This window comes from Setaria italica, chromosome IV (genome assembly GCF_000263155.2).
Source record: "Setaria italica strain Yugu1 chromosome IV, Setaria_italica_v2.0, whole genome shotgun sequence".
Taxonomy (NCBI): domain Eukaryota; kingdom Viridiplantae; phylum Streptophyta; class Magnoliopsida; order Poales; family Poaceae; genus Setaria; species Setaria italica.
The window spans coordinates 30674966-30745611 of NC_028453.1; the positions used below are offsets into that span (position 1 = coordinate 30674966).

Here is a 70646-nt window from a genome sequence, read left to right on the forward strand (position 1 = left end):
CAAGACGGGTATTCGCCTCGGGCGCGGACTGGAGGATCAGGATAACGATCTCGTGGGTCCCCCTATCGACCTCGCCATAAATGCGCCGCGGCCCTGTCAAGCCAAAAGGGAGCGGCGTCCCCAACGTAACCGGTCACGAATACCGGCGCGCGGCTGTGCGGCGCGGGCTGCAGTGGCCGCAGCTCCTTCTGATTCGCCACGAAGTACTCATGAGGTGCGCCGAACGCCACAGGAGGGCGCACTGCTCGCTCTCGCGACCCGTGCGCCCAATGGCAGTCTTAGGGACGCGACGTCCGGGTCTTACGGTAATCAGCGGGGCAACAGAATCGGACTTCCTCCCCAGCGAGCACGGATGCCGAGGTTGAGGATCATCATCACGTTCGACGGTGATGACGACTAGGGAGATCATCGACAAGATCGAAAAGGTATCACCCTCCTGCGCCGGACGTGCTGACAGGGACCGGAGGCCGGAGCAAGAGCGGCGGCCTTGGGACCCTCCCCTTGTATTATTTTTCTCTTTAGCTTATCCTTTCTACCTCGCCTCTGGACGCCCGGCTCACCTGTAACCCCGAGCTCCTTCTTGCGCTATAAAAGGAGGACCAGGGGTCCGAAAACGGGGACTTGGACTCTTTTCTTCAAGCCAACAGTACACTCTCACATTCCCTTAGAGCACAAGTACACTTAGGAGACCTGGGATCAGTTCCCTCTCTCGCCCATCTGTAACCCCTACTACAGAACCCCGCGTGGGTAACACGAGCAGCCTCGATACTGGACGTAGGGCTTCCTTTGCCCGAACCAGTCTAACCCCGTGTCTCCCACGCCACCATCCGAAGCCTTACGCGCATAAAAGAAATTTACTAGTCTAAGTCTCGATCCGCAAATCTTGACAACGACAACGGGAAAACCGATCAGACCACGCCGTCAGATCCCGTCTGTGCTTGGAAGCGGTCAACTCTGAATGAGGAGGATATCAAAGCACTCATAGCCGCCAATTTACTCCAAGATCAGGATTTCATCAACTGACGATCTGCATATGGCAACGTCTGCCCTTTGGAGTCCTATCCCGATGAGACGGTAATTTTTGCGCACTTCATCGAGCGAGGCCTTTCATTGCCCTCTTCAGATTTCTTCCAAGGTTTACTGCATTATTATAAATTGGAGTTGGTGCATCTAAACCCCAATGGGATCCTCCATACTGAAATCTTCATTCATTTTTGCGAAGTCTTTTTTGGGATCAGACCGCACTTTCAATTATTCCGGAAGTTTTTTCGTGTGAAGCCACAACCCTCAAAAGATCATACTCTCTTAGTTGGAGGCACCGGGATCCAGATGCGAGAGACAACGAGCGGCTAGTATCTGGATTACGAGTTGATAGACTCCAATGCCGAATGGAAGGAAAAGTGGTGCTTACAATAGCAACCATGATCCGAAACTACCCAACTGATAGGGCATCATCCCTCATGGAACAACCGCTGGCTTGATAAACCAAAACATGGAAATTGCCTCCAACTACTCGAGCTGATGAGTGGAATAGCGCAGTTGAAACAAGAGGGCCTTACTGGAATCAGAGTGGCATTCAGCTTTATGAAGCGACGCATCCAGCCCTGCAGCAGAGGTGCCACTATGGCTAACAATACACCAGCCTGGACGATCCCTCTAGATTCTCTCTGGAAGAGATTAGCACTGATGAAGTCATGGCGATGCTCAAATGAATATTCAAAAATGTGAGCGAGATCCCCACTATTTGTGCAGGAATTCGGTGCCGCCAACTCGCCAAAGCTTGTAAGTACCCATGGCGATGCAAACCCAAGAGCCGAAGACAAACGCCACGCCTGCTTCGAATGCGACAATTGGCTTGATGATGACCTGTGCCATCGAGTTCGCTAGTGGATTCTGGGCGAGTTCCCCTACCTATTGTGCCAGCTATCAGTGTTTAAACCCGTCAACCTACTGAGGGGGTTTCCAAGATAGTATTTTGGTTAGTGGGGCTCGTCGAGATCAGGAACTCGAAGGTAAACGCAGACACACGATTTAGACAAGTCTGGGCCGCTAGATTGCGTAATACCTTACATCCTGTGTGTTAGTTGGATTGAATCGCTTTGGAGAAGGTCCCTGCCTCGCCTTATATTGTCGGGGACAGAGTTACATGTCGGGTGGTTACAAGAATATTAGTTGGATACGACTAGAGGAGTTGTACTCTTATTACAACGAGTACTTTCATAATCCTCGACTAGTTCATGTCTTTCCATGTAGACTACACCGTCCTAGACCATAGTCTTCATATCAGATCCGTCTCGGTGTCCAGTCCCATATTTAGGATTGTCCAAACCTTCTGGTAGGCCCATAAATATATATATATATATATATGACACTATGACCGGTGAGACCCACCCATCTTCTTCCACCTCCGACCATGAGCAAAGGAGATACACAAGATACACAGCAGTAAGGAAAGGGATGTAAGGAAAGGGAAGGAGCCGGAGCTCACGGTTTGCATCCGCCGCTACCTCCCTCAAGTCATTCTAAAATTTTTACGACCAATTTGATTAATAGGAAGTGAAATGATATTGTTTGCCTCTATTATTAATCATATTTTTACGCTAATTGACTATCGCATGCACATACACCTACTGAATGGAGTAATAATAACTTATTTTTTTGACACATTTTGAATCCCAGAATTACTTTTTTTCACGAAAGGGTATGACGTTTAAATAAGTAGCTCATTTTAAATTAATTAGTTTGTCCTAAATATAGAAGGGCGTAGTATCCACTCCTCCACCGGCACTTCTATTTGGAAGAAACTGGACATGGCATTTCTTCAATATCTTCTGCCCCCTAAAAAACAGCTGGTTTTGAGTTAAAGAAGCACTTCCAAAAAAAGGTTCATCCATTCCAGTCGACTTTGAGATTGTGAAAGCCTGACAGGGTATCACTAATCACTATGGCTAAGCACGATTGATGTTTTGAGGATCCATCCGTCCATCAAAACCTGAGTGCGCATGGGTTGAGGGGAAAACTAACTAAAGCTATGAGCCAGGCCTTAAATGCTGTTGGGCATCAAAGTGCCAAAAGCCCAAAACCAATCGCTCCAAAAAAAAAAAACCCGGATTTTTGTCCAGAGCAGTAAACACTACTGCCCAAGCCCCTGCTAGCAATCCATCTCGTGTCTGCCATTGCGCCCACTGACCGGAGCGAAAGGAAGATCCCGGGTGCGTTGGTTTGGATCGTAGCTGCCAAAAATTAACCGTGGGCTGTTGTTGCGAGCTATAACAGAGTTGAAAATCGTTTGGTTGAAACAGCTGTGAAATCGTGAAATTTTGTAAGAAATATCCATAATGCTACCGAAGCCCTAAGGAACTGTTGACATGAAAATTGATTGTAAAATACTATGTTGTTCACTTGTTGGCATGTAAATGATCATTTTAGAAAAGAATTTTTTTTAAGTTTTGCATCACCATTATGGAAAAATGTAGGAATAGGGAGGTGTTTGGTTCTTAAGTTCCTAGCACATCGAATGTTCAGATACTAATTAGGAGTATTAAATATAGATTAATTATAAAACCAATTGTACAGATGAAGGCTAATTTGCGAGATGAATCTATTAAACCTAATTAGTCCATAATTTGACAATGGGCCTGTTCGCTTCAGCTTATTCAGCCGGCTTATCAGCCACCAAACAGTTTTTTTCTCTCACAATAAATCAGCCGTTTCATCTTTTCAGCCGGCTTATAAGCTGAAGCGAACAGCCCAAATATGATGCTACAGCAAATATATGCTAATCATGAATTAATTAGGCTCAATAAATTTATCTCATGAATTAGCATCCATCCGTGTAATTAGTTTTATACTTAACTCATATTTAGTCCTTCTAATTAATCTCCAAAAATTCGATGTGACATGGACTAGATCAAACATCCACGAATTTTAATCCTAGGATCGAAAAAAATATGCCAATGAAAAAACACAATAGTTCTTAATGGTAGATCAATTAACATTATCTTTTTTTAATGTGCTGCACGGGCCTCTTCAGCACGTCTCAGTCAATTTTCATTTTTTTTACAAGACTATTATATCTTTGTCCTTGTTTAGTTCACCCTAACTCCCAACTTTAGCACTATGCAAAAAGAAGATTCCCATCACATCAAACTTGCGGTACATGCATAGAGTACTAAATGTAGACGAAATTAAAAACTAATTGCACAGTTTTGTTGTACTTTGCGAGATGAATCTTTTGAGCCTAATTAGTCAATGCTTGGACAACAATTCACAAATACAAACGAAACGCTACAGTGTGCTACAGTGCTGTAACAGTAATTTGGCACCTCCAAACTTTGGCAACTAAGCAAGGCCATCTCTTCGTTTGTTCTTATCCGTTCAGGCATTCTTGTCTCTAGTTCGAGCATCTCTCTCATATCGCCAAAGCAGTGACAGGAGCGACCTTGCTAGGGGAGATGACGGGCAAGGTGCGGCACCGGCATCCACCAGTTGTGCTGCCGCCAGCTTGAGTCTCAGAGGAGAAGAGGAGCTCTCCTGCTTGCGCTCAGGCAGTCAGGCCCCGAGAGTGGACTTCTTCTCTACAGCTTTCTTTCTCCCTCCCTTCTTCTATACAACTTCCTGGGTCAAGCGGCGGGTACTTCGCCGGCAGCGGTTCGCCGGCGACGGGGACATCACCGTGAGCATCAGTGAGACAAGGCGCGTCTACGGAGCTTGTTGTGGTCGTGGGAATTGGGCCATAGGTGGCCGGTGGCGAGTGGGGCGGCGCTCTGGGCGCGGCCACGGCGGCAAGGCCGCGTTCCAGCGGACCGACGGTGTGGGGTACGAGCGGAGGAGGCGAGCTCGGGGTGGAGGGGATTACCAGCGTTCGGTTTGTGGGGTCAGCTGGTGAAGATGATGGCCGGAGGGGTGCCGTCGACGGTGAGGTCTTGGCGGCGGCGGGAGGACCACGGGCGACCGCAGGATTTGAAATCCTTGGCCCTGTGGCCGCAGGCGCTCGTAGAGGAGAGGTTGGGGAGGTCAGACAGGAGGTCGAGGTGCGGTGGGTGGCGGCTATTGGACGGAGACGGCCGGAGCTCGGCGCATTTGGCCGGCGCATGAGCTCAGAGCGGCGGTGGCCATGGCGGGTGGCAAACCCGTGATTCCCAGCTGCGGGGCGCGGCAGCTCCGGGTCGATCTGCGCGGCCATTGGCGACGGGGACGGTCGCGGCGGCAGCTGCGGCTGCGCGAGGAAGAGATCGCGCAGCCGCCGGGAGAGGAGGGATCTGCCGGCGTTGGGGGTGCTGCGTGACGGGAAGATGGAAGGAAGAGAAAACGAACCACGTAACGTGGGAGATTTTCGTGAAAAAGGCCTTGTTTAGTTGCTAAAATTGGGAGTGCCAAAATTACTGTGCCGGTACTGTAGCACACTGTAGCGTTCGTTTGTATTTGTGAATTATTGTCCAAATATTGACTAATTAGGCTCAAAAGATTCATCTCGCAAAGTACAACAAAACTGTGCAATTCGTTTTTAATTTCATCTACAGTTAGTACTCCATGCATGTACCGTAAGTTTGATGTGACGGGAAATCTTCTTTTTGCGTAGTGCCAAAGGTGGGAGTTGAAGGTGCACTAAACAAGGGCAAAGTTGGCGGTGGGTAAATTTTCGTGAAAAGTTGAAAGGTGCTGTGAAATTTGTACTAGTTAAAAAAAAACTACTTTTAGCTGTAGTTTGGGTGGTTGGCTTCTGGAGTTCAGCGTCAGAACAACTTCTGTTACTGGCTGCTGGACGCAGCCAGAAATTCATCATCGTCGGTCCCACGTCCTCATCGGCTTGCACACATCAGTACAGTACAGTACAACCACGCGGCAGAGGTCCAAGAAGCCAACCGAAAGAGGTTAGGGCTGTTTCTCCCAAAATCCCAACTTTGACACTGTGCAAAAAGAAAATTCTCCATCACATCAAACTTGCGGTACATGCATGGAGTACTGAATGTAGACGAAATTAAAAACTAATTGCACAGTTTTGTTGTACTTTGCGAGATGAATCTTTTGAGTCTAATTAGTCAATATTTGGACAATAATTTACAAATACAAACGAAATGCTACAGTTGCGCTACAGTATTTTTGGTTGTCCAAAATTGGGCAACTAAACAAGGCCTAGATAAAAGCTCGACCACCATACGGACACACGGCGTGACAGGGGCATGATCAGGTTGGACGACGCGGGTCCTGCAACGACGACGTGATGATGATGCTTGATCCGCATGATCATGGACGTGGGGCAACACTCACGGTCCACCGATCGACCGACCCCTCACGGTCACAAGCAGTGCATGTGACTAAACCAAATAAGCCCAAGCAAAAAGCGCCCCGCGCGCGCACTCCCCCGGCGTCCTCTTGTCCCCGCCAGCCGCAACGGAAAGCCAGTCGGCCGCCAATCCGCCATGCGATGGCAGCTTCGCCACACACTGCTAGCCTCTCCCCTCACATCAGTGATCAGAACCGCACTTGACCCGACGCAGCCACCATCCGCTCGCTCTGTTCCATCCCACGCCCGCCCGGCCGGAAACGACAGCTCCGGCTGACGGGAGCCGCACCACCGGCCGGGCACTACTACGGCACCACCGCCGTACGCCACGCGAGTAACCACGAGCAACCGCGCCAACCACAAAGGCAGGAGGGGAGTGATTGCGAGAGCCCCACCGGCGTAAACGCGCGCCCGCGAGCCCCACCGCCGGCTTGCTCGCGCGCACCCCCGGCACAGCACAGCACAGCGCGCAGCACCCGTGGTCGATATCCACAAACCCACCGCAGCAGCAAGCCGCAGCAGGCGCTGCTCCTCTGTTCTGTCGCTAGCTATCTTAGCTGGTGTCCTACTTGTCCTCCAATCCAGATAGGGAGGGGATACAGGATAGATCGATGGCGGCGGCGTCGGGGGCGGCGGCGATGCTGTGCGGGAAGGAGGAGAAGGTGCTGGGCGCGCGGAAGGCGCCCGGGAGCTGCCCGTACTGCGGCGGCGGGGTGGCGGCCACGGACGTGGAGGCCACGTGGGTGTTCTGCTGCCTCCCGCTCTGCCGCAGGGCCAAGCGCCGATTCGCCTGCACCGCCTGCGCCAGGCGACTCGTCTCCTACCCGGCCATCCTGCACGACGACTAGCCAGCCAGCCAGCCAGAGGAGACCGGCCGGCCCCGTCCGTCCGTCCTGCCTCTCTTCCCTCAGCTCTCCCCCCGCGTTGTCGTCTTCGTCTCCGATCTGCTGGTGGGGATTGTCGACCCGTTTTCTTCGACCCGTTTTTGTAACAAGTTGAACTATGTTTTCGGCAGCATTGTTAGCGACCGAGCAGTCCATTGTCAGCGCGGGCATCCATGATGATTTTTTTTAATGTTTTTGGTGGTGTGTCTTCTCTTGGGGGTAATGATGCATGAGATCGCCCGTGCCCCGTGTGGCTAAGTTTTACGAGCATCTTGCGCGTGTTCTTCTGTCGTCTTCGCACAAACTGAAAGATGCAAACAAAATACAGAAATTCAGGCTTATTTGCATCTTCAATGTCAATTACAAAATAATCACCAAAACTTTAATGTTAAGATTTGAGAGCTGTATGGGCAGGATAATAAACAACTGCCAAACTACATTCATAAAGGGCAGGAATATCATTGATGGGATAATGAGTCTACACGAAATCCTACGTGACACCAAGGTTAAGAAGGATGGGTTGGTTTTAAAACTAGATTTTGAAAAAGCTTACAATAAAATAAGTTGGGATTTTCTTTTTGATCGTTTAGCACAGAGGGGTTTTTGTGAAAGCTGGTGTAATTAGATTAAGGAAGTGGTTACAAGCGGGACTCAAATGACATGATTGGAAGTTACTTTAAGAGTGGTAAGGGGGTAGACAAGGGGATCCTCTGATCCCCTTCTCTTTAACCTTGCAGCTGATAGTTTGGTTAAAATGATTAGTACAGCTCAAGAACATGGCCTAATTAAAGGATTGGTTCCTGAATATGTTACTAACAGGGTTTCTATATTTCAATATGCTAATGATACAATCCTATGCCTACAAGATGATGTGGAAAATGCACAAAATATGAAGCTACTTCTTTACCTATATGAAAAAATGTCAGGACTGAAAATAAATTTTGAGAAGATTGAGGTCATCATGATCTCACAGGATGAGCAGAAAACATTAACTTACTCCGAAATGCTAAATTGTGCTATTGGCTATTGGCCTATCAAATACCTGGGTGTGCCGGTGGCTGGTTCAAGGTTGCATATCATGGAATGGTTGCACCTTGACGGAAAACTTATCAAAAGGTTTGATGGCTGGAAAGGTAGTTCCCTCTCTATGGGAGGGAGACTGACCTTGTTAAATGCATGTCTTAGTAGTATCCCAATTTATTGTATGTCACTTTAATTGCTTCCAAAAACAATTATAAAAAGGTTGGATGTGACTAGAAAAAGATTTTTCTGGCAAGAAAGTTGCAATAAAAAAAATAACATTTGGTGAAGTGGACAAAAATAGCTAGACCAAAAAGGAAAGGGGGTTTAGGTATATAAGACCAGAGGAGAATGAACCTTTGCCTACTGTATAGGTGGTGGTGGAAACTGGAATCAGGAGAGGGTCTGTGGCAAAAAATTGTTAAAAGGAAATATGTGAAACAAAACACTATATCCCAATTGAGATGGAAAAGCACCAACTCCCCTTTGTGGAATGGTTTGCTGAAGGTGAAAGATTTATATATAGCGGAAGGACCATGAGAGTAGGAGATGGAGAAGACACTGATTTTTGGAGGGATTCCTGGTGTGGCCCGTTGCCACTTAAAGACAAATTCCCTAAGCTGTTTGAAATTTGCAATGAGCAACATGGAAGGTAGCAACTGTAGCAACAAGAGGGTGGACATTTATTTTCAGAAGATGGCTTGATGAGCGCAACCAAACACAATTTAGAAGATTGAGAGATATCCTAACAAGCTGTGCATTGTCAAATGAAAAAATTCCCCAAAGTGGATCGGGAAGAAATCTGGTACTTTTTATGTGAAATCCTTATATAATCCCATGTGGAGTGCTGAGTCAGAATTGCCGAATAAACAAATCTGGAAGGCTAAAGTACCTTTGAAAATCAAAATTTTTATGTGGCTAATCCAACATGATGCTATTCTAACCAAAGATAATTTGCTAAAGAGAAAATGACTAGGAGACAAAAGATGTTGTTTCTGTTATGGAGATGAGAATATAAATCATCTCTTCTTTGATTGTTCTCTAGCCAAATATGTATGGAGTTTAGTTGCCATGGTACCAGGAGCTGACTGTAGACCATCCTCTCGTGATCAATTTTGGGTCTGGATGAGGAGTACTATACCTCGATTCCAACATTTCCGTATGGTTGGTATGTCAGCCATCTGTTGGGCTTTGTGGAATGCAAGAAATAGAGTTTACTTCGAAGGAAAATTGACTAGATCTCCTACAGAGATTATTTGTCCAACATCTTCTTTCTTAACTTATTGGGCAGGTTTGCAAAAAATAGAAGACAAGGAGAATCTGGAAGCAGGAGCTGAAGCTTTAAAGAAAGCGGCGCTTCACTTTCATCCTACGAAGGCCACAGCTGAAGATACGGGGAGTGTCCGGTAGCTACAAAAGATGGACATTATCTGTTGGCAAATCGCCCTGAATTTATCAATTGCAAGCAGTTGTGGTAGTGTTGGCTTTGCTTTGGTGATCACTGGATAGCTTTTGTGGCACAGTGGCGGACCCTGTGTGCCAAGTTCACCTGGAGTCTCTTTGTGATTTGGTTTAGTTCTGAACTGTACGGTCTGCTGAACAAACTCCGTATTTTCGTTGCTTCGTGAAGGAATGAAATTCGAACGTGACCCTTAGCGGAAAAAAGAATACAAATGCACGCACGCACGGCTTCGCCTCAGGCGGCCTCAGCAGCAAAGAAAACGCGCTCGTCGACAGGGCCTCCGATCCGCCACCAGGTTTTCCGCGGTGGGTGTCGCGGCGAATCGCGATCGGCCCGATCAATGCGCGGGCGGCAGCTCGCCGCGAAAGAGACGCGCGTGCCCCTCGGCTCCTCTCCTCCTCCTCCTACGTGTGCGACGGCGGATTCGCGCTGGATTCGCCGTCGATCCATTGATAACTGATAAGGCCTCCAGATTATCGATCGATCTCGCCGCCCCCCGCAGGCGGGCCCCGTCGCGGTCGTGTGCGGTGGGTAGCTCAGGCGAAGAGGACGACGTACGTGTGCGACGCACGGCGAGGCGATTCCAGTTGACAGCCAAGAGCTGATGAGCATATACTTTGTTGATACTCCCGTTCCGTGCTCTCTCAAACCAAAACGATCTGCAGTAGGCGGGCTGCCCAGCCCAGTCGCGTCATCCCACCCACACGGGCCCAGTCGTGTCTATATACCCACTACAAAGAAATCGGCGGAACGCAATTGATTTCGGGCCCACTTAGAACATAGAAGGAAGGCCCGCGATCCATCTCTGGTCCAGCCGCCCAGGAAAGCAGCGGATCCAAGAGCCTGAAGCGCCGCCGCCTCGTGCGTGCTCGCCTGATCGGTGATCCGTTTCACCGTTTGGTTACGTTGCCTCCGGCGGCGGGCACCACCGACCCTGCCTGCCGACTCGTTCCTGCTCGTCGGCCGGCGTGCTGCGCCGTGCAGCCTGCTGCCTGCAGGTACGCCTCCTACCTCTGCGAGAACCGAGCCCAAACAGAAAGCTACCTCTCCGGCCACCACGTAGCCTAGCATGTCCTGATTACCTCAAGGCCTTGCGTGCCCGTGTAGGCGCCACGGATACCGACGGTGTAGCCTCCTTTAGCTAGAGCTTGGAGCCCGCAGCCGGAAACTACCATTCATACTGGAGACATGAGTGTTTCAGAATTCAGGAGGCGGCAAGTAGTGCACTGCTACTAATGATATCTATGAAAACATGACTTGAAATGGAAATGGAAATAACTGTTTATTATGAAGGTGTTTTGTATTTTTTTATGCTGAATCTGGTAGCACCAATCTTTTTCTTTCGTGGTCAATGCTGTATGATCTGTCAGCGAGTCAAACTGAAGGAACCAGGAGAGCATGTATCCGTTGCAATTTTTTTTATAACCATGTTTATTTCCGTTGCATATATGCACCTGGGGTGGGGTAGAGTTCAGACTTCAAGAGTAAGCTTGCCGTTGAGGCGATGATACACCGAGCTGAAGATTTCTGAGGTGCATATCTTCCTTGAGATTCCAAGACTGATGTGGAGTGCTTTGACTAACCAGCCGCAAAAGTATACTACTCCAATTATCATCCCCCCAGACAGCCTGAGCTGGTCTGTCTAAGTAGTTGATTATTGCCACTGCTTCCTTCAATCGGATTCCATTGACTGTCCTCTACCCACTGATTACTTTTTGCTGACATTTCGGAGTCCAGGTCCAATCAACGAAGCACCCAGCTTCCAAAGTTTCACCTTTCTGCTCCACTGGTGCTCCTACATACTGAATTCGGCATGATCGGTCTCGACTGCTGATGGCGCAATCGGAGATGTTCTCTTTTTCACATCGGATGTTCAGAACTTCAGATTAAGTACCAGCTTTTGACAGCAGCCTTCACCAATGGTCCAGGCTCTGAAGGCGGCCTTCATGAGGCGATCAAGGATCACGGTTAGGATTACCAGGCTGAAGACTAATGATGCGGTTACTCATTAAAATAAGTTCAGAACTTGGTTGATCTAGACCACATATACCATGCATTGCATTCTCCATGCAGCAAATAAAGGACAGCCCACTAGCAGGCAGCGGCAAAAACAAAACAGAGGTTTCACATGCGCTGTGAGCACTGAGCAGACCATCTGGTTGCTGGCATTTGACCCTCTCACAGTTAACCACCACTAATTGGGTTGGGCAGGCAGACAAGAACAGAAAAAAAAAATTTGGCAACAACATTAACAATCGCAAGAAGATGCTTCCTCATGTGGTCCACTGCTGAATCCCTAGGAGGAGCCAGTGCGTGCATGCCTGCATGGCTTTGGACTCTTTCAATGCAAGCTGCATGACGCCTTTACAAACCAATAGTCCCTGGCAGATGCAGCTCCAGAGTTTAGCGTTCAGAGTTACTACTGGTATCTGAAAAGATCTGTGCACGCAGGCAAGGACTGAATCGAAGCAAGCTCCAGCTCTTTTCCCAAAGCCGTCAGGCTGGATTGGTCTGACGATCTTACCAAGCGATTTGGGAACCGCTTCTATTACTTTATCCCAATTTGTGTGTGAGATCAGGCAGAAATTTGCAGATCGTGTGTCTCCGGACAAAGGAATCAACCGGGGCGAATCTTCAGTACCAAGTTGCCCAATTAACGGTTCAATCCTTCATACTCAAAGCCCTAACCTTTACTTTGGATCTAAAACAGTAACAAAAAATATAAAAAATGGAATCAAGGATTTTTTTTTCTCCTCTGCATTTCTCTCTTCTAGGGTCCTACTTACTTCCCTATTTTTCTGCACTCAGAATCTTCATGTCTTCAAGATAACCAATGTTTTCCTCTTTGCATGCATCCATCTCTAGATTTCTAGAATCCTACTTCTCCCTACCCAGAAATCTAAATTCCAAGAAGAACATAGTAGAGTATCGTGATCGGAAGCGCGATAAGCATCCCGAAAATAACCCTGGAAAATTAACAACGCAAAAATGCAAGATGTTAGCCTTCTGCATTGAGTACATGCAGCAACATATAAGAATGAGGTGTATTTCTTGCAAACTTTGAGCATGGAATTGCTTACGCTGTGCTAAGTATTTGAGGATGGCAGTTGTACTCCTTGGCAAACACAAAGGGGACGATGCCTTGTGGAAGTGCAGCCTGTCGATCAATCACATGTTCCACAGTCATCAGTATGATTATTATGTTTTTTTAATGATCTCAAGAAAAAAATTAGAGCATGATATGTATAGTGGTGATGCCAACCTGAACAATTGCAACGTGCAGGAGCACTCCCCGGAGCCCAATGGCGATGGAGGTGGCGGCGATCACCGCTGGACCAGTCAAGAACCTCACCGCCATTGCGAACGTCGCCACCCTCTTACCACAAGAGATGATCTTTGGTTGCAGAGCCATGAAGAGACCTAGGCCACATGAAGCACCGTCAGAATTTCTCGGTTCATGTAAAGAACAAAATACCAGTTTTAATGACCAGAAATATATATCAAATAGCCAATGGTTTCATACCTAAGCTGAACATAGCCATTCCTAGCCCTGCATCAGACAATATCGATATCGATCCCTTTATAATCGAGGGCATCTGGATGTTCCACCTGAAATTTTCAGAAAACAAAATGTGTTAATCCACCCATGTTAACCGGCATATGCAAGATAACAGAGCCAATAATCTATTGCAGATGCTGGTATAGCATGTGCTGTCCTCTTCCCCTAGAAATGCCTGCTGTTTTCAGCTCTCCTCTAGATGTGCCATGCCATGCATCTCGTGTAGTAAAATAGCACACTGATGCTTGCATAAAAATATACAATTGTACTCTTTTGGACACGAAGCATCGTGCAATTTAGTCATGGATGAGCTTTGTCGATCATGTCTGTGCCGTCCGGATGGGTGGAGACAAACACGGCAGCCGCAGCTGATTTGGTCTGCTGCAAGGCTCCAGGGCAAACACATATATAGGACCTGCATCTGCGTGCATCACTGCATGTGCCAGATCCGAGACCGACGTACCTCTCATGTGCTCTCACATGCAAACGCTAATCCTACAAGTTACAAGCAACCTAGTAGTGAACGACATGGAAATGTGGATTAATCTTGGAGCCGGTCAATTGACAAGCCTCCGTTTGGATTCACTGAATCTTGCAGGAGTTGAACTGAACTGCTCCTTTTGGAATTCATGTGTTCCGATAAGTCGCAAAGTGATGAACTTGCCATATAAGAACTAGTCATGCATGAACCAATTAATGGATATTTAGGTGTGTATGGGCAAGTGTTTTTAAGGTTTAATTTGCACCTGAATGAGACGAGGGCCCAGACGAGGCCGACGAGGCTGGAGTAGGTGTTGGGGTTCCTGATGAGCTTCCTCCAAACCATGATGAGGATGAGGCGCATCATCACGCTCGCCGGCGGCATCGGGTGCGCGGCCTCCTCCAGCCCCGGCGCGTCGGCTCCCTTCTTGCGCGGCGCCACGTACGGCGACCCCGACACCGGGAACTTGGCGCCCAGGCCCGTCGCGGGGCTCTTCAGGCCGTCCTCGATCTCCACGTCGCCGTTCGCCGCCGCCGCCGCGTCCACCTTCTTGATCGGCGTGACAGTGCCACTTACGCCTGAAGTGCAGACATGACACGCCGCAGTGACGAGAAAACGATTAGCGTCGCGTGTACGGGTCTTTGGAAGGAGGGACTGTTTGCTGCGTATTAGTTACCTTTTGGAGTGGCGCCGTCGACCGGCGCGGCCGGCGGCGGTACGCCGGCGAAGTCGGTGGAGGCGGCGTGGTTGACGGCGTTGCGGAGGTTGGCCTCCGACACCGGCGACGCGCTGGAGCTCCACACGAACATGTGCAGCTCCTTGTTGGAGTTGGAGTTCGAACCCCCGAGCTCCTTCTTCCTAGTATCACCAAATGCAAAAGACAAAGTAATTAACTTGAGATAGGTTCAGCACAAGACAAATTTCAGGGATATTTTCCCATCAAAATCAGCTCCTAATTTTTCTGAGCAAAACAAATGCAAAATACTGTTCATTGGACTATATGCATTTACTTCACAAATTAAGATTATTACGAGTAAAACGTTTTCTAGTAGCACTAGCGATTAGCGAGCAGAAACTCGTTGCACGTATTGGTGTGCAGCAGAGTGGACACACACACATACCGTGGCGGCGGCATCATGCCGGGGTTGGGCGCGGGGTACGCGGTGGCGTCGCTGCCCTGCTTTCCCGACGCGAACTTGTTGGCCACCTGCTCGTCGAGCCCCGGCGCGCGCGCGCCGGAGCCGGGCTGCGCCAGCGGGCTTGCCATCTTGCTCCCGTTGAACATGGCGTAGAAGTCGGACTGGTTGAAGCTGGAGCCCCGCGGCGTGGGCTCCCTCGACGTCTGCAGGGAGTAGATCTCGACGCCGGTGAGGTTGGACGCGCGCGGAGTCATCGCCGACGACGCGCCGTAGGGGCGGTACCCTCCCACCCCGGAGCGCGCGGCGCCGTGGCCCGTGGTGGACGCGGACGCGGAGCGGCGGATGACCACGTGGACGCGGCCGTCGCTGCCGACCTCGGCGTCCGCCTGCAGCGCCTCCCGCCCGTTGAGCGAGACGACGTCGGAGTCGACCCGGAACGACGCGATGCTGGCGCCGACGTCGGGCGGGAACTGCTCGGAGATGAGCGCCTTGGCGCCGCGGTACTCGAAGAGGAAGAGCATGAGGGTGTACCAGATGACGCTCTGGAGCACGACGATCTGGACCATGAGGTTGCCGGAGAAGTCGCCGTACATGGCGCGGAGGAGCGGGATGCCCATGACCAGCGTGTTGGGGAGCGTAGAGAGGGAGAAGAGCGTGATAGTCCAGTCGAGGGACGAGGCGGCGCCGCCGGCGCCCCGGCGGTAGCGGGAGAGGACGTTGTGCCAGACGGCGAGCGCGGCGAGGATGACGAGCTTCTGGAGCGAGTCGGCGGCCAGGAAGCGGTACTGCATCGCGTAGGGGTCGTTGGAGGAGATGAAGTGGAAGGAGAGCAGCGGGACGGCGAAGACGGCGACGAAGCGGTTGATGCCGGAGCATTGGTCCGGGGTGAAGATGCCCCACCACCGCACGGAGCCGTAGGCCAGGAACATGGCCACGTACAGCGGCACGATCGCCGCCAGGACGTCGTAGATGTCGCGCCCGGTGATCATGGCGGCGACGGCGGCGGCTGCAGCTTAGTTCAAGGTGGCCACGCTAGCTAGCTGTCTTCTTCGGATTCTACAAAGATCTGGTGGAGCTGACGCGAACTCGCGCTGAAAGAGAAAGTGAGAAAAGAGAAGCTGAAGAGATGGTTATATAGGAGGTGATCTATCGAAGCTTACTACGGCCACACAGGTTGTTAATAATAAGATAATCACAGTGTTAGTACTCCACTAATTGATGCGTTAAATAAGCAAGGTGATGTGAGCGCGTGGTGTGTAGAGAATCCAAGGGGCGGCGTGCACAGTTGCAGGTAGCTGCGCAGCCTGCAGGCCAAGACGTGTACGTTCTTGTGCAGCTACGGCTACGGCTCCTTGTACAGCCTGAGCCCTAGCTAGGTAGTAGGTAGTAGGGCAGAATTAATGCGTGCATGGTCGAGGATGCTCGAACCAAGCAATCTCCATGGATGCATGCATCAATGATCAATCTATCAAATGGTCTAAGCCTCTAGTGCTTTACTGGTACTGGTCAGTTAGGCACGGAGAACGATGGCTCCAGCGATCGCAAACACATGTACAACAGTTTAGGGCAGTTAACCTGTTCGTCTCTAAACGTCTCGAATCTTTCATACAGACAGGTATAAAAGGTGTTCGTCTCTAAACATCTCGAATCTTTCATAGAGATAGGTATAAAGATAGGTATAAAGATAGGTTATATAATCCACAGATAAGGATCCGTCTCTAAAGTGTTTAATGCTTTGTGTTTAATGCTTTGCATGTAGCTAGGATCAACTATAAATAAATTTTTGTATACCATGTATCAAGGATAAATAAGAACAACATGATTACAATATTTTAAAAACCATCAATATAATAGTTATATTACATATAGATGCAACGTCTTTTATCTAATTTTCTTTGTTTCCATAGCGTTGCCATATGTGCTCGCTTAGATCCTTCTTGAGTTTCCTATGTGTTGGCCGAGCTTTGATAGTGGAATTTCTACGAAGTACCTCTGCGAAGGTAGGATTAGGGTTATCGCTTGTACGCACTTCAGGTGGGAGCACTATCGTCGCACTTGGATTCTCATTCAAATCCAAGACTTCTCTAATTGAATCCTTCTCACCTTCCACTATCATATTGTGAAGGATAACACAAGCTTGCATTATGTTGATAACATCCCCCTGCTTCCATAACCTTGTTGGTTGACGAACAATATCAAAGCGTGATTGCAGCACACCAAATGCGCACTCGACATCTTTCCTCGTCCCTTCTTGCATCAATGCAAATAATTTGTCTTCCGCCGACTGAGGGGCCGTCACTGTCTTCACAAATACTGCCCATTTTGGATATATTTTATCGGCAAGATAATAACCCATGTCATATTGTGTTCCATTTACATTATAGTGTACCACAGGAGCTTCCCCTTTTATTGCTTGAATGAATAGTGGTGACTTGTTTAGAACGTTTGTGTCGTTCTGAGACCCGACGGTACCAAAGAAAGCATGCCATATACGAAGATCCCGAGTTGCCACCGCTTCAAGGATCATAGTAGGAACGTCTTTATCACCACGTGTGAACATGCCTGCCCAACCTTTCGAACAATTCTTCCATGCCCAATGCATACAATCGATACTTCCCAACATTCCTGGAAAACCACGAGCCTCATTTTCTCGTAAGATTTTTTTCCAGTTCATCGCTTCTTGGAGGGCGTAGATATTCTTCACCGAATTTTTCAATCACTCCTTCAGCAAATTTTCCCAAAATCTCCAAACAAGTGCTTGCAGCTATCTTTAACACCTCATCAAGTTGATCAGCCGAGGTTCCATAAGCTAGCATCCTGATAGCCGCGGTACACTTTTGAAGCGGTGAAAGTCCACTCCTACCAGTAGCATCGGGTCTTTGGGTGAAATAAGGAGACCAATCACTGAGTGCATGCACGATACGTAAGAACAGTGGCTTATTCATCCTAAATCTCCTACGGAACATCTCATCGATGTATATAGGATTTGCAGAAAAGTAATTAGCGATAAGATCATCATGACCTGCTTCTCGATTCCTTGGTATGTACCTCCGCGGTCCAGTTTGTCGGCAACGGCGAGATACTGTTGATGCTTCTCCATCGATGTCGGCCTTGAATTCCTCTTGTAGCATATCTTCTAAGATTTCATCCTCTGCTAGCATATCTTCTACGGTGAACACCTCTGCAGGATCAAAGTCCTCAGCATCTTGCAGCTCATCTTCTTCAACGTGTGGCTCCATAGGAACTAACTAGAGCAGGGAGGTGGAAAAATGAACTGCAGCACGGGCAACTGGTGCTAATTTATAGTATGAAAGATAACATTAACAAACATGCCTCTATTCAGTACGCATGCTAACTAACACTAGTGGGCAGTAATTCTGATAACAACTAGTGGACCATAATCAACTAGTGTATGCAATTGAAACTAGTGGAGCACTACGCATCGACCATAAAACAAAGCTCTGTTCACATTCAGATAACATTCAGATAGCTCTGTTCACATGTAGATAACATTCAGATAGCTCTGTTCACATTCAGATAATATTCAGATAGTTCTGTTCATATTCAGATAACTCGCTCATTAATTTTTCAGGAAACTGAAAGAACACATTAGATAATTTCAGAAAAAAGCATTTTTCTTAAACACTTCATGGCAGCAAGTCGCTCAGACGTTTCGTCGTCTGTCATTGAACTTGTATCTTGTGAGATGAGGTTGTTATATGCATCCATCATCTTTGATTCTTTCTCAAGCTTCTTCCCCTCCATCTCAAGCTTCTTTGATTCCATCTCAAGCCTCCTCCCCTCCATCTCAAGTTTCTTGGACCCTCTGTTCTCTTGTGCTGTTAAATGGGTAAGCCTTGTGGTCTCAATCTTATCGGAAGACAACTTTTGCTGCATCTCTAGCACCTTCATGCGGTTTGCATTAGCTTCTTCTGGGATCTTGCTCAATTTATCAAGCTTTTCCACATGAATTGCAGATTCCTTTGATTTTCCATCATCACCCATTGCCTTTGACTTGCCTTTTGCAGCAAGAGCGGACTTTTTAGCTGCCTTTTGTCCCATTGGTCGCTTTGGCATCTCATCTTCACTGTCAACATTTTCCACATCTTCTTCGAGGTGATATGACTTCCTTTTACGAGCGTTCTTCAGCTCTTCGTTGTATGTTTTCCACTTCGCCACTTCACGACAAATTTTCCAAACATTCTTAATCACAAAGGGTGCTTGTGATCCAAATAGAACTTCTTGGCTGTATCCATCCGCATCTCATCGGAGTAGCCACTTGTGAACACCCTACGAGCCTTCAAATAATCAGATTCAAAGAGGTCACACCACCTATTAATCTTGTGCCAATGATCCTTGGCTTGCTTTGCATTCCTATTCCTTTGCGGTGGGGTCTCCTTGTTGTATGCCTTGATAACATCACCCCAATATGCTTCGCCCTTCCTATCGGCTCCAGTGGTTGAGTCCGTTGAATTTTCAATCCAAGCACTCATCAATCTTTCATCTTCTTGTGGTGTCCACATAATCCTCTTGTGGTGTCCACATAATCCGCTTCTCAGTCCTAACCATTTCGTTCTCATCATTGACTAGAATAGGTAGCTGCTCTGATAAGAATTCCACCACTGAGGGAGAACTTCCTCCATTGGTTTCAGGAATAGATATATTGACATGGCTATTGTGAGAAGGTGTACCAACCAAATGAAAATTATGTGGCTGATTGCCGAAGTACCTCATGAAACCACCTTGTGTGTCTTTATCCCTATAAAAAGAAGAGTTCCAAAATAAGATCACAGGCTATTGCTAGTATTTGTCAACACTAATTAAAAAAATCCACTGCTACTGCTAGTCCAACATTTCAAATCACTTCATATCTATTTTCAGAAAAAAACATGCAGTAATCTACTGATAATCAAAGACACCTACTGTCAATTTCATAACACTGAATAACATGTTGGATCTGGACAGGCTCCCAATGAAGAGGCTCACAAGTTCTCTTACCATGTTGCATCTGAATGCCGAACTAAGGAAGACCCTTGACTAGCGCCGTCCGAGCCCCACCAAGCCAGAGATGGAGATGGAGGGAACGGAAATCCAGCAGGTTGCGAAAAAGTAGTTCCGTGGCTAGTGAAGCCGCCGATAGGGGAGGATTCGACCGCGACGGATGCAGCCATGGATGAGGATGATGCTGATGCTTTGCCATTGCCGCTGCTGATGGGGAAGAGAGGCGCCACTGGGCCGGATCCGCGAACAAAGGGGAGGAGGCCGGCCGCCGAGCCAGATCTGCCTCCAACGGGGAAGAGGCCAGCTGCCCTACTGGATCCACGACCAATGGAGGAAGAGGCCCGCGTGCCGCTGACCTTGGCCTTCCGCCCCGCCGCCACTCTCAACGCTGCCGCCGTGCCTGTACTCTTCTAGCCTGAATCCGATGGTGTGCTAGGGTGGTCCATCTCGCTGGTGAAGATACCTGGAAAGAATGAAGAATATACGGAGACGGCGGTGGATTTGGCGTGCAAAATCCATTCCCGTGTGCCTTCCTCCGCGCGCGCACCCGTACTGGATCCTCCGCTCGTCGACTCCCCCGTACAACGCGACTCTAGAGAGACGACGGCTTCTTGGACCACGAGCCACGCTCATCGTCTCGCGAAGCGCCGGGGCGAGCTCGTCTGCTCAGGAAGGGGGTTCTTTTTGTAAAATATACGACATACAAACGAGGTGTACAGACACGCTGTACATGCCCTTAGAGCTACTGTAGTCTTGCCACATCACATACAGACAGTAAAATAGATAAGTTGAACATTAGGATGTCTATTTAACTGTGTACAAACTGATTAATGCCCAGATACATAAGATCTGTGTATACCATTTTGTTGCTTTTCGTTGCAAATGAGATCAAGCGCAAACAAGATGAGCATACAACTACTGTACAGCTACAATTAGTTTTAGGATTACTAACACAAGTCCAGGGCTTAATTACTACACTATCCACCATGAAACTGCGCCCACATGGACAACACCTCCTGTCAGACACATACAAACTGAATTTTGATGCCTCTTTTCAGTCGAGATCAAGAAAAAGGCTCATGGGATTAGCGGTGATAAATTGCAACGATGAACTGTAATCCTGCGGCGTTGAAAGCATGCTAGTGGATTGACCCCTAGATCCGCCCCTGGCTCGTGCTAACCAAATCGTTTTGCCGACGCTTGACAAAGAGATCGTCGGTGGAGGAAGCCATCGCGTCGAGCCGTCGTCGAGGAGTTCGCCGCCACCGATCCAGTCGTGAGCCGTAAGACCGCTGCCTCTTCCGCTGGCATGCTGACGAAACCGCAGCCTTTCTATCGCGCCATCGCCACAATCAGCACCTCACACGCCGCCGGCACCGTCGCCGCCGCCTTGTGCTTTTTCTGCCTGATGCTGTTGCTGCGCCCTTGCTGCCTGGATGCGAACTGTTTTGAGATGGGAACGGTGTCTATCCGTCGTACATGCCCTCAGGAATGGGTTCCCATCAGGAATTGCGTTGCATTGCTTGCAGGCGCGCACGGCAACAGTACGTGTGCGGGCGGCGTACGATCGACTAGAGATGGGTTGTGCGGCCGGTCTCGTCGCGAAACTGCACGACGCGACGCCGACATGGCGACATGGGCATCCGTGCGAGCTGTTGGAGGCACTTACCGTTAGATCTTTAGGATCAGACACTGCACTATGTAGAAAGATTTTGACAGCTCTTTAGTCTTGACGGCGGCTAGCTGGGCAAGTGGGCATGCACGTAACATATTCTCTCCGTTCTGAAATACGAGATGACAGTCTACAAGTGGCTTGCGCTTCTTTCATACCGGAAGCCGTTGCTGAAACAAAAGGAGGTTGAGGGGTGCAGACGATGATCAGCAAACTCGTGCAGGGGAGCCGAGAGATGGATGCGTGAAAAAGAAGTCTAATGGTCGCCCTCTTCTGTTGACCTGCTGGAGTTGTGTATGGAGAGTTAGTCTTTTGTGTGTGAAGAGTTAACATAGATGCTGTTGTGTAGGCTCTGCTGTGAGCTTCTCTCACATGATCGGTTTGTTTCTTTTGTGTGCCGGGCGTCATGTGGATCCTGATGTAACGTCGCTGGTAACCCCAGCCTCTAACATTTTAATAAAACTGGGCGAATGCCTTTGGTCGAAAAAAAATACGACGTATCCTGAGTATGTAATTTTGAGCGTGCTTGGTTTGCTGCCAAAAGCAAAACCAAATTTTTTAGCCACTATTTGGTTCCTTAGCAAAGTTTGCCAACATCTCCCGTTATTTTTATGAAAATATTTGCAATTTTTTTCTAACTTTTAGCTTGCCAAAACTCTGTCAACTCCCATAACTTCAAATTTTGGTAGCCAACTGCCTTCTTCCTTTTTTTTTTTCCCTTCTTTCTTTTTTTTCAAAACAGAGCGATAGTAGCCGTTAGTTTTCGAATGCACTTGGCACCAGCACAGAATAACACCCCGGCCCGTGTATATTGTAACATTGTATCTCTCTCTGTCTATCTCTATCTCTCTATGACTCTATCTCTCCTGAACTCATGCTGTACCCGCGTGCGTATAATGTACTACTCCTAAACGCGATGACGGAATACTGGTACAGGGAATATAATTCATTCACACACAAGACCCCCGACACGCTGCGCTGTTGGCGAGGTGGAGCATGCACCTGCTGCTTCTCCTCCTACAGGTAATAGGGCAATGTCAACGCATGTCATATCTCATATGACCACCAACGGCCGGATATATCAGAAGAACTCAAGAACCTTTTGAGGGGAGCAGGACACTCCAAGCGAGGGATCACCCATTCACATCGATCTTCCTGACTTCCTCACGGCCGGAACAGACTGTTGGCTAGTTTAATTAATCCCACCGCTTCGCTACGGTTGACTTCGCGAACGAAACAAAGCCTTGTATGATTACTAGCCACTGTCTCTTTGATGCTCCCTTCCTTCTAAGGTTACCGTTTTCACCGGTCTCTGCAGGCTTGGTGGTGCCGGGCTGTCGAATCGAGCCCTTCGACGGTCCAGATCGATCCATGGTCTGCTTCGACGCCGGGCGACGCGCCGTCCGTGCACACCACAAAGCTTAAGCGCCAAGCCAGGATTATCAAATATAGTAAGCGCGCGGCAGGCTGCAGGCTGGCTGGGTGGGTTTGCCGGCCGAGCGGCCGGGGTTGGGGGGCTTGGGCGCCGCGCCCACGGCCTCTCGGGGCGGGCAGGGAGGCAGGCCGTGCGTCCGTGGCTGTCCTCGCCGCGGCAGACACCCCACCCGCAGCTGCAGCCACCGCCGCCGACGAACCCGGCAGCTGGATCGGTGGGCAGTGGGCAGGGGCGAAGGGCAGCTCGATCGACCAGCCGACCTCACTGCTTGCGTGCGGGTACGTACGCAGGACGTGCGGATGCTGGGGGATGGCGATGAGTGCGGCAAGTGGGGGCTGGACCGCGTGCTGGGGTTGAATTCGTATGGAGCAACGTTTGGATCATCTGGAGCAGCAGCGAGGAGGAGGGCTTCAGAAGTTCAAATAATCCCCATGCATCTGTTATTCTGTTGCTCTGCTGTACGCAATGCAAGTACATGGTCGGCTTTAATAATCTGAACGTCAAACTCACGGATCGTGCATTCATTACTACTTTACTAGTATATGTATTGTGTCTGCTGTCCACATAGTTTCCAGAGTCATTTGCTTTGGTCTGTCTACCCAGTGGAGCAGAAGATATGAGTTCAATCCAAGTCTGCTGCACTTGGCTCAGTATCCATTTTTAAACCAAATTTTAGTGGGAGTCGCTGCTCTTTGCTGGACCTTGTGCTTGAGTAGAAATGAGGTAACTCTTTCTTACAGGTAATTTTCCGGAGGATTTACTGGACAAGGTGCTGGTCACTGCTATCTAAAGACGAAGAGAAAGCTTGAAAGAGAGCTTCAGTTTGCTGGAGGTTACAGTCATGAAGATTTTTAGCAAATTTGGATGGAATTTCAGTGCGGGCTTTAAGCATAGACCTTTTAGTCTGGTTTAGTTCTCTGTTTTTAATCTTTGTTGGGGCTTTTGCGCTCCAGAGTTAGCCTGAGTGCTGCTACTAGTGTCGGTTTGGAGATGTAATTTCGTTGGCTGTAGACGTTCACTTGTAAATGGTTGAGGCCGGAATCTATTCCTTAATTAAAAAAATCTTTTTTAAAGCGTGGCTCAGTATCTTTGCGTCAGTGAGTACAGCAGTTTCGGGTGAGAACCCACTAGTGCTCCACCAAAAGAGGAGAAAAAAAAGAGCGCAGCAAATATACTTTGACGGGCTGTACCATAGCAGATCTACAAGGTGGGCCGGAATGGCTAGTAGGCCCAAATAACGGGCGCTCCAAAACTGAAAATCCAAGAGGTTTATACATTAAAAAAATAGTGCTCACACCGCCACAGCAAAATTCCCAGAATACTATTTTAAACAGCATTTACAAACACAGACAACTTACATAAGCTAGAGTAACCGAGCGAACAAAACATAAACACAGAAAAATCGAGGTTAGTAATCTAACACAATCACGGCTTAAGTCTATCCTTAAAACACCGACGGAAAAGAATATCAACTCATTCCAACTGTAAGGAAATACAAGGCAGCAATGCAAGATTCAAGTAAATGTGAAGTACTCATCAAACGCTGCATCTAACAGAAATCTCACTATTGGCAATCACCTGAAATGTACAAAAAGGAACCTACATTCTTATTGTCAGCTACATCAATTAAACTAACTAAAGCTATGGATTGTACATTGCTCACTATGGCGGGAAGCACCTATCCTCATGAATGGTCAGGCTATTCTAACTGTTTGGGCAGGGCAAACAGACTTTACAAAAGGTGCATGAAACAACACTGGCATTATATATGTCGGCAGGCACCAGCAATCACATTTTAGCCTATCTTACATGTTCGGTTGTACAAGCTACAAAAGCTATGTTACATCACCGACTGAACCACCATGTCTGTCTACCAAAAGCACCGAATGCAGTTTGACCTGGATGCATGCTGACACAAGCTTCACTGTACTGTTTCATATATAGATAGGTTTCACGTCGTTAACACCGAAGCTTAGACCACAAGATGGACACCGCTTCTGACGGCTACCAAGTGACTTCTGTATGCACTGATTGCAGAAGAGGTGGTAGCACTTGGCAATCACAACCTACAATCAGAAGATTGTGTCATTCGATTAAATGTTCACTTTTATTGTCCAAGTATGTCAGGAATAACTAAAGAGTAAAGATCACTACCTCTTTCTGCCTATCATGACAGATACCACACTTTAATATGCCCCTATACTCCTTGACCTCATGATGAAGCTTTTGCAGGACTGCTGAATTATCTGTCTTCTCTCTAAGAGAATTAGCTTTACTTGACATTAGATCCAAGTCATCCTCTATTCTCTTCTTACTAAACCTGGAGCAAAACTGATCTTGTTAGACTAAATATTAAGAAACTAATTGCTGAACAGAAAAGGAAATGTTTGTATAAAGCACCTCTCCTTCTCTAGTTCTATAAGCAGCTCGGCAACTTCCAGTCGATTGCTCCCAACCTTAGCTTGTAGTTCATCCATTGACTGCCTGAGCTTTGGAGCCTCTCCACGCATACCAGTCAGCTTTCTTTGAGAATTGACCAGTGAAATAGATTGCTGCATTCCATCCTCCGACAGTCTCCTCGCCCGCTCTGACCAAACTCGCAGCTGGAAATTAAGGAAAAATATTCAGCTCCCAAACCAGATTAATATAGCTTCTCGGAATGAATGTGCCACCAACCTGGTCCTCTAGGCGGAAAATTTTCTGCTTGTACAGATCCATCAAAGTGTTTGCATGCTGCAAATTTCTTTGCAAGGAGCACACTTCCATGTGCAAAGCATCATGTGACTGTTTTGCTTTAACACCCTCCATGAAAAGCTGCAGTCACAATGAGTAATTATTAATTCAACAGCTACTGAAAAATGTTATGCTTCTTACACCTCTATACATTCTAAAGTACCAAGGTCTAATCCTCAAATTGGTTAAATCTCAATGTAGTTTTCTTAACTTCTTAGTTCTTACTCAATAAATCATAGGTAACTATGTTTCACTACCAGTAAAATCCCAATAAAAATCAGGGTACCAAGGTCTAATCCTCAAATTGGTTAAATCTCAATGTAGTTTTCTTAACTTCTCAGTTCTTGCTCAATAAATCATAGGTTACTAAGTTTCACTACCAGTAAAATCCCAATAAAAATCAGAGTAAATTTAAGATCACAACAAAATTAGCTCAACTATGATGCCTTACCATGTCATGATGATTATATGATAAGACATCTTAAACAGATTATTTGCAAAAAAAAAAACTTTAGTAATAATCCATACTAGTTTTCTTAGGGCCTTGGGTACCCTAAGTTCAAAAGAACTAGCACAAGTCACAAACAAGGAAAATAAGAAAAAGCAAAGCAAAGTAGAAGACCTTGCCTTTGTTCCTACTTCAATACAACAATACGGAGCCTTTGTCTCCTGTGCATTCGATGAAAAAGAACTAGCACAGAGCCCAACGCACTATTACATTGTACAATGCTAACTCTAGCTTACAATCTGTTAAATCAAAATCATTGTAACCCCAATGTCCTGTTTCGATAATGTGGCTTTTTTAGCAACTCAACCTTTTCTTTTATGCAACTACATATCAACACTGGTTGCCAAATCCAGTAGATCACCATGGTTACCATACCCGCTGGAAACTAGTGACCAGGGTGAAGCCCCGTGTATTTACTTTTGCTTCCTAGTTTGGTTCAAACTAACAACAGATCAATGGAGTATTAAGTTCCTTCAGTCAAAGTCAGGAAAAGCTGAAATTCTGCCAACTTGGATTCTACTAATCTTCTAATGTATATTTATTTTAATATATAAACATTTTTTTATTGATCGCCAGATCGGAACAGGGTCTCACCTGTCTTCCTAATGGTCTGGCAGTGCTCCCTGCCTATGGCTTCCTTGCCATACATTTCATCTTATTCACTTATTTTATGGCACCAATTATAAACAAGACACTCCTTAACCATTGATACCAAGCTACGACTCGACCCTGTTACAATGCCACAGAAAATCTCAATGCCACCCCTTAATATGCAGCAAAATCCAACTCCAAAAAGCTGCACAACAAGCACCACTATAAAATTCAAAAGCCATTGATGGCATATCTAATGCATGGGCTCGCCACCAAGATGCCAACCCCCTTGTCAAGGGGCTATTTCTGTATGGCATGTCGTATTAGACACGGTCCATACATAGGAATGGTCCACTACCAGATATGGGCCTCCCATATACTCATTAATGAGCCAACAACCCTGCATGAGCCTTACTTAAGCCTAGGAACCAGAAGCAACCCGTAGCTCTTCGCTCATCCAGACACACCACCAACTCCAGAGAAACCGATACCCTTTACGGCTGAACTTACCGGTGACCCAATCCCCAGCAACCTATCCCACCTGATTGTTCTCCCTAACTATGGTTGATCCCTTCTCTTCCAGATCCTCTACTTATTCTTCCGTTAGATCATCCCATTCATCTAAATCATCTTCTAAACTGTTTCTCTCAATTTCAGAGGCAATAGGAAATGGACTGGACACCAGAACAGACATAGGGATGTGTGTCGATGCAGCAAAAACAAAATGGGTGCACAAGTCAGAGCAATACTGAAGAAAATGATTTGCACTAACTGAATTGGTGGAGTGGGAAATAGAACCTCTTCTTAAGGTCTTAAGCATTCAAGTAAAATAAAACAAGTGTCATAAACAATAACACTGAGATGAAGACACATGCAGACAAAGTAACTGCTCGAATCAGTCATTTGAATCATCACCTTTGTATTATGATCATCTCTTTCGATGATCTGCTGTAGTAGTTGTTGATTTTGTGACATTATGTCTTCATATGCATGGCCAATGCTCTGTAATCGAAAATAAAAAATTTGAGACCTGAAAACATAATGCTGATAACCATGGCCGAATGGTGTACATGGAAGATTGTACACACCTCAATCTCTACCACATATGCTTCACATTCTTCATGTTTAGACTTCAGTGTATCAGATAGTCTCACTAGATCTCTGAGCCATAGAAATCCAGCACTTGATATCACTTTACTTGAAAATTTTATAAAAGAAAATATGCCTTCCGCACTATTTCAACAGTCTTGAGCCCACCCATTATAAAAAGTAGAAATGAATTCTCTTTTCTAATTGCATTTCTAAATACTAAAGGAAGAGTGAATATGAATGGAATACCTCCTAGAAGCTTCCAGCTTCTGACTTAGTTCAGCAATCTCAGCTTCAGCAGTTGCTAGTCTCTGCTGAGACATTGCTTCAGCTTCATTGGCTGCAATTACACGTTGCTCTAATTTACTTTCATTAAGAGAGTATTTTAGCACGTGGACTCGAGCCCATTCAGAAAGTTCCCTGTCTCTGGATTCCATCAGCTGTCTGCCACCAAAGAGTAAAAACATATGTAAATACAGCAGAAATGACTACCTATGAAATAAATGGACTGGACAGCACACAATGTTCAAACGCTCAATAAGTACTTTCATCACTAAAAGCAGGAATGTTGTATTGAAAAACACATTACAATAGCTAATATGATAGGCACTGGCCAACGAGACTCAGGAATCAGCTACAGGAGCTAATATGCCATAAACAAGTAGCTTGCAACAATATGACTAACTCAACATTTTTCATACAGAAGTAGTGAAAAGAAGTACCCTGCTCCAGAAATGTCACTCTTAGAATTTGCACAATGTTGATTTCATATTAAGATGAACCTACCTGGAATCAGTGGACTCATGCTTATACAATTCCACAAATAGCTTAAGCTCCTCTGCATTTTCCCTTAGATCACGAACCTATGATATGTAAAATATGTTAATAAAACAACACTGGAACGCACAAATCCTGCAGTAGGTAAGCACTAAATGTTGTTTAACCAGTACAGGAAATATTAAAAAGATTTGTACATACAGATCAGAAAAACAATAACAACAAAAAAAGCTTACCAGATATTGAAGTTGGGTTATGTCAGAATCAGCATGGCCAGATTTACATGATATCTCTTCAATTTCTTGTTCCTACAAAACAAAATATAAGAAATGGCACATCGGCAAATCAATGCCACAACACTTGCCCACTGATTGTGCAAAGCAACAAAATGAAATATACCCTTCTGTTTAGGATACTAGAAAGTGAATGAACTTCTGCTCGCAAAGAATGCAACTGTAAGGAAGCATCCTTGTGTTTGGACAGTTCCCTTTGAACAGAACCCATTTCCGTCGGTAGTGATGACACTAGAGCTCTGAATTTTGAGATAACTTGGTTCCGACCTGAAAGTTGAAAAAAAAAAAAGAAAAATTATTTCCTGCTTTAAACAGAGATCAGAGGAAAAGTATTTAAAGCATGTTGTGTTGTAATTACAGCACCAGGTTCTCTTGAAGCCTCTTCAAGTTTCAGCACCAGCATATTCTTTTCATTAGATAGTTTCTGAACATCCTTTTCAAGATCAGCAATTCTAGACATACAGTATGCAGAAACCTTCTGGGGGATTTCAGCCAGATCAACTTTTTGATTAAATTGCCTTTCTTGCCAAATAAAGCTATCCATATCAACCTGAAACATGGAAAGTAGAAGTTCAATCAAAGATCAGATCTTTTGGTGTAACATATCTGCAATAGAGACTTGCAAATTCACTAACCAGTAACCACCTGTAATTTCTCTAACAATGTTCGGTGATCATCCAACTCTGCTTGAGACTTCTGAAGTTGATCATTAACAAGCTGAAAAGCTTTGGAAGAACGAATGCTTTTGAAATCTGTCAGTATATTCTGGAAGCAACAAAAAAAAAGGTAAAAAATGTCATATAGTATTCAACATTACAAGACATAACCTTCAACCACACAATAAAAATTAGGTATGGGAGTACAAAACGATAAAGCAATTGTGCATTCTGCGCCTGATCAGATATCTTTGGTTCAACAAACCTGAAAAGTTGCTAACTTGTTCAAAGTTTCAATTCTCTCTTTGTGCAGTCTCCTAATTTCCTCCAGACGCTTTGAACTCAGTTCCTGCTTATATTAGCATGTGTCAAGCTTAAAGTTCATTCACACCTAGACAATAGTTTGGAGCTCTGAACATACCATTAACTCCTTGTGGGTAGCTTCAAGATCTTGCAGTTCTCTTTGTTTATCTCTCACCTTCTCTGCAGTTGCATTTTTGTTTCCAACTGTAGGAACAAGAATCGGAGTCCCTTGCTTATTGTCTCCCTGTGCTTTCAGTGCTGCCAGTTCGTGCTTGGTTTCTTCCAACTTGGCAACAGTACTGGTCAACTCCTCTTGAAAAGTACAAAAATACATGTGTTAGTTTTATCATTGCACAACAGCTATGTACATATAGTATCAGGAAAATTAATTTATATTTTTTATGATTAGTATTAACTTGTTTGATGAATCAAGTTAACATAATGGAACTTTAAATATTTGTGATGTACTTTCAATTAAGGACATAAATATATTCGATATTGGAAGCCCCACAAGATAATCATCCACAAAACAAATACAAAATACCTTTCAGACGTTTCTGTTCAGCTTTATTCCAGGCATTCGAATCTCTTTGTTTTTGGTAGTTCCCTGCTAACTGCCTGTGTTTCAAGTGAAGATTATCTACTACCTGTATCACTTTATTAAGCTTGGATAACACGTCACTGGTAGCACTGCGTAGTTGCCTGCTGTGTTCTAGAGAACATGGGCAGATTAAGGAAAATGTTAGCATATAAACCAACATGAAAGCTATACTACAACAGAAAACATGGAGCAGAACGAACCATTTTCTGGCAGTTTAGTGAGAGCAGCAGAAACAAACTCGTTATTTACATGCCACAGATCACTTGATGGAAGGAAGAACTTCTGCAGAACATTAATCGTTGATGATTGTTCTGGAGGGACATCATTTCCCGGATGGCAACTGGGAGAACAATCTGAACTTTCTGTGGCACCAGCCTCCAAAAGTCTATTTAAGAAGTCCCTTTCTAGGGCCATGCATATACCATCTGACAAATAGATTTGCATGTACATGAAGAAGGACAAGAAGCATTTAAAGTAGACAACATAACACAGACAAATGCTACTCAAATAAATATTTATTTATTAACAACCATGAAGGAACCAAGGAAAACTAACAACAGCTAGTTCCACAGACAAGCATGTAAAACTTTTGTCACAAAATTATTTTCGAAAGAGCAATGAACCACAAACACCTCAAATAAAAAAGGTTTCACAATACCTGCTAGTTCACTGCTTCAGTAGTATAGAAAGTATATAAGACAACAAAATCATAGAATTCTTAGCTGCTCCATGTATGATTCTAAAACAATGCAAGGTCCAATAAATTCGTAACGCATAAAGTACAGCTCCGTACCCTTTCGTACGTTGTTGTGGCCTGTACTGCAGCTCAAATTCGAAGATTCACTTTTGCAAACAGAATCTAACTCAAGATCTGCTACAAGCTGTTTGGAAAAACAAATTTCAGAAGAAAGCCTATAACGTATGTATGTTATGGCAACATGCACAAGGCTAGAATAACTTACTCGCTCCCAATAACTTTTGACCAGGACAAGTGTCTCATTATGTGTCCTCTGCTTCTCTTTTAAATCATTGAATCTACTCTCAAGAGCACGGAACTCAAATTTGTGAACTTCCAATTGTTCCGAAAGCTTTTGATTTTTGTATTTAAGTACAGCAAAATCGAGCTGCCGAATAAGAAAGTATAAGATGGCAGTACAGCAAAACCATGAATAAAAAACAGCATTAGATTGAAAATATATCATATTAATTCCAGTGCGAACAGAACAGCATAGACTAACACGTGAGCACCTTCATGTTCAAATCTCAAGAAATGCAAAGATGGAATGAGATAAAATAATAATAGTGGTATTATATGATGTGGGTTGGAGACATCATTTGGATGAGGTGCCGCCCTCATCCAAATGAAGGTGACAACCAGCATCCTTAACGTCACGGCAATGCACTCTCAAATTCAACCCAGCAATGGTGCGCTGACAACCAGGATTGCGAGTGTACTTATTTGAGAATTTGTGAGTTTTTTAAGATTTAATCAGAACTGGTTTTGCTGAATAAGCAAGCACTAACAAATTATTCCAATTTTTGGCATAATAGATCAATTTTAGCTGCATATCCCAACTTGAAATGCTAAGAAATAAATTAATCTTGCCAGCAGGAGCTCTGGCATTCACTAGAGAAGAAAATGAACATGGAGACACAAGTTAGGTGTATTGGGATGTTAAATAGTCATTTAGACCATACTACCGGCATGTTGCCGAGACATCTCATGCGTGCACCATTTGAAGTAAAGAATGCTAGTCATATTTGTAAAATTATTATCAGATATCTTGGTGCCAAGTGGTATTGCACAAAACGACACAGAGATATGTTAAGTCCTCTCTTTCTATGGATTAAGAAGAAATAGGTGAAGTGATAGCCTCTTCAGCAGTCACAGGGTAAAAAAGTTGCTTAAAGGCCACTGTTGGAATAACTATTTGCTATAATTTCTTGATATTACGGTCATACGCTGACTTGCTCATTGGTGATATCATTGATTTATTAATGTTCCGTTTCATCACAGGAGTGTTTAACTAAGGGATAATGGTCGGAAGTCACAGTAATAATGACATTTATTTCCTGGTGATCATGCTGTAACCATCTATGCCAATGATTGCCTAACCGACTATTTTGCTTTACAAGACAGGAAAGTTGATTAAGGTTACAATAGCATGCCTTTAGTTCCACTGCTATCCCGAAGTTTATAATAGTATATTAGTATGCCTATACTGGTACGATATTGCTCCATGCCTTTGTTATGAATTCCATTCCTCATAACTCTATTAACCTGGTACAACCATGGAAAATCATTGCACGCATTCACTAGGATTTGTAAAGCTAAGCCATTACATATAAGGTGCTGTTTGGTTCGGGCCAAATTAGGCTGTATCCATTTACAGCGTAACAATACACCTGTTTTTTTTTCTGGTGGTGGAAACGGATCACGGCGTAACTCAACCGCGATACCGCTCCGTACCCAGTGTTAACGGAAGTTCTCCATTTGCTCTATTCCAATTCCGTTACCGCTTACCAGTGGGAAGCAGACAATGTATGGAAGTAGCCGTTACAGCTCAAATCCCAGAACAGCTAAATTACATTACCATTTGTGTTACTTGCGCATGAACCAAACACCACCTAAGGTGAACTTTTGGGTACCAGGATCAGGTAACCACTCTCAAGTATCCGTGCACAATTATATCGAATACTATTTACAGAAGGTAAACAATTCTTGAGAAGCTAATGTAATCCATCAAGATGCATAACAGGGAGTGCACATCAGGATATTTTAGATCATAGTTTCATTTTCCCCGGCAATCGGAAGTCCAATAAGACGCCCAGGAAGCAACCAAGTGAAAGACAAAATGTGCAGCCGACTGCCCAATACAGAGCTCTTTCGTTCTTTTCTTATTCAGTATAAAAGTGCGAGGGTTAAGTTTCTTGTAGACCACAGAAATTAAATGCTCATTTGCACTTACCGGACGAGACATAGCACTTTTCCTGGGATCTTGGACGTGGAGGCAAGTTGACATGCTACTGGTACTGGTGTTCACTCAATCAGCATGAGGTCCTGAAGCACGCACGCACAGCAGTCATTGCCAAGCTTATGATATCCAAATCCACCCGATAAGTTTTGCAAACAAAATCGAAGTTAGTAGGTATATAATACATATAGATTGCATCTGTGTCAGATCCGAATTCAAATATGTTATATTAGGGTTTGGGGTGCTCCGTTTCGTACAGCGGGAAGAGAAGAGAAGGGGCGGGCATACCTGGTGGGTGCTCGTCGCCGTCGCCGGCCAAGGGCCCGGCGAAGACGTGGCGAATGGCGCCGCCGCTGGCCCAATCGTCGCCGCCAGGAGAGGCAGACCAAGAGAGGAGAGACAGAGAGAGAAGGGAACGGGGGAAAAAATAGAGATGAGGGGGAGGCCGGGGAGGGGTGAACGCCTAGGCCTAGCAAGCAGCGAGCTGCGACTCGCTCCGGCCGTTTCGATGGCAGCTTATTGCTGATTCTCGTTACTCTATCTGTTTATAACGTAATAACAAGAAAACAAAATTGGTTGATTCATTTTCAATTTAAGCAACTAAATCCATTAAAAATTTTGAATATATTATTAAGAGTTTTTTATAAAAATCCAATACTTTTTCATATATTTATTTTGTTTCTTAATTCCTTAAAAAGAGATAGCAAAATCAAAACATGGTTTATTTTCTCTTTCTAGTAATAGAAAATATTAAGCATGGATATGTTTTAGATTAATAAAACCATATCATCCTATATATTTATGCTATTATACACGTAACTGCATAAAACACGACATACTAATTAAAATTATGCTCTCCTCTGATCATTATCGTGTTGGGCCGATGACGATGCATACGCTCATGGCGTGTATACTGGGCCAGAAAGAACTGGTAAGGCCCAAACAAAATGGCCACGAAACCCTTATTTTACCTCCTCGAACGATGGGCCTAGTCCGTGTTTCCACCCTGCACTCGAAAACCATCCGTTCTGTCACCTCATGCTATTAAAACCGGACACATTACCTCCTCGACTCGATTCCACAGTGGTTTTATCTTACGTGGCAGTGACATGGCAGTTGTTTTGCCACGTGTATGAATTGTCATTGACATGCCAACAATTAAAAAATAGTGGACCCCTTAAAACATCGGCGGCGGGAGCCCAAATCCGAGCTCCACCGGCGGCACGATGCTCTCCAGTGGACCTCCATTGGCAAGTGCGTCCAGCCTTGCCTGTCGGGGCATCGTGCACGCTGGCCGGCCACGCGCTGCTCCTGCTGTTGTGGCTGGAAGGCGACATTCTTGTGGAGTACCTTCTCTTCTTAGAGGAAACGGTGTCGCCCCCGCCGACAAGTGTGCCGGTGGCGTGGCTGGAAGTGGAAGGGGAAGTTCGAGATAAGTTTCTCCGATTTCAAGGAGTTGGGGTCGGCGGCTGTTGTTGACCCCGAAGAGGTCGAAGGAGGAGGAGAAGCACGGGCACCAGCACGTAGCGTGACGGCGGCGGCGGCCTCTGGTGTACCACGACTACATGCCAGCACGCGCGACACTGCGTTCGTGGGGCACCTCTAGTACCTGATGCGTGCGGTGGGGACAGAGCCCGCGAAGCTCCTAGGTGTGCTTCGGACCTGAGCCTTCGGTGCGTGGAACAGGAGAGACCATCCTGGGCGACGGCAAGCACCGGTAGCTCAATGCGGAAGGGGGTAACAATACGACAATTGAAAAATCAAGGCAGCTCAATGCGTAAGGGGGCAACAATACGACAATTGAAAAATCAAGCCTCACAGCAACGCTGCATCATCCTGGGGGCAACAATACGACAATTGAAAAATCAAGCCTCACAGCAACGCTGCATCATCCTTCTGACTCGGCATGATGATTTGGGTTCTTTCCATGCAAAATTGGATCCAATTCAACGGACAATTATATTTGATTTCTTTCTGTTTCATCAACGTTACTGAAGTAGTTGTCGTCAGCCAGGTACAAGCAGCAACCCAATCTAAGCGCCTTGCATCACCACCGGTAACATTGGCTGACGCAACACTGGTGAAGAAATTGCCGCGGGTTGAGGACACCATCGTATGTACCGGGCCCGCCAGCGGCCGTCCGCACGGGTCTCCGTGCCCCTTCCCAGGCTCGCCCGCGGTCCCTTCCTACAGATCGAGGCCTGGCTGCTCCCTTTCATAGTTATAGGCCACCGTCCGCTCACCTTTAGTCTACATTGGGTTTGCGCCGTGGAGCTCTTCCATCCAGGCCGCCGGCACTCCCATACTGGTGCATCCAAACCAACAGCAGGGAGAGGAAACGAGAGAGCGACAGTAGCAGAGACGGGGTCCGGCTTGCGTCGCAGGGGCTCGGGTGCGCTCGATTTCGAGTGGCAGGGGTATCGTTGTCGTTCTGCCCAGAGGGGGAAGGGAAGGTGGAGGAGAAGAAGAGGGTGACGGATGGGTCCCGCATGTAAGTGATAGTATGACACGTGGGCCCATGACACATTGGATTGGTGCTGTGGCGATGATGTGTCGCCAGCTCGGACAAAATCGGGATGAATGTGAGGAAGGCAGAATGGACAGTTTTCAAGTTCGAGGTAAAATCTGATGAAGGAGGTGAATATGACTTTTTCCTTATTTCATCCAGACTCTACTTTGGACATAAACAATCCCATCAGTCGTTCTTTAGCGTAGTGAGCGAAAAGAGATGGTCTTTCGGAATTCCTAGAACTACGGTCTCATTTTGGCATTTTGCACAAAACGAAGCACTGTAGCGTGAAGCTGTTTTGTAAATTAAGGTTAAAATGAAGTGAAGCCACTTTTTTTTTACTTCACTAGCATTCTCGGAGAAGTCCTCTCAAATGGCCCCTAGATCAATAGGCTTATTGATTCAAATTCACACCTTTGTGTAGTTGCATGGAAATTGCAAGGTGGTAGGGAGGAGGTAGAGATCCTAACATACGTTTACTTAGATTTCGAATTTCTAAGAGCAAAAAACTCTCTTCTGTTACTGAAATTTGTTTATACCGCTTACGCATCTGAATAGTTCCCTGGCTCCAGTGTGTAAGTGGGTAGGGGTAACTGAACTGTCCAAGGAAACGCAGCAGATCCGTCAATGTGCTTGATGAGGAAAAGAGAAGCGAGGCAGATTCTGCCAACAGGAGTCAGGACACGCCCCTTTCCTTGTCAAGCATCCGCGCAGCAGCCCGGAGTCCAGCCACCGAGCGCCGGCCGAGCTACCCGCCGCGCCGTGCTCCTAACCGGCTATGCCACGCACGCATATGCCTAGCCTAGCCAAGTAGCCATGTGCCGGTGCCTGCCGCCCGTAGGATGCCGTAGCCTCTGTTCGATCCCCTGCAGGCTGCAGCTACCTAGCCCTGCCGGCCGTGCGAGTGTGACCGCGGCCGGCCGGGGACACCAGGACATGGCTATCCCCACCCCCAGGACTGGAGGCCACCGGCTGCACGGAAATAACTTTCTTAATCACTCACTTTACCCAGCTCGCTTCATGACCACAACTGGCAGTCGCTGTGCCCCAACTCTGGCGCCTGGCGGCACTGTGCTGTGCACGGCGCTACGACAAAGCGCGCCGGTGCCCAGCGCCGTCGCTTTTCGTGCGTACGCATCTGGCTTTTTCTGCACACAACACAGTGTCGGAAGAAGCGAGCCATCGTGAAACACTGGAGGTGTGGGGAGTCACGGAACGCTACTTTTCGGCGCAGGCCGCGCCGGCGTGTAGCCGTCCGGCCGGCGCGCAGGCAAAAGTCCGGAATGCCGTTGCCGTTGCCGCCGTTGCGCCAGGATATGTCCAGGCCGGCGCGGAAAACCATGGCGCTCGAGATGATCCAGCGCGATCGATCGGCGCCTGGGACGAAGACTCTGCCACCTGCCGGCCGTCCGGCACGCGTGAGTGGCGGCTGCAGCCTGAAGCACCGTGCATGTCGCTGGGAGTGCTGACGCTAGCTCGAGCTAGCAGTGTCCACTGACCATTGCCCAGCAGTGAGGCGGTGACTGTGTCCGCCGGTGTGATTCCGCCCGTTCCGTTCCGTTTAATTTGTTGCTTGACGTGGAACGGGTGGATGATTTGGACACAAAACTTAGTGGCCCATGACAATTGACATGATTGCTGAGGTGATTAAGCCGCCAGTTTAGGTCGCCGCTGTCGTTTTCCAATTATGCAGCGGGAAAGGGGTACGGCCACGGCCTAAATTTCATGGAAATGGCCTTTTGGGGGACTCAAAATCAGCTTTAGTTGTTGCTAATTTGAGAGGGAAAAAAACAATAATTACTTTTAGTGGTGGTTGGTTGACCGATGCACTAAAGCAACAAGATTGTTGCGGTCTTGTGGTTTGGCGTCTTGTTGTGCTGGGTTTATTGGTTTGTTAAATGTCAGTGGCCGGCCTGCTGAAGTGGCCAGTAGGCATTATCTCTGCTCAATATAGAATTGGTGGATTTTCCATCCATCAGAAACTCTGCCTGCCCTGAGCACATATCTATCTATCTAGATCTCTCCTTTTTCTTGAAACTTCTGCTTTTCCATGCAAATGTCTTATCACTCTGGTTAATTATTGGAACAGCTTTCTCATGAATTATGCATATATGAAGTTTTGTAATCTAATGGAGATCCTCTGCCACTTTGTGAAACAGGACAATATCAAAAGAAAGTCATTTTATCGCCTCGTCTGACTGATGTTGCCCTTACTTTCCAACTAGGACATTATTATCTTTGACACTAAGCGCATAAACATTAAACTAAGGGACATCTTACATTCATGAGGCGTCTAATTTTTTCAACCTGAAATCAGGCGACGCTTGTAAGCTCTCCGATCTAAAATACACATCCAAGATTGATTACGCAGTGTCGACCTCTCTTCTTCCTCTCACCAATACTTCACGCCCATTCTTTTCCTTGCATGTCGCAAGAACAATTTTTTTTAAGACGTGATGAGCACGTATTTTATTAAGAAGAAGAGAATTACACTGACGCAACTTCAAGATGAACCCCAAAGTGCAGAGTTACGAGAGCCACCACGATGGTTACAAGCAACCAAAACACAACAAAAGAAGAGAAATCCACAACAACAACACCACACTAAACATGACCTAAGATGACCGAACCTGCAAGAGAGAAAAATAAACATGAATACACGCACATCACAGGTTGCCTAACAACACGGAGCCAACGGAGGAAGAGTGTGAAGGTCATGCAAGACGATGCCTCCAAGGGGAAGTGACGCCAATGCCGCCATCGTCTGTCTGTACACCGAAAAACAGACCAAGTCTTCACCTGGCAAAAAATAAATGGATTTGATGGCTTCAACAACGGCCCCAGTGAGGTGAGCTACGTTAAAGGACGCAGCCGTTGTTGGCACCGGGGAATGACGGGCAAAGCTTTCACCAAAGGCTCCCAAAACCAACTCCACACAACAGACCGCCAAGGACCCAACAACAATGACTTACGCTCCTCTAACCCTCATCCAACAGCCATCAACGACAGGGATGGATCCAAGGGGTTTGAGCCCCTCTACCTCCCCACAAACAATGAATACCTCCCTGAGCCCCCTCTATTTTTGAGGGGAAAGAAGGAAGAAGAAGGGAAGGGAGCAGAAGAAGGGAAGAGAGAAGAGCCCCCTTAAGCACTAAGGCTAGATCCACCACTGGTCAACGGTGGTATCCATATGTTGGATCTAACACCGCTGGCCACCATCGTGCGAACATCTCGTTTTGTCCCTCCACGCTGGGGCAAGTTCACCTTTTTTTAAAACAAATCAAGAAGGAGAGTTGCTGATTATATTAAAAAAAAGATGAAGCCCAGTTTGGGCAAAACAAACAATAAAAACTAGTCGATTAGATTGGGACATCAATAGACACAACGCAATCCTCAACTCAAACAAACAACAACAACATGTTGGATTAGGGTATCAATACATGCCGAATTTAACTCATCCCCACGAACTAATTTTGGTTGGTTGGATTGAGACATCGACACGAACCGCAACAACTCTAGCTAGTCGGGTTGGGATATCGACATGAGCCGCACAACACCATCACTGTTCTCAACTCAAACTCAACTTGCCCAAAGCAAATGGCCCAAGGCATCACAATCTCGCTGCAACTCAACATCACTAGCAGAATTTTTTTTCTCCCCCCTTTTCTTTCTAATTTTTAGCTAATTCTTCCATAGGCATGATAAGGAGAGACGTGAGCTTCCAAGATGATGCCTCTAACAACGATCATGATGCCAATGGTACCGCCATCGCCTGACCAACGCGGTCAGGGTTTCCATCTAGGAAGAACTTGTGGCTTTAGGGACTGAGGCCAACCGATGGACGCCTCCAAGGAGTTAAACGACGCCTAAGAGCATCGCCATCATTAGCTTGTTCAGTGGATGAAAGCTTTTGCTTAGGACTCAGTCCCCAATGCACGTTGCCCATAGGAGGTCGTCCTTGCTAGCAAGCGAGCAGCCTCGCTTGGAAGGTTGAGCTATGCCGCTTGCCACTCGAGGAAGTCATTTCCATGCAAGAAACTGAGGAAAAATATTGCCGTTAGGGACCGCGAGTGCCCGCCAGCCATGCCACCATGATTCCATTGAAGTGTCCCTACTCAGTTGTCGCCAGCCACACCACCACAGTGCTACTAGCGGGCATCCGAAGAAGGCTGCCACCGGCCACACCAGTATGGCACCACCGACACACTTCACACGGATCGACCCTCTGAAGCAGCAGCCGCAATGACATCTTGATACACAGGAGTGACTACCCTTGTGTTGCTGGATGATGGTGACGGGCATGGCTATCCCTATGCATGGGCACCACGGTACACACTACGACAGGGGAAAAGGTCGAATCCGGCTAGGGGGCGCTGATCCATCCACCCTAAGCATAGATCGGGGAGCCTCAGCCGTGAATCCGCTAGAGTTGGCGCACCACCATAAATGCCATGGAAAGAAGCGGAAGGAAAAGAAAGTAGAGATGGAGAGAGAGGAGAGAATGAAGGAGAGGGGAGAGGAGTGAGGGCCCGGCGACGATGACTAGCTAGTAAGAGTGGTGGTGCCTTTTTTCGATGGGCGGGACTCCCTCGTACAGTCCTGGGAGGATGACGTGAGGGCTTGGGTGAAACGAAAACTTTGTTGATGCTCCTAGGGCAAGTCCACTGGTTGTCCACCACCTCGTGGTCGGCGGCTTCTTTCGCATCTGCCTTGTCACTCCGCGACCATACCCTCTTCATCTAGTCATCTGCCAGTCTAGTTTAACACCTCAGGCTCTTCTAAGCCTAGAGCTCACCAGAGGATCGCCGCTGTTTGTCTAGAATCCTTACAGATTTCAGCCGTGTGAACTACTAGTGCATTGTACAACTCCAATTAACACTATAGAATTCATCCATGGAATCCGAACATATATCATCTTTGTAAAAAGGTTAAAAGCTATGCATAGAGATCACGCCAGTGTTACGTGAATTTATCCAAAATTTGCAGTTGATTAGTCTGCTAAGGCGTTCATCATTCGCCTAAAATCCTCATAGATTTCATCTAGTGTGTAAACTACAAATGGGTTATATATAAACTCCAAATAACATTCTAACATAATTCATGCATGGAATCAGCTAGAGCAATTATCGTCTTTGTAATCTCTACCTAATATTAAAGTGCGGTTGTGTGGTTGTTTCTTCCAACCGTCGTGGTTGTTTTGCAAAAAAGTTCCTCAACTTTTTCGTAATCAACCCGCAGTCCTTGGAATAGTTCTTGATGATTTTGCAAAAAGGTCCCCAAACTTTACTGCAATTGACCCGATGTCTATTTTTCTTAATGAATCCACAATCCACTGATTTGTGGGCCTCTCTTCTCCTTCCCTAACTTTGATTCCACCCTCGGGTCATTGATATATCATAGTGGCCCGATGCCCAAGGGGACATGGTAGTCGGTGCGTGAATCAAATTCAAAATTGAAGTAGAAATCAATACCCATCAACACACAGATTTAAAACAAAAAAAACAATGCAAGTAGCAAATCCGTTGCTAGCTTTACTAGGTTATGTTCGTGACGGCCCAAACTATGAACAGGCATCGGTTTGCAAAAAAAACTATGAGCAGGTATCATTATATATTTATATAATACCACATCGCTAGTGGAATCTCGGATATGCTTGCTCATAATCAGTCAACATACTCAAAATCCCATGACAAGAGCGAAAACACAGACTCCTACGGCTGCCCACTTGGATGTAGAGGAGGCAAGCCCATAAATCACGAGAAACTCAACAGGTCCAAAAAATCAAGGAAAAAAATACAGGACCCGGAGCTGTGGGGACCCAAAAATTAAGGGAAGAAAAGGAAGAACTACGGAGAGAGGTCATGGAATGGTACACAGGTCCAGGTGAATAGGTTGCCGGCCACCAGGAGTTCACTCTCGGGGATGTGTTGCTCTCGACTCACAATGTTAAAAGGAAAAGGAGATAGTAAGCTAGGTTCCATAGTTGAGTAAAAGTCAGTCCACAAATAGATGCTGCCACCACCGCTTCGCCCCCTATTCCTCGACCACCATCGTGCACCTCAAGCTCCTCTCCTTTCCTCCCGATTACCGCCTCAAGTCCCATCCCTCAACAGCCGGCGCTGCCCTGAGCTTCCTCTATCGATGACTGCCACCCCTAGCTCCATCCAGGAGGGCGCAACGGCAGTCAGTAGGCAACGCAAATAGGGGCGGAGGCCGGAACCCCACCCCCCCTCTCAATGACGTCCATCCCCTTCAGATCCGTAACTAAGGCCTCCACATCTAGCAATTGGGGGCTTGATTTTGCACTTGATTGGAATAATTTGGAGTGGATTATAGAAGAGAGGTGGATGGAAACGAGAAGAAGAGGAGGACACTCCTGCTCATGGCGGCCAAAGGCGCTGTGGCCTAGCGCTCGAAGCGGGAATGAGGCTAGGCATAGAGAGGACGAGCGCTTGCCTGGGCGTCGGCAAGGACGGCAAGATGCGCAGCTCTTGGGCAACGACGAGGTTGGGGGTAAGATGCAGGTGGTATCGATGGACGAAGAGGCACCGACTGGCTGGATGACGATGAGTAAGGGGGAAATCGAATGAATGGATAGAGTGGAGGTTAAGCGGTGATTTTTTTTTTATTTCCATGTGTGGGTCTCACGTAATAAACAGATGGCATCAAACCACCTACAAATGTCTTCTACTACTATACTTGCAAAGAGAGGATTACTAGGAACAACGCACCAACATATTGTGAAGCGAAGCCAACATATTAGGAAGAAGTGAATAATAACGTGAGAGCAAATGCACAGGTATTTCTGCGAGTAATTAAAAAGGTTAAAAGCTACAAATAGAGATCACACCGGTGTTACATAAACTAATTTAAATTTTGCGTTTGATTATAGTCTGCTAAGGCTATAGGACACCCAACCACGTTGCCCATTGCCACTCAAATCAGTGTCGTCCACATGCCAGCCGGCCCCACCCGTACCATGGAATTCATCCAATCTATATACACGTTACCGCTGAAAAAAGAAAACAGCTTCTTACCTATGGATCGGAGGAGATCTTGGATAAGACTGGATTTCAGGGTCTGATTCGGTATAACAGTGGGAATAACCTAGGGTACGGTGCGCCCGCCCGCCTCGGATCTCGCGCCCTTCAATCCCGCATGTGCGTGCCTCCCAGCGCCAGGACACGGCGCTAATACGGTAACAATTTTTAATCGCCCCCGATCAGAGAATGAACAATTACTGGGAGCTTCTTTTGGTGGTTAAAAGAGCCACTAACCCTTCATACGAGTCCAATGATAGCCTCACACTGTTCTAGATCTACTCCGGCTAATCAGCTCCCGCCCCACACGCAGCTGCTGATCGATCTGCAAACAAACAAACAGTAATTCTCTGCAAGTTTTGTTTGGCTAATTAAACAACGTCAATAATTGTCCTAGCTTGGACATGCTCCTAATAACAGTGACGCATTTAGGTGTGTAGGTGGCCTGGATCAGGTTCGGTCTGCTATGCTTATCGGATAAACAGAAAAGAAAACATTTTAGGAGCTAGTAGTAATTAATTTTCCTGGAGACTGTATCTAGATGCCTAGTTGAATTAGGTTAACTACTGTAGTGTTGGAGGGATCTGGGGTAGCCATGCATGTAGGATATGCAGCTGGCAGCGGGAGGGATCGAAGCATCCGTGCCAGCGACATGCATTGCATGTGTTGTGTGGTGGTAGCTGGTGGTGGTGGTGGTTGTTGCCACACTGCCAGCGGATTGAGCAGAAGACAACACATGGAAGCGGGCGGGGACAGGAGTGGCCGGTTGTCCGGTTGCCCCGCCCGTCGCCATCGGCAGCCAACATGTTGGGAGGGTATCCGATGTTTGGATGCTAGCTGCTACCGCTTGGAGCATACCGCGCGCGCACAGATACCGTACCCGTCGCTAACCCTAACGACGACAGGAATTATTAGCTAGCTAGAGAGATAGCCTCGGAAGGTAGGGTTACTCGTTACTATAGTATATATAAGTATACACCGGCCGGGACGTATCTCAGTCTCTTAAGCAGGCTCGCCAGTGTTCTAGTGAGAGTTTGTTTGTTTGTTCTCTGACTTGCAGCATGTACATACCTTATACGCATGTAGCTACAAGCCTACAAAAGGCTCTGAAACCGGACAATATACTGCCAGTCAAAACAACAAATATAGATGTACACGGAGCCTCAGCGCGTCTCTTTGCTTCTAGTAACTGACTGATCCCTGGTCCACATTTCAGTTACACACGCGCTCCATATGCAGACGTGTAACAACTTTTTTTTTTGAGGTCCTGACATGTTACAAAATAAACCACATGTGCATTTTTACTCCAACTGGGGATCATTATTATTGGAAGTATCAATTTTTTCGACCAGGAATAGTAAAAAGTTTTGCGTGCATCCGATGAAATTGATACGCAGTTATGTCCAAAATTTAATTCCGTTCAAGCAGGAGAAGAAAACAAAATTAAGCCACCCAAATTTTAGGACACATCCATCGCTCAGTTAATTTAATTTTGTGGCCGTTGGATCTAATGAACCCTTATTAGCTTTGCTTAACTTTCTTCTTCTCCTGACCTCTTCTGGTATATCCCTCAAATCACTGCCGTTCTTTACCGGCTTTTTAAAAAATGACGTACGTGGACGCTGAAACGGATGAAGATCCCCTGATTTTTTTTTCATTTTTTTACAGCTAATGGAAAGACGAGATCGATCCCACCTGATGAAGACGACGTGTAACGACACGCAGCAATGCGAGCACGCAGGCAGTGGGTGATTGTGACGGCAAGTGGGGGTGGTGGTACAGTTAGCTGAATGCAACAGTGCCGTACGCACGTACCATGTGGCCCGTATATTTTTTTTCAATTTCAATCCGATCGAGGACGTGGCGCTGGGGCCCGCCCGGCCACCCCCCCTGCCAGGAATCGTAAAGAAACAAAAGCGGTTGTTGGGTGGCACAGCGCCCACACACACATACCTAAACCGTACGCTAAGTTAACTACGACTAATGTACGAGCAAAAGCTTGCACTTTGCATTGCGGGAATGTAGCTAGAGATGTGTTCATCTCATTTCTTCTACTGGCCAATGCAAGTGGTCCTACCTAGGCTACTGCATGCACGATGCTGTGTTATTGCAGAACATGCGGTGTACCGTGTCTCTCACAGTAACTTCTTCTAGGTTACAGTATATACAAGGTAGATCGATCGTACATGTGCACGCTTATATATACACATGTAGTATAAATCTTCGCACGCTTGATCTTACAATTTACTGCTCCCTCCGTTTCAAACGTTATACTTGCCGGGTGTTAGGGCTTGCAGTCTAGGTTACAGTCTAGGTACGTGCGAGCTTTAGATTGTTTAGGGCTTGCTTTGATGTTATTGGACATGCTTTGAAGGTGCCATTAGTACTTTTATACTTGCTGGGTGTGCGATTCAGTGATTCATCATCGTACTACCTTTTAGAACATGCATGCTCGATGATCTGCGATCTGGTGGAAACAGATCGTAGCATATATTCACTACTACGATTTGCAGGAGCGTTCATTTTTTTTTCCAGGAGCGGGTAAAATTGCCACATGCACCTACAAAAGGAGTGGGGCTACTGTAGCAACCGATCCGTCCTTGAAAAGCATTTGTAGGGACGGGTTATGGGGCGGGTCACCATTTTCAGAGGTGGGTCACCCCATCACCCGCTTCCGAAAATTATTTCTAGGGGCGGGTGATGACATGGCCCGTCCCTATAAACGGTCCCATGAAAATAAATTCATAACTTTTTCATATGATCTCGGATGAAGACAAACTTTGTATCAAAATTGTATAGCTCGACGAAACTTTGCAGTTGAAAAGTTTTTCATTTGAGATTGTTTAATACTCCAAAATATCCGTTTAAGTTCTCTAGTTTTAAAATCTAAAACTTTTGAATTTTCAAATGACTTCGGCTATATAGAAACTCAACATCAAACTTGTAGAGCTCGATGAGACCTAAAACTTTGAAGTTGACAAGTTTTCAATTTGAAATTGTTTAATTTTTAAAAATGTCATTATAAGTTCTCTAGTTTTGAAATATAAAATTTTTGAATTTTCCAATGACATCGACTATAGAGAAGCTCTATATGAAACTTGTAGAGCTCGACGAGACCTAAAACTCTGAAATTGACAAGTTTTCGATTTGAAATTCTTTAATATTTCAAAATGTTATTATAAGTTCTCTAGTTTTGAAATATAAAATTTTTGAATTTTCAAATGAGGTCGACTATAGAGAAGCTCTATATGAAAATTGTGGAGCTTGATGAGACCTAACACTTTGAAGTTGGCATGTTTTTCATTTGAGATTGTTCAACACTCCAAAATGTTATTATAAGTTCTTTAGTTTTGCAATCTACAAATTTTAAACTTTTCAAATTACTTTGGTTATAGAGAAACTCTATACAAAAGTTGTAACACTCAACGAGGTCTAAATGTATATAAATATATGTAAATAACTAAGTATATGCGTGAGTATATGTAAATGTATCAGAATATATGAGTATATGAGTGAGTATGTGTGAATGAGTTTATTGGATGTATTTTTTGAATACAAAATTTTTCATGTCATCTTGGATGAATATAAACTTTATATCAAAATTGTAGAGCTCGGCGAGACCAAAAACTTTGTAGTTGACAATTTTTGCATTTTAATAGCTCAAAAATTCATTTTAAAATAAAAATTAAAAATAGAGAAATAATTGTAGGGGCGGGTGATGGCACCACCTGTCGGTGTTTAGACCCGGCAACCTACTGAGGAGGGTGCCCGAGGTAGTGTTTTGGTTAGTGGGGCTCGCCGAGATCAGAAACTCGAAGGTGAACACAGACACACGATTTAGACAGGTTCGGGCCACTAGATTGCGTAATACCCTACATCATGTATGTTCGTTGGATTGAATTGGTTGGAGGGGGTCCCTGCCTCAGGTTATAGGTCGGTTGGTTACAAGAATACTAGTTGGATTCAACTAGGCGAGTCCTACTCTGATTGCTACGAGTACTTTTCCTAATCCTCAACTAGTTCCTGTCTTGCCATGTAGACTATGCCGTCCTGCGCCTTAGCCTCCATGTCAGACGCGTCTTGGTGTCCGGCCCATATTTAGGACCATCCAAACCTTCTGGTGGACCCATAGATATATGTACGACAAGCCCCTGAGTACTTTTTAGTCAAATGCAGCAGTTCCGAGTACCTTTGTAGGCTTCACCGACTAGTTTTGGTGTTCTTTGAACACTTCATCAGGTTGAGTCTTCAAAGGTACGCGAGCACTGCCATGCGGCTAGAATGTGCTCAAGCCTTATTTAACTTAGTCTTGAATCCTTCTGTCTTGAATTTTTATATGAATTTTATATGGAAGTGTGACGAAAGTTGCACTCCATATGGAGTAGCTCCCGAGCCCTAGGTTAAATCAAAAAATTAGGTTGAGGGTCCATCTGTAATTTGCATCACTTATCCTTAAAACCTAGAGAAAAAACTTTTTTGCTGATGGGCACGTGGCACACAGCCCCCGAGCCATTATGCGGCTAGTTTGGTGGGTATAAGGGTCAACGTGACCATCTATCAACGGAAACATTATCTCTTCCAAAAATAGAGGTAACTGCCAATCTGGTGCGTAATCTTCGGGTCCATTAAACCTGAATATTTCTTTATTTCTGCTACTATTACTGCACTGTGGTTATAAATAACGGAGGAAAACATCCCTTCTGTTTTACCTTTACCATCCTCTCTTTCAACTTCCACACTGTAGCCCTAGCGCTGCCGCTGCCCGATCTTCAAGCGCTAGCGCCGCCATCCCCCACCACTCAGCCCTCGAGCGCATGTGAAAGGAGACACTCATGACATCAAGAATATGGAAGGAAGCAGCTGCATACAAGGCGGTTGAGGGTGGGAAGAAGAAAATGAACAAGAACAAAGAGCTGCAACTGCTGGCACCCAAGTACGGAAAGACAGACCAAACTGCGCCGCCGACTCCTGCATGTGCCTGAAAGCGATCATCGCTGAAGGAGGAAGACATCAAGGTGCTGGTAGTTGCCAACCTTCTCCAAGAGAAAGATGTCATCAACTGGAGGCCCGCCTTCGGCAACCCGTGGCCACTGGAGGAGTATCCAGAAGAAACGGTATTCTTTGCGCATTTCATTGAGTGTGGTCTTGTTTTGCTTGCATCAGATTTCTTCCGGAGCCTATTAGATTATTACAAGTTGGAACTAGTTCACTTGAATCCCAATGGCATTCTGCATATGGCCATTTTTGTGCATCTTTGTGAAGCATTCTTGGGGATCCAGCCCCACTTCCAACTTTTTCGGAAGTTCTTCCGTGTGAAGCCACAACCCAAGAGGGAGCACACCGAGGTAGTTGGAGGCGTCAGAATTCAAATGAGGGAGAAGCTCAAGGGCCTCTATTTGGATTATGAGTTGATTGATTCACATTCTGGGTGGAAAGAGAAATGGTGCTACATTGGCAAGCACGACCCTAAGCTCCCCAAGTTGATAGGGCATCACTCCACATGGAACAATAGATGGATGGATGAGCCAACTCATGGGGACTTCTTGCAACTATCCGAGCTCCTGGACAGGATATCCAAGTTGAAACAGAATGAATTAACAAGAGTTGGAGTAGCATTTAGCTTCATGAAGCGGTGAATTCAACCCCTACAGCTGTGATGCTGCTGGGGTTATGATTACTCAGGTGTCAATGACCCATCCAGGCTGTCTCCTGAGGAACTCAGCGTATATGAGGTCATGGCGTGATTGAGGCGCATGTTCAAGAATGTGGGTGAAATCCCCACAATTGTACGAGAGTTCTGCGTCGCCAACTTGCCAAAGGTTGTAAGTACCCATGGCTGTAGCCCCCGAGTACTCATTTTGGTGATGTTTGGGTGTACTAACTTGTTTGTCTGTGTAGGAAGATGTACATTTCTATTTCTATGCTCCTCCTCCTCCCAGAGCAGAAGATATTTACAAAGCTGCTCCTTGCGATCACATAGTAGAGAGCGTGGAGAGTAAAGCCGAGGAGGAGGAGGAAGAAGAAGTAGTCGAAGTCTCCAACAGCTCTGATTCTGAAGCTGCGGGGGACTTTGAAATCAAGGACCGGCCATCTGATAAGGCTTGGTCATCCTCTGGATCGTCGAAGCACGTAGCTGAAGATGATCTTGAAGCTGCACTTGCTCCGCCATCGAGGAAGAAACAACCCGTCGCTGCAAAGCGGGCCGTAAAGAAGCCTGTTACTGCAGAAAACGTACCCCCTGCGGTAATAACTTATGAGAAAGGATAAGATCCCGAGGATCGAATACTCTCAGTAAGTAAATCCAATACCACCGTGTCTGCTCAATATGACATTAGTGGTTTGCAGGTACTCGAAGATGTGACTGAGGAGGAGAAGGCGACTGCTGAGGCCACTTAACACTAGCCGCCGTCCATCGAGGAGGTGATCGAGATCGATGATTTTCCAGAACCTCCTATTGTTGAGGTGAACCCTGTTGGCGAAAGAACTACCCGAGGAGCAGAGGTAGCAACGAAGGCTGGTGATGATCGTACTACGACCCAACAAGCCATGCCAAAGAAGCTGTCTCTGATCGTCAAGCCTCTCTGCCTGATAGGGGAACCTTCCCCGAAATTGAGGAGATGTTCAAAGTAAGTCTTGCTACTCTTTTGAGTACTAATTGTGGCTTGTGATCGACTTGCTGTATGTCTCTGAAAACTTGTCTTATGTAGGAATCTTCTAATGTGGAAGTTGGGCGGTAGCCACTTAGTCCAGGATGTTGCACCGCCCCCAACAAGTCCACAGTCAGAAGAACATCCTGCGCCGATAAGTAACCCAGGTGCCATATCTCTCATAGCAGCGTTGATGCAGGATTTGATATCTTCGCTGACTGATGCTATAGTGCCAGCCCCCGAGCAACAAGTGCCTGAAGTTGTGGAGGTGACTAGTTTTGGCACCATGGCTACTCTTGTAGCTCCCGAGCCAGAGGTAGAAACTAAAATAGTGGAAGTGCACGAAGTCGTGGTGGTCGACCCATCTTCCGAGCCGGGTCTGTCAACAAGTTGTGCCATGGTTCCACTCAGCGCAACGGATTCTGAAGCGCACGGGGAGCCACTGGCAACTGGAGAGCTTAATCTTGAAGACATCCAATTGATCGATGACCCGCTGCTAGACATGGACATGGTAGCCGGAATGATGGAGATGTACCGTCGCATTGGTGCATATGCAGAGGTATGTTTGATCTAGCTTTCTCCATAACTTGAAATCGGTACCCGTATCCTAACACGAGTTCATATTTTGTGGTGCAAGATGTCATCAGATGCTCCTAGCAAAAATCTCAGATGCTTCAAGGCTATGGGGACTCAGTACTCCGTGCTAAGGCCCTTGCCAAGAAGCTTACCAAAGAGAGGGAGTACTCCTCCTGATTGCTGATGAAGTATGATGGACAAGCCGTCGAGTATCAGAACCGCGTTCAGCAGTTGGAGGAGGAAAAAGACCATCTCAGGGGGCGCAACAAGTCTTTGAACCAGCAACTGAAAGGTAATTGATCTTCTCCCTTGGTCTTCGAGTACTGATCTTCCTTGCAATATTGATCTTCTTGTATATTATTTCTGCAGTGCTCGAGAAATCGAAAGAAGATCTCCAGGGCCAAGTCATCAACTGGAAGAACTCCTACTAGTGGGTGATGGACTAGCATGATAAGCTAACTGCGTTATATGAGAACCTAGATCATCACCTGAAGGAGAAGATGATGCACGAAGATGGTGAGGTTGACTTGGTCAATGCCATAAAGACCCTCCAGAAGCGCGAAGCTGAGTTGGAAGCTGCAAGACTTGCTTTGAAGGAAATTTTTGAAGTAGCCCAGCCGATTGCGGACATGGTGGAGCCCCCAGTTGAGGGTGTAGATCCCCGCCCTCTGTCTGAAATACTCAAGAATGTGCCAGCGAAGTTCACCGGCTATGTCCAGAAAATAGCAAAGTCTGTCTCCAAGCAGCTACTGAGTTTTGTAAAGTCCTTCTGCCCGCAGGCTGATCTAGCTCCTGTTGCAGAAGGAATAGTGGAGGACTGCTCGGATGAGCTCTACAACAGTACCTGCAAGAGATGGACACTATCGAGGAAGATGTGGCAAATCATTTAGATCTTGAGTAGTCTTGTACAAAAGGAAAACATTAGTTTTTGTAATGTAAACATGATATGAATGCTCTGAAATGTAAATAATTCTAAGTCTTATTGTAATTTTTGTTGCTTTCAACTTGTTTTAGTGCAGCTTACGATCTACCCTGATAATTGCTCGTACGGTAGATGTAAGTGCCTGCGCACAAGGCTTCTTTGATGAGCCTCCTCAAATACGCGATGTTGAGTACTTTAGGATGCGACTCCTTTCTGCAGAGTATGAGTACTCAAGGCATTTGGGTAGTTAGACTACTTGCGCGAGTAGTCTCTTTAGGATTTCTTTAACTAGAGCTTATCTTTATAACCTCCCTGGGTTGTATTGATGCTGCGCTCCTAAAAATCTTGGAACTGCAAACTTGTTATTACAAGCCGCGACTATACAGACTTGTCTAGCAGATAGTAGCTCAGGTAGTTTAGTTAACTCCTGAATTGCTGATGACTTCTTTTCTACAAGCCGCTAAGGGACATATTTGTCCAATGAGTTGACCAACTCATGAATTTTACTGTAGACTTGTCTTTGCAAGCCGCATTTGGACAATTTTATCTGGTGAGCTGAATAACTCAAAAAGTTGTTGCGGACTTGTTGTTACAAGCCGCATTTGGGCGATTTTGCCCAAGGAGCTAAATAGCTTGCTGCAGTGGTGCAGACTTATTATTACAAGCTGCGATTTGGACGATTTTGCCTAGGGAGCTGAATAGCTCTGCAAACTTGCTTCTACAAGCCATATTTAGGTAGAAATAAGTAGTCGTATTACAATGAAAAATATAACTATTTTATTGAATTGTAATTCTACGACTAGAGCCAATGGCCGGTGTACATGAAAAATGTAAACTTAGGGTTAAAATTGATAGAGTTGCTCGATGTTACATGAGTTGTTGACGTCTTCACCAGAGAGATGTTGGAGCCTATACGATCCATGCCTAGTGACCTTGGAGATGATAAACGGTCCCTCCCATGATGAGTTTAGCTTGTGCAGCCTCTTGGTGTCTTGGATACGCTTGAGGATCATATCGCCTATATTGAATGAACGTTCTTTAACGTTGCGATCATGATAGCGGCGGATTCCTTCAAGGTACCTTGTAGACTGGACGAGCACTACACAATGAGCTTCTTCGAGGCTATCTAAGTCTAGACGCCTTGTTTCTTCTGCTGCACCCTTCTCGTACTACTCGACTACTGGAGATTTCCACAAGACGTCGGCGAGGAGGACAGTTTCGGATCCATAGACCACGAAGTAGGATGATTGTCCTGTAGGCTTGCATGGCTGGGTACGAAGCCCCCAGAGGACATTGGGTAGTTCTTTCAGCCATTTGGCCCTCTTTCGTGTTTCCAATATCATGTAATATTTTCTTAAGAGTTTCCAGTACCATCCCGTTGGCACGCTCAACCTGGCCATTGGCCCGCGGATGAGTGACAGAGATGTATCGCACATCAATCCCAATGTTCTCGCAATATTTCCAGAACTCTTGATTTTTGAAGTTGGAGCCCATGTCTGTGATGACTGTGCTGGTCTTTCAACTATGATCACTGTGCTGACGACGTTAGTAGTCACGCCGATGTAAAGTAGCAAGTCTTCATTGGGGTTTAGTGCCGTGAGAACTAGTGGCTTTGATAGAAAGTCCTTTAATTGTTGTAGGGCTTGATCTATCTCCTCGGTCCACTGAAATTTGTTTTGCCGCTTGAGTAGTTTGAAGAAGCGTAGGCCCCGTTCTCCAAGTCTTGAGATGAATCTGTTGAGGGCCGCCATGCATCCAGTCACCTACTGGACGTCCTTGAGGCATGATGGGGCATGCATGTCGCTAATGGCGGAGATCTTCTCGGGGTTAGCTTCAATTCTTCGGTGATTAATGATGAACCCGAGTAGTTTCCCGAAGGGTACGCTGAAGATGCATTTTGTCGGTTGAGCTTCCACCGGAATTCACGTAAGCTAGCGAATGTTTCTTCCAAATCCGCAATCAGGTCATCAGGATTTCTGGTCTTTACGATCATATCGTCCACGTACACCTCTACGTTGCGATGTAGCTACTTCTTGAAACATTCCTGGATAGCTCGTTGATAAGTAGCGCCTGCGTTCTTCAGCCCGAGGGACATTGTTGTGTAGCAGAAAGCTCCGTATGGGGTGATGAACGTAGTTTTGATTTGGTCTTCTTCCTTGAGAGCTATCTAGTGATACCCCGAGTTGCAATTAAGGAAGCAGAGTAGGACACATCGAGCTATGGAGTCGATGACTTGATCAATCCTAGGGAGCCCGAAGGGGTCGTTTGGAAAGTGTTTGTTAAGGTCCGTGTAGTCGACACACATCCTCCACTCATTGTTATTGTTCTTTCGCACCAAGACAGGGTTAGCGAGCCACTCTAGATGATAGACTTTATTTTATGAAGCCCGCCGTGAGTAGTTTAGCCAGCTCTTTTTTGATGGGTTCCCTTCTGTCATGGGCGAATCATTGTAGTCGTTATCTTTTTGGTGCAGCTTTTGGATCCACATTTAGCAAGTGCTCGATCAACTTCCTGGGCACTCTTGGCATATCCGTTGGTTTCCACGCGAAGATGTCTTGGTTGGCCTGAAAAAAGGTGATGAGCGCACTTTCCTATTTGGGATCCAGCTTTGTGCCAATCAGGGCTATCTTGGAGCTATCACTAGTCTCAAGGTCAATGGCTTTCATATTTACTTCACTTGCCGGCTTGACCTTGGTTGCTCCTAACTTCTTTTCTAGGATCTCGAGTTCTAACACGGATAGCTTCTTGGATGTGGCGAAGACTTGCATCATTGAATTAGGTACTTGAGGAGTTGCTACTAGATCAACGGCTTCTGTGTCATAATCGTACGACTTCTTCAAGTCTTTGTGCAGGGAGAGTATTCCTTTGGATCCCAGCATCTTGAGTACTAGGTATACGTAGTGTGGGATGTCCATGAATTTGGCTAGCGCTGATCTTCCGAGGATGGCATGGTACAATGTTTCAAAGTCTGCTACCTCAAACCGGATATATTCTGTCCGGTAGTGTTGTTTGGTCCCAATGATAATTGGCAAAAATGTCCAAGGGGTACAGCCGCGTTGCCTGGGACGATCCCATAGAATGGAGAGATCGTTAGGTGAGCACGTCAGTGATATCGAGGCCCATCTTGTTCAGAGACTTGGTGAACAGTTATTGAGACCGCTACCACCATCAATGAATACTTTGGTCAGCCTGGAGCCAGCGACAACCGGGTCCAGGATGAGGGGATATCATTCTGGATCTGAGAAACTAGTCCATTGATCCTTTCTAAAGAAAGTAATCAGCACCTTGGACCATTTGAGGAACGTAGGTGTCGCAGGTTCAATGGACATAATCTCTCGAAGGGTGAGCTTCTGTGTGCCGCCAAAGATGATGTTGATGGTGTTGGATGGATTCTGTAATTTGCCGTTGTCACCATCGTTTTCGTCATCCTTGGCCTTACCCTTGTCTATAGTGCCAGATGGTTCCGGCAGGTCCTTCATAACTCTGCAAAGACTGAAATAATCTATCGCAGAGTGCTTGTGGTATGGGTGCAATTGTCATTGTTTCTTCTGGAGCTCACTGAACGAGGGCCTGTCTTGATTCCTGCAACCATCTTTCTTGGATGACTGTGATATTGCCACGACAGTATTGTCTAGCTTTCGCTTGTGGTTATGTCCTCCCGATTAGTTATTTCGGTTGTCGTTGTTAGGGCGATAGTTGTGGTTCTTGTCGTTGCGTTGGCTATTGTTCTAATTATTGATGTTCTGGCCCTTGTTGCGATTAGACTCGAACCTCTCGCTCTCCCTATCTTCTTCATCTACCCATGCCTGTACCATAATTTTAAGAGATTTGACATCAGCGGGGCATCTTCTGCCGAAGTCCTGGAATATTCGGCGGTCGTAGAGGACATTCTGGAAGCAATCTATAATATCGCGCTCCGTGATGTCCATGATTCTGGCTTTCTTGTTGAAAAAACAACGTAAGTAACTCCGTAGAGTCTTGTCTTCTTGTTGTTTAACTTGAGACAAGTCGATCCTGTTTCCAGGATCCTGCATTGCTCCTGCGTAGTTGTTGGTGAATGCCACCTTGAGATCCTTCCATGAATCAATGGAGTTTTTGTCCAATGATTGGAGCCATGTGAGTGACGCCGCCTCCATGCAAATGGGGAAGTAGATGACCTTTGTGTCGTCGTTCCCTCTTGCTGCTTGTACTGACAGCGAGTAGTACCACAGCCATTGGACTGGGTCCTACTTGCCATCGTACTTGGTGATACCCGGAGGTTGAAATTTTTTGGGTAAAATTGTCCTCCTTACACGTCTTGAGAATGCGGGGAACCCGTCAGAATCATCTCCTGGGTACTCATCTTCGTGCTAGTGCTCTCGGCAATGTCCGTCAATGATGGTACGGGCATCGCGACCAGCATTGATCTTGTTGCGAAGATCTTCTATCGGGCGCTCAAGCTCCGGGTTAGCCCCACGGTGGCCACGGCCTCCCGAGGGTCCTGCCCGACTACCCTCTGCTCCAGCTTGGCTTAGTCTGGCGCCTCCAATTTGGCTTGGTCTAGACGGAGGGCCTCTATGGCTGCTGCCATGTTGACTACGCTGGGATGGGGAGCGTTGAACTGACTGTATCGGGTTTTGACGATCGAGTTGTTCGTACGCGCGCTCTGCCAATTTAGCCAATTGTCTTGTGTACTTGTCCTACGGCATTGTGCGGGTGATGAGATCAATGGACGCGATGGTGGCGAGAGGAGTATGATGCTGATACGATTGAACCGTTTCGACGCGTTATCCAGGTTCATGATTGGTAGGTTCGCTGCAAGACGGCGGTGACGCTTTGCTCTTGTAGTGTTTCTTGCTCTTCATCGAGTTCTTTGAGCTTCAGTCTCTTCTCCGACAATGTTGGCGATGAGCTCATCCTGCGAGACATGATCTGGGTGACGTTCCTGCCGTGGATTTCTATCCAGTTGTTCCTCACCCTATTGTCCAGCAACGAGGGCGAGGAGTTCTCATTCTGGAGAGTAGCTCCCCGAACTTGAAGTGATGACCTCTGTGGTTCCGCATTCTTCATAGATGGGCGACAGAGGAGCTCCCTCCTAGTACGGGAGGGTGTCGAGGTAGGTGATGAGGTGTGAATCGTTGTCCTTGGCGAGAGCAGGTAGCTTCGTGTTGGGCCAGTCGACGAATCTATCTTGGGGAGTCGAAGTGATCACCAGGCCCTGCTGTGGTCCTGATAAAGGGATCTCCTCGTCCGGGTCTGAGTAGTAGTCGAGGTTCTCGTTCATATCCGTATCGGGCTGTGATCTAGATAGGGTAGCCCAATAAATAGTGGCCGTGATGCAAGGTCTGAACAGGAATTGACTTGGGTGGTAGTCCGACTTGCACGATTGCATAAGCGCCGGCTCGTGAAAATCAATCCGACTAGCGGTAGAAGTCGAGTTATAATCGGATTCGTCCCCTCAGCTTCTGACTAAGTCAGAAATTGAAATTTTATCGAAATTCTCGACAAGATCCTCCAGACTTTGCGCAGGAGCTTGATGGTTTGTTGCTTCTTCTCCAGGATCAACACAATGTGGCGATGAAAATTTCCAGCACCATCTGTGATGCAAACCCACCAGCCTAAGATGAACGTCACACCTGCTTCGAACGCGACGATCGGCTTGATGACGACTTGTGCCATCGAGTTCGCCGGTGGATTCTCGGTGAGAGCCCCTACCTGGAACGCCAGTTGTCGGTGTTTAGACCTGGCAACCTACCGAGGGGTGCCCGAGGTAGTGTTTTGGTGGGGCTCACCGAGATCAGGAACTCGAAGGTGAACACAGACACACGATTTAGATAGGTTCGGGTTGCTAGATTGCGTAATACCCTATGTCATGTGTGTTGGTTGGATTAAATTGATTTGAAGGAGGTCCCTGCCTCACCTTATATTGCCGGGGGCAGTGTTACAGATCGGTTGGTTACAAGAATACTTGTCGGATTTGACTAGGTGAGTCCTACTCTGATTGCTACGAGTAGTTTTCCTAATCCTCGACTAGTTCCTGCCTTGCCACGTAGACTACACCGTCCTATGTCATAGCCTCCATGCCAGACGTGTCTCGTTGTCCAGCCCCATATTTAGGACTGCCCAATCCTTCTGGTGGGCCCATAGATGTATGTACGACAGAATTGTAGGGGCAGGTGATGGCACCACCCACTCCTGTAAATCATTTCTAGGGATGGGTGATGGTGTCACCCGCCCCTAGAAATCATTTTTAGGTGCGGGTGATGGCATGACCCGCCCTAAAAATGGTTCTATGCAAAAAATAAAAACTTTTTTATACGATCTCGAATGAAGATAAACTTTATATCAAAGTTGTAGATCTCGGCGAGATCTAAAACTTTAAAGTTGACAACTTTTTTTATTGAAGATCGTTTGATGGTCAAAAATCATTATAAGCTCATGAAAGAAACACATACTGCCACGTCAGCGATCCACGCCTCCAAAATTGAAGCCTCCCAGTGGCTGGACCTTCTCTCACAAACTCACACCATCCATACTAGCTCCGGCCCTTCAACTTATCTCCTTCCAATTAACCTCCACCATCCACTCCCTCCCCTCCCCTCCTCTCTCTCTCTCTCTCTCTTAGCGGTGGAGGTTGGCCGGCGTGGCCCCTCGGTCCCGGTGGCGGCAGCCGACATGCGTGGCGGCGCAACCCCAGCTCCGGTGGCGGGTGGCGGGCGACATGCTGAGGCCGGCGCGGGGCCCCGGTGGCGGAGGTGGCCGGTGTCGCGCGGCCTACTCGGCTCCGTCTTTGGCAGCGGAGGTGTCTGGCGTCGCGCGGCCCCTTGGCTCTGACCCCGGCGGTGGACAGGAACAGCGGTGCGGCGCGGGGACGGTGGTCAGGTGGCACAGGAGCTCGATGGCCGATGGCGCGGGAGCCCGGTAGTGGGGGCTCGGCAGCCGGCGCGCGGGAGCCTCGGCTCCCCACGGCGAGGAAGCTTGGCGGCCAGCAGCGCCGTGGCTCCCGGCAGTGCGGGCTCGGCTGCCGGTGTGGTGGTGGGTCCCCGAGGCGCGGGAGCTCGACGGCCGGCGGCGTTGTGGGACCCTAAGGTGCGGCGGCCGGGGGGGCACAGCTCTCTGCGATGTGGGGGCTTGGTGGCCAGCAGCACCGTGGCTCCCCGAGGCGCCGGAGCTCGACGGCCGGCGGTGTCGTGGCTCCCCGCTGCTTTTTTTTATTTTTTAATCGGTTACTATGGGCGGGTGACGGGGTGACCCGCCGCTAGAAATGTCGTTTCCAGGGGCCGTCACCCGTGCCTGGAAACGCTTTTTGCAGGCTGGAAATGGCTTTATAGGGGTGGGCCTGTTACCCGCTCCTGCAAAATGCTATTTGTAGCTACGAAAGCTAGGAGCGGGTAGTGCACCCACCCTTATAAATGCTGTTTCAACCGCCCCTAGCCTGGAAACCGTTTTTATAGTAGTGATTTTTGTCGCCCGGCGCATCTATCAATACATTGTCAGGATTTCTAATTAACGTTCGTTGCCAACCGTCCAATTGGGCGGTCGCGCCGAGGGTTATTCCCTTTCGGTCGAAGAAAACGTGAGACGAGAAAGATTGGTGTCGTATAATGTATCGATGATGTATACGCAGTCTCATGTGTGAAAATATATTGAGTTACAAGACTTGGAGTAAAAAAAGACTCCTAGATTTAAGATGAAAACTTAGGATTTAATCAACGAGACAACAAAAGCGATGTAATGTGTAGTTAGGGAAGAGATGACGAAATTGGCAGTGAGGTTGTGCTAGAATGCTACTAAACTGTGGCGGAATCAGAGGCCTTAATAAGTGGTGATGTTAAGTTGGTAGCTTAGAGAAGTTGCTCGAAGTAGGCAGTGAAGAACTAGGAGCATGATGAAAACCAGTGAGATACCGTGACACTCAAATATACTATAAGAAACAATTTCAAATTCGCTGCTACAGTGTTCATATGATTCAGTAGTGATATGCTCCTACTCTCTGCTGACTATAGTGAGGCTAGCAGTACTTAATGCAGTTTCATAGCTCCAAACTCTTAAGCTTCCAATTGCCGAGCGAAATGTCCCGTCACTACCATTACTAGCTAGTAAGGTCCTGTTTCTCCTAAAATTCATGTCACATCGAATGGTTAGATACTAATTAGAAGTATTAAATATAGACTAATTACAAAACCAATTACACAGATGGAGGCTAATTTGCGAGACGAATCTATTAAACCTAATTAGTCCATGATTTGACAATGTGGTGCTACAGTAAACATGTGCTAATGATGGATTAATTAGGTTTAGTAGTTTCGTCTCGGGAATTAGCCTCTGTGTAATTAGTTTTATAATTAGCTCTTGTTTAGTCCTCCTGTTTAGTCTCCGAATATTCGATGTGACATGAATTTTAGTCCGGACTAAAGATCCAAACAGGCTGCTGCTACTGCCTAGTGCCACGTGAAATTTTCAGGTATATCAACTGTACATCGTGACGTGCCCATTGTGTGGTGCTAGGTTTGATAGACAAATGCTGTCCTTCTGAAGAAGCTACTTCTAGTTCTAGGTAGTAGTAGCGAACTGGTCTCCTCATGCATGTACATGGTCTCAAAATGTCTACGAGAAGGCAATTTTTATTTTGTCTCAACCGGTAAATAAATACAAATATTCACCACATGTTTCAATTTCAACCACCAAATGCTATGCAATAAATTGTACAAAAAATAGTACAAATACGCAATAAATCTCTCGCAACAAATTAAAATACTGGTCCTAGAGAAATGCGAGCATGGGTCGCCTTCATGATCTCTCCACGCATGCATGGATCGATGGATGCATGAATTAGTTGGCAAGACCTGCAGCAGCTGTAGCCATAGTTGCTGCCCGGCTAGCAGCGATCGATGGAATTGATTTGGTCCCTCCCTTCCCTCTCAACAAAGGTGGCCGAGAAATTTATGGGGACTAGACCCACAGAAGCATCACAATCAGTACATTCATAGCACAGTGTTGGCCAACCTGGTTTTGTACAATCAAGAAGGCCATCTAAACTTTGTTTTGATCTCTCTCCCTCCCTCCCTCTCTCTCCCCCTCGCTCCCTCCCTCCCTCCCTCCCTCCCTCCCTCTCTCTCTCTCTCAGGCCTTCTTTGGAACACGATTTTGCCCCCAAAATCTGTAGAAAATGATGTATTCATTCATGTGAAACTTCTTCAAATAAAATTCCTTTGTTCCGAAAGAGACCTGAATTCTTCTTTTTGCTCCAACAACAACCCAAGAGAAAGAGATGGATCCAAAGGAAGAGTCAAGAAAATTGGAGGGAAGCGTACTTCGGAACCGCAGAGCGTACGTACTGAAATCTACTGCATGCATTGAATTTGTTGATGTGTGCCTGTGTCCCGGCCCCTCTCTCCCTGTCGTTCCTGCTGTCTTTTTCCCCCGTCCTAGTTTTATTTTGGCTTCCCCGCCGGCCGGCTAGAGGGGCAGACAGACTGGTGCTGCCGCTCCATGCAACTACCAGTGAAGACTGAAGAGTAGTTAAAGCCCTATCTAACAACCTCTCGTCCTGTTAGTTTATGCTACGCCGGCAGTAACCTTATACACACACACGATTATTACCATGGGCCTAGCAGTAAAGAGAGTCACACAAGCTCACAGCAGTAAAGATCGAATCAGTGATGCGAGGAAGTTACCATCATGGATGGGGCCTGTGCCACTCGGGGATGCAGGTGGAAGAGAAAGAATGATGCCACGGTGGTAGGTGAAGTGAAACGGCGCTGAAACCTAGAAGGTTAGTTGCAGCGCAGCCGATCGAGGAGTAAATTCTTCCGGCCGGCCTCGATCCCTCTCTAGTCTCTCCCTCCCTCCCTCTCCTCTGCACGTCTGACGAGAACGATCCACACATTTTTTAAAAAAGGGCCTGTTACTGGGTGACGCAGGCGATAGACGACGATCCGGCCGCGTGCAGGTTCCTGCGCCTCCCCCATTCCCATGTCTTCGTTCTAGCTCGCCTCGCCAGCCAAAGCCAAACACGCCGTCGTGGCGTCCATCTAGACGCCATTAATGCCCTAGTTGCGAGGGGGGGGCGGGCTTGAATGCCCTAAACGCGCGCGCGCGCGCGCGGTCCGTACAGCGTCCGGCAGCCTACGTGACCTGCATGCATGCAAAAATGGCCAAAAATACACGCTGCCATGGCTTGCTCGGCCGGAGACATATCCTGCTCGGGGGCGTAATGGCTACGATATTACACTTATACAGTATGCCACCCACGTTGTGGCATGCCATTATTTTGCAATAATTCCGAAGTTATTCTCGCTTTGAATTCGCCCCTTTAATCCATCTTCAGAAAATGGTATACACTTTTTGTTGGCATGCATTTGTTGCGATTATTCTTGTTGCAAAAGAAAAAAAAGTTACAAGATTCTTCATTCAAAAAGAAAAAAATACCCAAGAAAGTATAAGCAGTCTTCTCATTAATTGTTGATTGAGTTCGTTCTCGAGTGATCTTAGTCATGACGTTAATTGTTTGATCTGTGGCACCAAATTGCTATCCACGAGGAAAATGTGCGACGTCAAGTCAAGAAAAGGCTCAGGGGGCGTCTCTGCACCTTCGTAGCAAGCAAATATGATTGAGGAATGCGACACACTTGGTTAAGCGATCGATATGGTGGCGAGTGAAATCACAGCCAGAATGTTCAGTTCTGCGGACTAAGGATTGGACAAGGCTACTGAAACACCATAAGCATTCTTGAACCTCTCTCTCTCTCTCTGATGCCGATCGATGGGTCAGTTGCCACTGGCTGGACGGCCAGGATGGACCCATAATTGGCGCAGGCCGGAAATTACCAGGGCCCTGCCCCACCGTGCCGGTGTGCAGCCCACTACGGCTACAAGCAATGTGCGGGACCCGCCTAGGCTAAAGCGGGAGGGGGAGAGAGAGAGAGAAATTAAAGCACCGCCTGTTACTAGCCATGACACGGCCACATGAACCAGCTAAAGGAGCCAGTTAAAGCTCCCCTAAAAACTCCTATTTTGCATTGCCCTGGAACAGTTTTCACCACCACCTGCAATTTCTGCCTTCTTTGAACTCTCTACTTCTCCCTGTCACAGTTTCCAGTTTTTTGTCCTTGCCATGAGAACTGAAATGGTAAGTGTTAACAACTGTTCATGTGTATGTGTGTACATATAGTAAACGGTAAATTGAAACATGAATGGAAAATTAACAAGGAATTAACAGAGCAGTAAACCTGTCACTGGATGAAGAGAAATGAAGGAATATGATGCAGCAGTTAAGTTACCTAATACTATATATTAGTGAATATATAGTGTGACAAAATAAAGAAGGGTAGTGAGATGTATGCACACAAGAATGCACAACCAACCAGGTGATTGCTGGCGAAATTGATGAGATCCATCTAACCTCTTGGAAGCTAGCACTGATTATACCAGTGCCCTAGTTGAATACCACCCTACACAGTGAGCATGGATTAGCATTGGCTGCGTACAGATGCATGAGGCCAAAGGTCCCACAGCACCATGCATTTCATTGAAAGACCTCTCTCACTGTGATGTAACATACCAGCATGCATAGTTGGGAACATTCTCGCCGCTGTTAGCTAGCAAGCCCGCTAGGTACCTTTTAGTTTTAAGTTACTCTTACAGTGGACTTGATAACTGCATGGTAGTAGAATAGCTCTGTAACCAGCATAGTGCGGCGGCGCGCGGTAAGAATTCCGGCGCCCCCGCCGGCAACCCATCCACATCCACCTGTGCCTGCTGCCGCCTGCTCTGGCGCCGCTGATCCGTGGCATCTGATCCCTATTATTAAAACCCAATTTTTCCTGGCGCGCAGTGAGGGAGTGAGAGGGGATGGAAGAAGGTGCGATCTACTCGATCCAAAAGTTTCACCGCTCTCATTCTCCCCACAATCATTTGCACCACCCCTTGGCCCTTGCCCTCCCTCTCCTCCATCTCTCTCTCTCTCTCTCTCTAATGACTATTTAACATGCAGCCTTTTGTTTTGCAGCTACCTGCCTGCATATAATTCTGTTGCCTGCATATAATTCTGTTGCCTGCCTTCTCTCTCCTTTAGCTTGGCTCCCTCCCCATCGCCATCATCATCACCTCCATCTCCTCACCATCACGCCTGCCTCCTCCTCCATCCTCTTCTTCCTCCTCTCCTTTACACCGCTACAAAAGAGCTAGCATGAGCACACTGCTTGCGAGCTAGCTGCTGTTCATCGCAATTCATCGCACGACCCTGAGCTTGACCTAGGTAGGCTGTTGTTCTTGGCGAGAGCTAGCTAGCTCTGTGCAGGCGCCTCGATCTCACTGCTAGTGCTAGCTAGATTTCATCCGATGGGCGTCGAGCTCGACCTCTCTGAATTGGCCGTGCTCCGGCCGATCCAGACCGCAGCGAGCAGCGGGGGCGCCGCAACGCCTCGGCGGGGAAACGACGGCCCGGACGCCGCAGACACCGGCTGCGTCACGCCGACGGCCATGGGCTCCTTGTTGCCGCGGCCAGGAGCCTTCGGCGTCGGCGTCGCCCTCGACGTCGTCGAGGCCGTCTTCAGCACGCCGACATCGTCCCCGTGCCTGCTGCGGCCGGCCACGGTGTGCCCTCCGGCGCCGCGGAAGCCGGCGAGGGCGCCGGCCGCCGCCGCCAAGCGGAAGCGCTGCTGCGACCTCCCGGGGCTGTCCTTCTTCCCCGTGCCGCAGGACCTCTCCACGGTGTTCGTGCCGCGCGGCCCCGCCGCGGACAGGTCGCCGCCGCCGCCCCGGGGTGCCAAGAAGATCCGCCGCCTGTTCGTCGTGGGGTGAAGCGGCGGCCGGCGACGTCGCTCGCCGGAGAGATTGCTATCCTCATCCAGTGCTGATCGATCCACTCGCCGCACGTGCGCGCGGCTTGCCGAGCTCGGTTGCGGCGGCGCGCCATTGGACATCTGCTGCGACTGCGAGCGGGATCGAAGGACAATTTCTTGGGCTTCTTGAAAGCACAGAAGAGTAGAAGACACCATGGCCATGCGCCTATGTTTCGTCAGAGCTTACTGATCGAGTGTGTGTGCAGTGCGCTGCTTCTCAGATCGGTCGAGTCTGAATAATCGAATTGTAAATACTAGCTACACTGTTGTCTGCGCATGGTTGTCTTGGCGCGCAACGCGGGTATAAAGGCCACAATCTCTGGGAATTCACTCGCTTCTGTTTGCAAAAGGATACAAAATCCACCCCCCCTGCCCTTTCCAGAATCAATGTTTCTGTGCCAAACGCTGTAAAAAAAAAATCTCCGATGTAGTATGATCTTGATTGTTCTGATGGTGTCCCTCTGCACACATTTTCTGTTTTCTTTCCCTTGCAGACTCCAATTCTTGAAAATTGTGTCTTGGATCTAGCCTGAAGCGTGTGATTGGTATCTCTGTTTTTTCTTCTGTTTGTTTTCAGAAGGGGGAAGCACTGCACTGGAGAGGGTCCTGACGTGAGCTGCTTCCAAATCGTGTCCTCTTGCTAGCTGCAGCGCTCTGCAGGCCTGCAGGCCTTTTGGATGGTATTGGTACCTAACCCAGCAGAGTGCAGAGATGCATGTGTGCGTGCATGGATGAGCCTGAGCTGAGCGAAATTCAGAGGGCAGAACAGATCTGGAGAAAAAGGCAGTTGAGCCGCAGGGGCACTCAGATCTGAGCAGGTTTGCAGGCGCTGGCCGCTCCATCTCCATCCAGGGTTTAATGATTCGCCCATTTCTCAAACTGTTCACGTACAATTTGCTGCATATTTAAAATTTTCTCTGACCTCAATGGAGAAAGTATGCAGCAGAATCAATCAAGCAACTGTACAAGTGTTTAGACGAGACCTGCTGCCTCATCCTGAAAAAAGCCTGACCCCCCCTAGAGCGCTTGGTTGGTTTGAGCCCAGCGTAGTAGCTGGAATCCTGAAAAAAAACAATGTTTTACTTTTGAAATAGGATAGCTATATCACTATTTATTTTCTTATAAAATATATAATTTTCAAGGAATATGCAGGCACTATTTATAAACCTTTTTGAAGTGGAGCGAGATTGGCTTACTTAGTTGGCAGAAACATATATAGTCATAATTGAATCAAACTTAACAAAAAAAACTTTATTTCTCTCTAAATATTTTTAAAAAAATAAATAAGTGATGCTTTCAAAAGTGTACAATATATTTTCGATAAACTAGATTACTGAGCACAACTAAACTAATGTTCACATTCCGGAAAATGATATGGTGACTGTCGGCACAAAGTGAAAAAAAGGAGACGTTTTTTTAATGTGCAAAAAGATGCACCACATATGCAATAAACTTTAGTATGTTTTTTTTTGTGGCCGGGACAACAGGATATCCAAGAAGTAGTACTGCACAAGTTCAAACCTGGAGGAACAAGTAGGCACACCCAACCGGCCAACTATCGACATCCCGGAAGAAGACGGATAGATACGTCAGACATATGCATATATACATATACATACATACACACATATACGTACATACATACGTATATATATATATATATACACACACCAGTGCGTAGATGAACGGATCGAGGGACGGAAAACAAGCGACTTCAAAAAATTCGGATTTCAAATTTCGAGCTACTATTCACCGCACTATTCAAATTCAACGAACACTATTTAAATTCGCGGCACTATTTAAATTCAGCTCACTATTCAAAAATGGGAATATGAATAGCGCCCGAGCACTCACCAGGAGTGGGTGGAGCACCTCAGGGTGGATGGAAATGTGGCGGCGCTATTCACTCACTATTGTGCACTATTGAGCTACTATTCGGGGTCGCTTTCAACAACTATTCAGCAAATATGGTACGCGCGGGTGCGTGATTAGGTATATATCTTGATTATATTGATTCTCAGGATCTTTGCGGGTTGGCGAGACCGAAAAATTCAGCCGGTCGTGCTGCTATGCTTGTGACAGTCCTACTCGGTACTCACCGCATGCCTCGCTGGCTCGCTTCAGAACCAAGCCAGCCCGGTCTTCACCCTCACCGTCCCCAGCCATGCTCACACAGGACTCAGGCTCTACCGTCTTCCCAGGCAGTTCCACCCGAAGGGAACACTTCTCTGCGCACACATGGTTCTCCTCAAACGCCGCTACCAGGGCTAACACAAGAACGACACACGCAGAGGTTTCTCCTCTAGGGTCCGTAGCGTAGAGACATCGCCCCATACGAACAAGTTTAAAGGAAGGCAGGGATGCTACCAGGATAACTTAATCCATTTCCACGGGACAAGCTTACACGCGGCTTTCCCTTTCGGGAAACCCCAAGCACTTAGCACAAACCTTGATTACCACCACATCACCAGATCGAGCACCGAAGCGATCAACAACCACCGAAGACCTCCACCCACACTCCACTCATACTCATGAAGACATCCACCACCTCGGAAGTGCTCTGAGGAAAAATTAGCCACCATATTTAGAATCACCCACTACCGTTGTATTACTCCACCACCTCTGTACTACTACTAGAATAAAGGGAGGCCGTCGGAGCTCGTGAATTATGTACAGCGTTCGTACATGTGGCAAGAAGATGGTTCCTCTTGTTGGTTTCCTGGCGCATCAACATTCGAGGGGAAACTCGCGATTTTTCCTTGGCATCCAAACGATTCATGCCGATTTGACGCTTAGGAGTGTATAGTGGGCGTTGAGCTGCCGGTGTACGTGCATGCATATGCATGTTCCCGACTAGCCTCCAAAAAGCCGTAAGCCCGTTTCATTTGTGCGTGCCTTGGATAATAAGCAAAGGTATTCCCCGGCCTCCTTTTGTTTTTCAAACCTTTTTTAAGTTCTTGCTTCTTGCAGGGATCAAATGTTTATGACCTCTTTTTTATTCTTTTTTTACATGCAAATTCAAAGTACAAAGCTATTGCAATCATGCTTGGAAGAAAAATGAGTAATCATTCGTGTACATGTAAGTTTTTCTTCTCCTGTCTTGTGCAAGCCCTACCACTACAATGTGTTTTTAATGTTAACTTACCAGAAAAAAAAAGAATTTGTTGCAGGATGAACAGATGACGCATGAGAGTCTCTAAATCAAAAGTGGTAGGACCAGTAGAAGGCAGTGGTGGGGGTGGTTGCTGAATTGGGAATGCTGATCGGATCGGAGGGTGCATCGAGAAGCATCAATGATGGCATGTCGCCGTTGCTGCAGCTGCATGCCGTGTGCCGCGAGTACGGCCGGTGATGAGGTGCTCGCTCGCCGCCCGGCCGCGTGCAGCGGCGCTCCGAATCATTTCGGCCGCCGGCGGCACATGGCGGGTGCGTCGACCTGACCATGCGCCGTAGTACCCCGTGTACTTTGGCCCTGCACGCTTACTCCGGATGTGCATATGGAATTCAATGCGCATGTATAACTGGTCACACCGTTTCCATGGCTGAATTTCGAAGGAAAATTTCGCAGCGTTGAACATTGTCTTCTTTTCATCATGGACAAATTGAAAAGGGGTTGGATTTTCGCATCTTGCATACATATAGGCTGCTCTTGATTACTATCTGGCATGTTTGTTCATATTCAGTTGTTTCTTTTTGATGATTTGAACTTTGAAGGGCGAAAAAGGTTGAAGAGAAGGTATCGTAGAGCTCAACTTTAACAACTTTGCTCCTAGCTGAAAATTACTCACTGGCAGCACGCATCGTGTCGGCGTAGTAGTAAGTAGTAGGTGGGGCTAGGTTCTGCGTAGGCCGGTTTTAGGCCCAAAAAGCTCCCTCACCCCACTTCGGCTTTTTTGTCACCATCAAGGCCTGGTGTAGGCCCAATATATAGGGAAGTAAAATGTTAACGTCGCCGAGTAATTTCGGCCCGTCAAATCCGTCCGAGCAACAGCAGCAAGCAGCTCTGAGTCTCTGACTGATGGAGCGACGTGGTCGGATCGGAGTCCCTTTCCTGACTCAGCCACCATCTTTGTTGGAATCCATAAAACGCACGTGCACGTGTGACGTGTATGCGATCGCTTCCAAAAAAAACCCAAACTGAGCTGCGGGAGATGGCAGTTCCCATGAAATCCAGCAGCCTAGCTCCTTGTCCATGGTTGAATTGGCCGCTTCCCTCTTGGATTACGCCAAGCTAAGCCTTGCTACAAAAACGGGTAGTAACTCTCTAAAGGCACAACACTCTTTGTAAATAATATAATCCAAGCCCAAACCTGTTGCCATGGAAAGTGTATTCAATCACTGGTTTGTACCACCACTAAGAAACTTGCTTTGCCAATTTCGCGTCGTGCGCTTGTGAATTTCTATCTTCATCTATAAGTAGAGGGCAACTACATTTCTAGCTGTCTAGTCGCCACTCCTGACTCCTGTTAGTGAATCGCTAACAGAGAACAAACTAAGGTGATTTATGAGAGGAAGTCGGGCCTCACCAAACCAAACTGGCTTCAAATAAGTGAAGAAATCACAATTATCAAACGCCATCCACAAACGGCCATTGGAACACCGGAGCATCAATCCACAGTCCTCTGCCACAACTTGCAATCAGCATTCTAGTTAAATCATAACCCACTATCGCCATGCGAACTACATCAACTACAATCTTTTTTGTTCTTAGTCACATGATCAGTAATATTCTAGTCACTACATCACATGATGCATGTAGCCTATATTTCCTGCCCATGATCATCTAACACAATAAGGTTGTTATCTCAGGTGGCAACATCATAATGTTGTGGTGATGCGTTACGGTGTGGTGTTTATATGTACAGATCGTCATGTCTTCGACTTTATACAACAACAATATAGACTTTCAGTCCCAAGCAAGTTGGGTAGGTTAAAGTTGAAACCCAGCAAGAGCCACAAATCAGGATTCGAGCACATGAATAGATGTTTTCCGAGCACTCCTATTCAGGACTAAAATCTTTGGATATATTCCATCCCTTCAAATCTCCTTTTATTGCCTCTTCCCATGTTAATTTTAGTCTTCCTCTGCCTCTCTTCACATTACTATCACGCCTTAGGGTTCCACTATGCACCGGTGCCTCCGGAGGCCTTCGTTGGACATGTCCAAACCATCTCAGCCGGTATTGGATAAACTTTTCTTCAATTGGTGCTACTCCTGACCTATCACGTATATTCTCATTCCGGACTCGATCCCTTCTCGTATGACCACAAATCAAACGCAACATACGCATTTCCGCATCACTTATCTGCTGGACATGTCATCTTTTTGTAGGCCAACATTCTGCACCATACAGCATTGCAGGTCTAATCGCCATCCTATAAAACTTACTTTTTAGCTTCAATAGGCTCTTGTCATATAAAATTCCTGATGTTTGGTGCCACTTCATCCACGCCGCTTTGATTCTATGACTAACATCCTCATCAATATCCTCATCTCATTGTAGCATTGATCCCAAATATCGAAATGTATCCTTCCTGAGCACTACTTGGTTTTCCAAACTAACATCTCCCTCCTCATGTGTAGTAGTGCCAAAGTCACACCTCATATATTCAGTTTTAGTTCTGCTGAGTCTAAAACCTTTTGACTCTAGGATCTCCCGCCACAACTCCAGTTTCCTATTTACTCCTGCTCGACTTTCATCAACTAGCACTACATCATCCGCGAAGAGCATACACCGAGGGATATCCCCTTGAACTTGAATGTCGTCAACTTTATACAAAGGTTAAAAAGAAGAACAAGAAAAAGAAGAAAAGTAACATGTGTGCCTACATTATGTTCTTATATAGTTGGATGAGACAATCGAACCATGAATGCTTTGCTGCTTCTTCAGATAGGAGGTATGTTCGAAAAGGAGAAGCCCTTGTACCCTTTGTAAGCATAATATGCTATTCTTGTGTAGTAGAACCCCGGGATGAACATTACCACACCCAGAACTGCAAAGAAAATGCCTGCATATATCCACAAAACATTGGGGCCAGAGATCAGGCAATGAAGAAAAAGGGATAGTGATAATAGTTATGGTAACTTTTGCATAAATGCTACTCAGTGTCATATACATCATCAGCACTTTTGAAGAGTCTCAAGCACATGCACACTGAAACTAAATGGAAGGTGCAGAAACAAATCGTCCAACTCTGTATGTCACCAACACTTTCTTACAGATAAATTAGCATGCAGCACACACTAAAAAGCATCAAGCAAAAGAATTTTGCAACCAGTGACAGGAACTGACTTTTCCTCGATTCCATTAAGTTGCCAAAACATGTGGGCTTCGACAAATTGCTGTGCTTGACGTCTGTAAGAATGGCTATAACAATCGTTAACCATCCCATTTGTACCATGTTTTGGTTGCCAACAATTGCCATCAAACAATTGGCATTTGATAACTTAATAGAAGTAGTTACCCTCAGTTCCTAGTTATCTGACGGCTCCACGAAGTCTCAAACAATCTCTCTGCTTAAGGATTTTATTCTCCTATAAACTAGGAAAGCAAACAGAGCCCACAGGTTTAACAATCCATGATCCTTTTTCTTTCACAACTTTTGGCCAGAGGATCTGTTTCCCCATCTTCATTAGCAGAAAACGTACCAGAGGTTTAAAGT

The 70646-nt window shown here is 46.7% G+C and overlaps 5 protein-coding genes and 1 pseudogene across 6 annotated transcripts in view; 2 read left to right on the forward strand and 4 right to left on the reverse strand.

Moving 5' to 3' along the window:
- Positions 1-6383: 6383 nt before the first annotated feature.
- Positions 6384-7517, forward strand: LOC101752698. Its single transcript, XM_004965605.2, has one exon. The coding sequence runs from the start codon at positions 6898-6900 to the stop codon at positions 7132-7134; it is 237 nt and encodes a 78-aa protein (XP_004965662.1). The 5' UTR covers positions 6384-6897; the 3' UTR covers positions 7135-7517.
- A 4617-nt stretch (positions 7518-12134) lies between these two features.
- On the reverse strand, positions 12135-15916 carry LOC101753110 (auxin efflux carrier component 2). The gene is made up of 7 exons (XM_004965606.2): positions 14814-15916; positions 14369-14550; positions 13958-14270; positions 13176-13261; positions 12915-13072; positions 12733-12809; positions 12135-12618 (listed from the first exon to the last, which is right to left on the reverse strand). Exons 1-7 carry the CDS (start codon positions 15818-15820, stop codon positions 12552-12554), a joined length of 1890 nt encoding a protein of 629 aa, XP_004965663.1. The 5' UTR covers positions 15821-15916; the 3' UTR covers positions 12135-12551.
- Positions 15917-18332: 2416 nt separating this feature from the next.
- LOC105914163 lies at positions 18333-20500 on the reverse strand (annotated as a pseudogene).
- Positions 20501-24452: 3952 nt separating this feature from the next.
- On the reverse strand, positions 24453-33913 carry LOC101753927 (E3 ubiquitin-protein ligase BRE1-like 1). Of its 2 annotated transcripts, none has more exons than XM_004965607.4 (20): positions 33754-33913; positions 33460-33584; positions 31453-31614; positions 31284-31371; positions 30691-30915; positions 30434-30601; positions 30008-30201; positions 29852-29935; positions 29576-29695; positions 29294-29480; positions 29037-29197; positions 28874-28945; positions 28647-28723; positions 28110-28304; positions 27860-27932; positions 27687-27773; positions 25616-25753; positions 25340-25542; positions 25094-25259; positions 24453-25005 (listed from the first exon to the last, which is right to left on the reverse strand). In XM_004965607.4, the coding sequence occupies exons 2-20, from the start codon at positions 33511-33513 to the stop codon at positions 24874-24876; spliced, it is 2586 nt and encodes an 861-aa protein (XP_004965664.1). In that variant the 5' UTR covers positions 33514-33584; positions 33754-33913; the 3' UTR covers positions 24453-24873. The 2 variants fall into 2 exon arrangements, with proteins under 2 accessions (XP_004965664.1, XP_004965665.1); XM_004965608.4 differs by having other exon boundaries at positions 33460-33551; positions 33754-33912.
- A 29126-nt stretch (positions 33914-63039) lies between these two features.
- LOC101754591 lies at positions 63040-64434 on the forward strand. Its single transcript, XM_004965609.3, has one exon. It carries the CDS (start codon positions 63481-63483, stop codon positions 63940-63942), a length of 462 nt encoding a protein of 153 aa, XP_004965666.1. The 5' UTR covers positions 63040-63480; the 3' UTR covers positions 63943-64434.
- Positions 64435-69701: 5267 nt separating this feature from the next.
- The window catches only part of LOC101755001 (transmembrane protein 230), a 1769-nt gene continuing 824 nt past the window's right edge, over positions 69702-70646 (reverse strand). Inside the window, exon 2 of the mRNA XM_004965610.2 lies at positions 69702-69992. Within this exon, the coding sequence (XP_004965667.1) occupies positions 69871-69992 (122 nt within the window). The 3' untranslated portion in view covers positions 69702-69870. The remainder of the gene's footprint in view (positions 69993-70646) is intronic.

Bases quoted from the DNA above. Each gene is read 5' to 3' on its own strand.
- LOC101754591 (XM_004965609.3), top strand. From the start codon at position 63,481: ATGGGCGTCGAGCTCGACCTCTCTGAATTGGCCGTGCTCCGGCCGATC.
- LOC101753927 (XM_004965607.4), bottom strand. From the start codon at position 33,513: ATGTCAACTTGCCTCCACGTCCAAGATCCCAGGAAAAGTGCTATGTCT. The intron at 29,198-29,293 runs GTGCTGTAATTA...TTCAACTTTCAG, and splicing joins AGAGGCTTCAAGAGAACCTG to GTCGGAACCAAGTTATCTCA. The intron at 25,260-25,339 runs GTGCTTTATACA...GTTTTGCTCCAG, and splicing joins ATAGAACTAGAGAAGGAGAG to GTTTAGTAAGAAGAGAATAG.
- LOC101753110 (XM_004965606.2), bottom strand. From the start codon at position 15,820: ATGATCACCGGGCGCGACATCTACGACGTCCTGGCGGCGATCGTGCCG. The intron at 14,271-14,368 runs GTAACTAATACG...TCTGCACTTCAG, and splicing joins CGACGGCGCCACTCCAAAAG to GCGTAAGTGGCACTGTCACG. The intron at 13,262-13,957 runs GTGCAAATTAAA...TGAAAATTTCAG, and splicing joins TGGGCCCTCGTCTCATTCAG to GTGGAACATCCAGATGCCCT.
- LOC101752698 (XM_004965605.2), top strand. From the start codon at position 6,898: ATGGCGGCGGCGTCGGGGGCGGCGGCGATGCTGTGCGGGAAGGAGGAG.